Raw genomic sequence first — 70371 nt, forward strand, 5'->3', positions numbered from 1 at the left:
GAGGGAAGACCTGGAACAATGGTGATTGAATCGTTTGTGGTGGATGTGCCTGATGGGAACACCAGGGATGAAACTTGTTACTTTGTGCAGGCTTTGATAAGGTGCAACCTAACCTCCTTGGCTAATGTTTCTGAGAGGATGGCCGTGCAGGGTCGATCTGATTTCATCAACCATTAGCTATGTTAAGGGGAGGATGAAGTTTGGTTGATATACACAATTTATGATCCCTGTTCGGGTTTGGATATTGGTTGATGTGTTCCTTTCATTCTCTGAATTTTTGGAGACCTTTCCCCTATCCACCGTTCTGCATTTGTAGCTGTGCGTTCCTCTTTAGAACATATAATTTTCTCTTCTTCAGTTTTTGTAAGATGAGATTCTAGGCGTCATGAGCACTTTGGATGGGGGATGCGAAAGTTGTCTTCCTGGGTTTTGTGTATGGTGGTGTGTTACTACGGTTTTTTTTTTTGAAAATATTATTGTTGGAAAAAGACAATTTCTGCAGCCTTTCCCGTTTCATTTTAGTAGCAAGATGCTGGCAGGAGAGGCCCCCAATAGTGGATACTGCCTTGACGTTTTTGTGTAAGTAGTGTGGTTTTTTGTTAGTTATGTATTTTATATTTTCCTTGCTTAGGGTTTATGTTTAGAACACTCAATTAAATTGACTATGTGACTGGTCCCTGGGATATGTGATGCACCTTATTTTTAGGAACTTCGAAGATATGCTATTTCTACTTTTTACTTCCAAGTGTCGAGGCATTGAGGGTGCTTTCGAACCTAATACTATTTCTTTTCCTCATACCGAAGATAAGGGCAACTCCTAAAAAAACAGGGGTGTTAAATCATTTCATAGGGTGTGTGGGTGTTTTCAGTGTTCCAGATTTAGTGATAGATGATGTCGCTGTTTAGTAACTTAGCACAGCATTTTTCTTCTCCGATAGCTTTTGGAACGCTTAGTGGTGGCGCTGAGCAATACTAGTGGTTATGCTGCTTCGAATAATATCTCTGGTCCAACATTTTTATACCCGGAGATTAGCAGAAAACAAGATTGCAAACTGTGTTGATTTGCCTGCCAATAACCACTAGCTAGCAATCTGATCAGAGCATATGGAACTGAGAAGAAAATGCTGTAGGGTTAACCTGTTTCTTAGTTCTTACTACCAACGATCGTTATTGGAGCGCTTTCATAATATGGTGGAAACGAGCATCATCTCTGAGGAAAATCTCGCGACTACGAGCCAAAGAAATGTATTTTACTGCTGTATGACAGTCATTTCTTAACCACCCTGGTAGGTGCTCCATTTTTTTACTTTCATCGGTCTATATGTTATGGCCAGCTTCTCAGTATGACTGAGCAGAGCCATCTCCTTCTATGTTCTGATAGACGCAATTGATGTCAAGTATATTACACAGCTTTCGTTTTTCGGAAGTTATTTGATATAACTCAAAATATATGTTCCCTTTATCTGCGTGTAGTTTACCATCTATGGAGTGACGAGTGAGTGGTCTGCTCAACTCGTATCCATTCCAGACATGTGGGGGCTGAACAGTCATCGAGTCTTTTAAGGCGCGTGGAATATGTATCATTCATCAACACATAATTAGCAGAATTATATGGGTCCAAATTTGAATTATAGAGTTGGGTTTAACATTTTCTGCTTGCATTTGGCTGAAAAACTGTAGGGCATCCTTGAAGTTCTTGAACAGCCTGATATCCATGAAACCATTAGGAGTTAATCCCGAACTCTTGATCCCATAAATCCCAGCCATAACTTTACTCACTTTGGCTACTGATTGAATAACCTGAAAACAGCCTGATTATGTTTCAGCATCATGAAATAGGCTCTTGAAAGAATACCATGATATCTGTGAATTCCATGCACATATTTTTGTTCTTCGTATAATGAAACACCATTTGAGCTCTTTCTAAGCAATTATTCTTGATATACATATTCCAGAACTAAACCTACGTAAACAATTATGCTGGTGTCTCGAATTCAATAACTTATGCTACGAAGGTCAGACCAAAGACGCGAAAACAAAGCACATTTCCAGATTCATGAGAAAATACATTGAGGCTCTCAGTCCAAAAAGATGAAGATAATAGCTAATTGCATACAAAATTTAATAGAACACGAGAATGTCATCATTCAAATAATACATTTGAGACCGATAGAAGGCATGAAAGGAGACTGATATGAACTTAAATTAACTATTGCGCAAAATGAATGTATGAATTCCTTGCAGCAAAGATGCCTCAGGCTAGGGAAAAAACCAAAACAAGGACCCAGTATCTCTCCAAAATGACACAGGAAAGGAAAGAGAAATATATGATTTGTCTCCGTATCTTCCATTTACGCTAAACTTTCTCAAACACACAGAAATATCGAAAAGGAAAAAGTCGTCTTGTTTCAGATGCTACGAAAGTGGGGAGTGAGATCACTCCAACCAGAGACACCTTAAATCGAGAAGAAAAATGTACAAAATAAGATCATCTTGCACAAACAAACAAATTACTTTATATTTTCAATGTATCCAATATTTGTAATGGAATCAATTGTCAATCTGAAAAATGGGTTAAAGGCTAATAGACTTCACCACTAAACATGCAAATTTTTATAGCATGATGTTCACTATGTATATATTTTAACGATGAGAAATCAATAGAAAGAATTAAAATGCAGCAACGGATATCATTCTGTTGAACCTTTTCATTCATTCCATTTAGTACTCCAAATAAAAGTTTTAAAGATAATACTACTTACTTAAGAAGCATCAATCTATTATACAGTGAGCAGGATGCAGACAGTCATTTACATCCGTTGGACATTCAGATTTGGTTACAGAGCAAATTCAGGAACTGTGGATGCTAAATGAAGAATGCTCATTTTAGTAAGATAACATATATTCTTCCAAGGTAGTGAAGTCAAAACTCATTGCTTAAAGCAACCATTACAAATCAGCCAGTCCAAAATAAAATTTGAAGCCAAATGCTCTCCTGCATGAAAAATTCCAAGCTTCAGAGCTCCTGTGAAGATTACCATCGTTCTCTGGGACGACCATCAGGGAATACAGGATGAAGAACCATTTCGTCATTCTGTCTTGAGTCTTCAACTTGTTTAATTGTCTTTCCTTGTTCAATCTCCAATATTCCAGCATCCTCATCAAAATCTGGTGGTGTATCATCATCATCTTCATCACTCCAGTCGTCCTCATCATCGTCATCCTTGACTTCAAATCCATGGTCATTCATAAAATCATCAACATCTAACCATTTTTCTTCCTCTTCACCGCTTTCATCTTCTCTGCTATCATTATTCTCTTGCATGCCACCAACTCTTCTGCGAGCAGCTCCCTTGGGAAACCGCGGAACATTAACCAGAGAACGAAGCTTTTCCTTTATAAGTAATAAACGGTCCTTCTCTACCAACTGAGAATCTCGATAAGCTTCCCTCAGAAACACAGAATCCCTATCTCCTTTGAGAGAGACATAAAACATATCAGGATGCCTTATCAGCATCCCCCTCACCTGCTGAGAGAATCTGAATTCCTCTCGAAAATGAGTAAGGTGATCAATGAGAGTTCGCTTCTCAAGAGTGAGACTCAAAATCTCATGAACAACTCCACAAGCATGCTTCTCTTTCTCCCTCGTTCCTGACCTTAGCCCTGAGAAATCCGAGTATGGCGATATGTAAGGCAAGTCTCTGAATTGACTTATCCTCCTCATCTCACCCTTAGAAAGATTAAGACCCTTTGGAAGCTTTACTCTTTTGAATTTGGGAGCCCTGTCTATGATTAAATTCTGTTCTTCAAGTTCTCTAATCCGATTTTCCTCTTCAGATAGCTCTGCTGCAGATACAGCAAGCTCAGGATCCCAATGTGTTAACTCAATTGCAGGGCCTCGTTCAGTTGCAACAACCTTGAAGTATTGAGGGTACCTATGACAAACGGTGTCACGAAATTCATGTGGGAGTCCCAAATCATTCCTTAGATGTGCTATTTTTTCCAACAATATCCGCTTTTCGAGTGACATCATCAACAATTTCCTAAGCTTGACAGCAACCAAATCTTCCATTTCATTCCTAACCCTCAATTCCTCAAGATAAAGCCTTTCAGCTTCTGGGGTCATTTTGAATTTAAGAGAGTAAACCCCCTCTTCAATAATCTGAAAAACCGCAGGAAATTTCCTCAACAGAGCAATAAATCGCCTCCTTCTCTCCAGACCCAATTCTCTTCTAAACTTACCAAGCTGCTTAAGCGACATAAGCCGGTCTGGTTGACTCACTAGAATCTTCCTTACCTTGAGAACAAATTTGAGCTTCTTGTCCCTCTGTATCACATTATCAAATGAATGCTCTTTCCTTCTCTTCACCGCTGCTCTAATGGGCCAAAATCGAAATGGGGCATGAGCATCCACATTTCCCTTTGGCCGTGACACAACCAAACTCAAATTCCTCCCCAAAAATTGAGACTTTTGGAGGGAGCAATGAGGTTTGACAGAAAGCTTTGGTTTTTCAAGGAAAGGAAGTTTATTTGAGATGAAGAATGGTAAAGGCGAAGATGAAGAAGAAGAAAGCAACAGTTTAGGCTCCATTTATTAAGGTTCTTCAAATAGACCCAAGAGGATAAAAGTAAAACAGAGCAAAGAAGAGAAGAAACTCACCAATCAGAACTAGTTGTGATGCTAAAGCTCTTGCCTTTGATATAATTTTGGTTTATCTGCAACTGCAATTCTGCAAACCCCAAAACCCTCACACAAGATATATTATTCTTCGCAAGTGTTGTTCGCATTTAAGGGGATAAGGCCTTCCACTACGACGTCGTGTCCAGAGTTCCTTTTGGTCCTCGACAAATAACAAATATCATGGCTCCATTTTAATTTATTATATAAAAAAATTAATTTGTGTTCATTCTAAAATTTAAAATAAATTCAGTAAATTAAAATCGTCGTCTTTCTAAAATTCAAAAAAATCCATCGGATTAGTTCTTCAGAACCTCAAAAAAAATACTTACATTAATCTATTTTGAATTTCGGAATATCACAAATTAACTTTAAAACCAGTAATATTTGAAAATTTATTTTATTTTTTTTAGGAGATTACTTATCTCATTTAGTATGAAAGAAATTTTCTCATGTTAAGAGATAAATAAAGTAGGTTCCATTAATTTTTAGAAAATAAAAGAGACACATTTTTTTCAAGAAAAAATGACACTAAAGATCCATCTTATGTAACATAAGAGTATAACTTTTTTTTTTTTTTTTAACAGAAGACCTAGTGAATGTCAACATGGAACACAGAGCAGCTTGTACACGTGGCATGAGGCAACACGTGTACTCACGCCAGTGCCATCAAATATCTCGGGGAGCATTACGCTGTCGTTTTAGCTACTGGGAACCCTAGTGATCGCTCCGTGGACATGGCGAAGAAGCGAGATCACCGACCCGGCTCGAGTTCCGGTCGCCGGGAAAACCGAGTCCAATCATCTTCTGGTCGAAATGAACCGGCTGACTCAGCTTCGGTTCGCAGAAAACTCGTTCCCTTCTTCGTCGTGTCGTCCGTCATTGCCGTCGTGGCATACTGGTTGAGACAATCTTCTCCTCCGCAATATAAGGAATCGTATGTGTATCAAAGAGGCCTTGTCACAGCCGATGCCAATTACCAAGATGTACTCACTGTAAGTACTGCCAAAACGATTCTACTGTTTGGTTGCGATGTGGAATTTTCTGTGTTTTATTTGATTTGTGTGTGTGTGTGTGTGTGTGTGTAAGTTTATAGTACCGTAGAGAGTATAAGTTTTGATTGTAGTATCTAATGTTGTAAGTTTATAATGAATCAGGAGAATTCAAGAGTATCAGAAAATACCTCTCAGCGCCATTATACTTATCCTGTGCTTGGCTACATTACTCCCTGGTATGCATTTTTTTTTAAATGTATATTGATATTAACATTTTCTTAGATGAATCACGAATATGCTGCTTGACATGCAATATTTGTGCATAATAATAGTATGTGTTATTTTTGTACTAGTGGCAACTGCAATGCAGGTGTACTCAGATTTGAAATTTTATTTTAACACATGATTGCATAATAATTTACTCCTAATTTTAAATTTGAGCATCAACTGACTCAAAAATCTTAATTTGCAAACAAAATAATTTTTAATAAGTTCTTTAAGTAGAGAGTTAGTGAGGTAAATGAAGGGAGTCGAGACTTGAGAGAGAGTTGAATAGTTTTGGTTGCGGTGGTAAGTTAATGATTTTTAATTTTTTTAATTTTAATTTAAGTGAGAGATCATTAGGAGTATTAGCTTTATACATTAGCATAGATGATCCGGACATGTTTTCCTATGATATAGTTCATTAGTCTGTGTGATTCTTAAGATCGTAACTCTTTATTTGATTTTAGCTGGTTGAAACAAAGAAGTATGGTATGTAATAGTTACACCCTACCCTTAACACTTTTTAAATCTTGTTGAAATATTTCTTGTCACAATTTGAAAATTATGGCTTTGATTCTTACAGTATCATGATTTTTCTTCCTTTCTCTTGGTTCTTTTTTTTTCCCGGATACAAAGTACAAACCGCTTCATTTCATCTACTATCTGTTCTGGGTGCTAACTTGTAACATCTTCAGAGTTGTATTGCTTTATGTTTATAATGAAAATTCAATTTTCTTATCTATCGGGGTGAGATCTATTCCTTTATGTGTTATTATTCCTGTTAAAGACATTTTTGTGTTTACAATTTATATACATCTTCAAAGATGTTAATTATTGCAGGAACTCTCGGGGTTATGAAATGGCAAAAAGGTTCAACTCAAAGTTTACCCATTTATCACCCGTCTGGTATGATTTAAAGAGGTATGTACCTCCGTCCTAAGTGACTTAATGAAGAAATAGAGTACAATGGATCCTCTCATGTTAAAATTTCAAGTGACATTGTCAAGTGAATTTTTTTTGTCTTTTGCTCTGTTCATAAATGTTAAATAGGTGGAACTCTGGTTACCAAAAAAAAAAAAAGGTGGAACTCTATCAAAATTTGTAAATGTTAATGAAGAGAGAGATAGATACAAATTTTCATGACAAGTTCACGTGAAATTTTAACATGAGCGGATCTATTCCTGAAATAAAGGGGTGGGGTTGTTAAGAACTATCCCATTCCTAACCCTCCATGTGCCTGTTCGTCAGAGCTTTCAAATGTATTTTGCAAGCATCCAAAATTTTCTATTAGCTTTAGATTGTGATTCCTGAAGTTTTCCTTGTTATGTAGCCTTCTTTTTCATGACACATTATGATCTGGGATGCCTCTCTTTGAGAAATAGGATATCCAGGGTTGATTTGAACTAACATCACAGCCTTAAGGGTCATCAAAATACTTTTTGTCCTCATGTATGTTTATAATTTATGCACCGCACTGAATTTCTAGTGAATACTCAATCATAAATCGTAGGGGTTGTTATTTATTAGTTTTTATTATAGTGCTTTATGGTTTTGCTTCATCAGTTGTTATTACCAGTCAACAGACTAGCTTAGTTCTAGAGGGGAGACATAATGCTGACAAAGGATGGATCTCAGAGCTTAAAAAGACAGGAGAAGCTTTGGTACAATGAATAAGTTATCTACTTTTAAACTTATTTTCATCTCATCAATGACAAGTTAAATGCTGCTTTTATCCAAAAAGTTTTTTGTGCATATCTTATTTTCATTTCGAAAGCTATATACTTGATGACATTCTTAATTTTGGATTTGTAAACTAGAAAAATAGAGCTAAATTGGGAAGTTCTGTATGGGCTTTCTAATGGGAGTGACACTGGGTTGCTTTCAGGTTGTTGCCTATTTTACCCCTCATACCAATTACCAAGTAGAAGCCTCCAGACCAGTCTGTTTTGGGCCTTGGACTGGCTACAAATGTTACCTTCCAATTTCCCAATGGCTAATCTTATTTTGTGATATCATTAACTTGTGGGACCTACACTTGATTAATTGTCCTGGTATTATTGTTGTTCTTTTCTTTGTATCTGGCCTTATTGATCCATCCATTTTTTTTTCCATTGCATGTAGATCTTGCCTAGAGTTGTTCTGGAAGCATCACCAGCAGAGCTGCTGAGAACGAAGAAACAAAGGAGCAAAGCTATTGACCTTATAGTAACAGAGTGCAAGTAAGCCTCTGGTTATTTTTCTCGGTACATCTTTTAGGCAATGGCACTGTGGGAACAGATTTATTTCCTTTATGCTAGAAAGACATTTAGTTTTTGCTTATATAAGCTTCTCTTGGTCACTAATTTAGCTATTCAGTATTTGATTATCATCTGCTGCAGTAATGAATGATTGGATTTGTCTCTCGGTGCCTGCTGCAAATGACATACTACAATGTGCACATCATCATCTAATTCTTGAAGAGGGGAAATTATTCATGTGAAAATCACTTAAAGGGAATTCTTGATAAAAAACATTTCTAGTTTAGGAACAAGTCAACTAACCACTCGATTGGTTAATGATGTTCAACAAGTGGTTATTATGTAACCATTGAGTGATTAGTTGTTCTTTAACCAGAAATAGTTCTCCCATAATTCCTTTTTTGTATTTTTCCCATTATTTAATTTATCTGAACATGGTTTATGTTATATTAATGCTTCCTTTACCCAGCCAAAGGCCTTGGGGTAGAGAAGTTCTTCCGCTATACCAAGCCCATTACCTACATACTGCATGGATATCAGAAGTTATTTATGGAAGCAAATTTTTGGATCTTCATGAAGCAATTTTTTTCTTGATGCATTCTCTCTGTTGTGCTATGATTTGCTTTTCATGTGAATATTCTTCTTTTGTAGGGAAATGGGATATGATGGTATTGTCTTAGAATCTTGGTCAAGGTGGGCAGCTTACGGCATTTTGCTTGATCTAAGCATGCGGAATTTGGTGAGCATCTGTTCCTTTTAGTCTTTTCAGATACCTTTTATACCGCAAAGCTATAATAACAAACTCTGCCTGGAATGCATGTACTAATCTGTTAAGTCTTCTTCCAAGCTCTTATTTTTTAGTGTTTACTTGGTCGGGGCAGTCATTGAATGGTTATATCACGATTGCTGATACTTTATATGTAGTGATTTCTGAGTGATGTCCTATGTAGCATTGATATTGACACGTGACACTATACGATACGACACGACACCCCGACACGTTAATTCTAAAAAATATTAGATTTCGACACGTTAGGACACGTTTTGATATTAAATAATATTTTTAATTTATGTAGTGTATATTATATTTAATATTTAATAATTTAACAAAAAAATGAAACTAAACTTATAATATTCATCAATTTTGCAAAGGAACATAAGATATCCCAAATATTTATATTAAACTCAATAAAATGATAATCGAAATTCAACGAATCTAATAGTTGAAACTAAAAATTCAACGCAACGCAATCTTTGAACTTTTTTTTGAATTTCTATAACATGTGTTAGAGTGTCGGGAAGTGTCGGACACGACACGTCAGAGTTTTTGAAGTCTCGGTGCTTCATAGGTGATGTCTGAGGTTCCCTTCCAATGTGGAATATAGACCAAATAACTATGTTCTCTGCAATTTGACATGCACCGTTACAATTTTTCCACCTTCATCTATAAGATAGTTGTCTTATTATGTGATAATTCCATGTAAACATTGCCACAGGAAAAAAAGAAAATTGTAAATTCATTCATCATTTTTCCTGTAAGACAAAGTATTTGTGCACTATAGTAGTTGATGTGGTGCTTTCTTCTTTTGCAAGCGCAGGCACTGCAGTTTGTAAAACAGCTTGGAGATGCACTGCATTCTATAAGCTCAGCGAAAAATAGTGGGCAACAGCTGCAGTTGGTGTATGTTATAGGTCCACCATCTTCTGAGAAGCTGCAAGAGCATGACTTTGGTCCAAAAGATCTTGAGACTTTAAGTGAATCCGTGGATGGATTCTCATTAATGACATATGACTTCTCTAATCCTCATAACCCTGGTCCTAATGCACCTTTGAAATGGATTCAAATTATTCTGGAGCTGCTTCTTGGTACCTCTGGCAATAGAGCCCAAAGTCTTGCCCCCAAGATACTTCTTGGGATCAACTTCTATGGAAACGACTTCTCTCTTTCAAAGGGTAATTCCTTCTTTTGTTATCTTACTTTAATTTCACAATGGCATCATGTATATATATTGGTACTAGACCCTGCATGGGCTAAGGAAGGCCCCAATACTAGAGTGGTGTCTAAGGAACTCCTACTGAAGGTCCTAGGAAGGGAGAAGGGGAACGGGAAAGGGATGTTTCATTGGAGCGTTCCAGCTAGCCGACAATTATAATATTTCTAACTTTATTGCTTGAGTGGAACATGAGCACCTTGTTGAGCAATTTTGATATTTTGAGATCATCTTTGAAGACTCTTTCTTTCCTTCTTGGTTTTGCTGGCGTATTGCCATGTAAAAGCATTTTTATTTTACATATTGAAATTTGAAAGTGCAGATTCAGGTGGCGGAGCTATTATTGGAAGGGATTACCTGGCACTTTTGGAGAAGCACAGGCCAGAACTACAGTGGGATAAGAATAGTGGGGAGCATTTTTTCTTTTACACTGATGACAAGGAGATCAGGCATGCGGTCTTCTATCCATCTTTAAAGTCAATTTCTTTGCGGTTAGAGGAAGCCCGTTCATGGGGATGTGGCATCTCGATCTGGGAAATTGGTCAAGGTTTGGATTATTTTTTTGACCTTCTATGAAAGTCAGTGTGTGTACTGCTTTTATACCCCCATGTTCATGTTTATTCATACCTTTACTCATCCTGTATTCAGTATAATTTAATGGACTTGGTTAACATGGGATTCTTTTTTGTTATGGTCTAGCTTAAGCAATGCTCAGTTAGTACAGTTACAACTTACAGTGATATGATGTCAGAACAAAAGGGGTAGGTGCTGTAGGGAGGTGGATAGAACGAAATGCAATTCCATGTCCTAAAGGAAAGAATTATCCAATCAACTTTGCTCATGACAATTATATTATTTGAGTTTGAACGTTAACAGACGATTTTGTAATTCCGCTATAAATCTTTGTTAAAACATGATGCCCTACTTTTAAAATGGGAAAAGCTTGTCTAGTGTCGGGTAATCTTTTTAAAAATTATCTAGTCATGTAGTCAAAAGATTCTTTTGGAGTGAAATTAATCTCATTCCCCACATTGGTCTCGGACTTCATTTGTAATTTAAAAAAAAAAAGGAATTTTTTTTGTATTAGCGGTGAAAAATGGATATTTAATCAACAAAAACATCATTAAAAAAAAGGGTATTTGGATAATTATCAAATATGCAAAATTTTACAAGTCATTTATATATATATATATATATATATATATATATATATATATATATATATATATAAGAAAAAAAGTGATGCTATGTAAATTCAAACGAAATTGTGAGTAAATCTACAAGCTTATGCATGTAATCCTTTAAATATTTATGAATAAAATATTATAAAATCAAATTTTTTTTTAGAAAATTAACAAGAATGACGGCTCACAGTACAAAATTAGTAAGAATGAGCAATTATTCTGAATGGCCAGTCGACCATTTCAAATGGTCATTGCTATTACGTTACTACTCACTGATTTTTCAATAAAAAAAGAATAAAGATTAGAGAGTAAATCGATGTAGAAAACTTGTGCGCTCGAGCATCCTATAGCTCATCCTAAAACGACCATTTGTTAGGTACACTGTACTAGTTTAGAAATTGGCTATATTCCCAATTTTTTTTTTTAGTTGTCAACTATTTGGAATTGTACTGGACTCTTCCAAGTATTACTTTTTTTTTTTTTTTTGGTATAATTCCAAGTATTACTTCATTACATACATTGTACTTCCGAGCATTGTTTGTAGACTGGGCTAGACAGTTTAAAGGGTGTAATTACGAATGAAACTTAATCAGTTATAGTTATTATCATAATTGAAATGATGATTATATCATTTTATATTTGTCAAAATCAATGAAAACTCAATCAAAGAAATGGAGTACGCTTGAACCATTTGCAGTGTCGAACTTTACGTGCTTACAAGTTCTATTTACCAACTATTTAGTATTGTACTACGCTCTCCCATGTCGTACTTGGTTGCATACATCATAGTAGTTTGTCAACATTTCTCAGACGTTTCTAGGCCACACAATAGTAGACGAGGAAGACAATGGCTAATTGCTTTACTACCTCCACTCAAAGGACACCCACTGAATCGTACCAACACAGTCTTAGCCTTTTCTTCACTCTCCACAGTCCACATGGATACAAAACCAGCATCAACACTTTGATTCTCATGGTACTTCACACACTTCTACCTCTTCCACTGATTAACTGAGTGCCACAGAGAGTCAGTGTGATATAGAATTATGCAATGGAGACCCTCAATGCAGCTGGCTTGACCCCATTATCAGTGCTTTCTGATAGAAGAATAGAACCCCGAAAATTCCTATCACTGCCTACAAATTCCACAAGCAAAGTCTCCAATTTTTCTAGTCTTGGCAACAAGAAACCAGCTCTGCTAGAGTGTTTATCAAAAGGTTTACGTGGGGGTCTATTTCTTGCAGCTTCAGTTGTCAATAATGGACTTTCTAGAGCTCTAACGTATGAGGAGGCATTGGGGCAATCTGTGAGTGCTCCTAGTTCTGGGGACTTCGATGCAAATGTGTTTATAGATAGTGTTATCAGTTTTGGAACAGAGAACCCAGCTATTATAGCCGGAGGAGTAGCTATTTTGGCTGTGCCACTGGTTTTGTCTCAGTTTCTGAAGAAGCCTAAGCCATGGGGAGTTGAGTCAGCCAAAAATGCATATGCAAAACTGGGTTCTGATAAGAATGCTCAGTTGCTTGATATAAGAGCACCTGTAGAATTTAGGCAAGTGGGTACCCCTGATGTTGGAGGTTTGAGGAAGAAGCCAGTGTCAATCACTTACAAGGGTGATGATAAGCCAAGGTTCCTGCAGAGACTTTCTTTGAAGTTCAAGGAACCAGAGAATACCACATTGTTCATTCTGGACAAGTGAGTAGAGTTCATGGCGATTTTATTTGTTGTTTTTCTTTGTTTGTCATTAAGATCCATACCATATGGCGTTCACTCATTTCATTTTGGCTATTAATGGTGAAATAAAAAAAAAAGTTTTCAAGAATGCTTATTGACATTGAAAGGCTAATATGACACTTAGCATGCATTCAAATTACCAACGCCCTTGATAAATTAAGGGCTGGATATAAGTCTTTCCACTAGGAAAATTAGAAGAAGAAAAAAGAAAGAAAGATGAACTTCAACGAAAATTTTGTGTGCTCTTCTTAATAAAATAAAAATAACATTTATCTCTATGGAAAAAAAAAAGTTATAGAATCTGTGTTGAATGTGACCTTTCATGTTACAGAGTCACCTCTCTGAGAATATTAACATTACAACCCCAGCCTCCAACTGTAGTCTACATCGGCATTTTAGGAACTTAAGTTAATTATTTTGTTGTTTCTTCTTTTACTTCACAAAAAAAGTACTTGAAGTTGAAGCTGATTGAGTAAACTTGTGATGGAAGCCAGATTTGATAAGAACTCCGAACTGGTTGCAGAGTTGGTCACCATTAATGGATTTAAGGCTGCTTATGCAATTAAGGATGGTGCAGAAGGACCACGAGGATGGATGGTATTTATTGTCCCTTGATTTTTTTCGTTTCATGTTTATAATATTTTAATTTAAAATATTAATTTTATCTGTTTACCTATTTTCTGACCCGGACTGGAATTCTGCAGAATAGTGGGCTTCCCTGGACACCACCAAGGAAAGCATTGAGTTTGGATTTTGGCAATTTGACAGATGCTATCTCTGGCACAATAGGAGTATGTATCTCAGATTTATCTAATAATAATTGTAATTTTGAGTGCTGATGCACACGCATAACATTACTATTAGTTTTCAGATTAATACGGCATATGCTTTCTGTTAACTTAGACCACAGTAGACACACTTAAATTGTTTAATAGAGAAACTAAAAGTTAGCTTATTCAAATTGAGAATGTAAGCTAGCAAGAAAGGGAACAGACTAAAGAGAAACTATAATGGACTTGACAATATATGATGCTGTCTTAGATGGTACTCTTTACATTATATAAACCAAGAACTCCATTATGTACATATTATCTAAATTCTTATGCATAATGCTCACAGATGTATAAATGTTATACTATATTCTTCTGAATTCTGGATAACGAAGTATTTGTTTCCTCAATGTGAATATGGGTTGTAGCCTCCTGGTTGGGTTATTGAACTTTATTAACATATAAAAATATTACTTGGCTTATTGGATAATGGGACAAAGATATCCTATGGAAATCTTTCTGATTCCTGTTCTCTGATTATGTAATTGAAATTTTTGAAAAAAATTAATTAATTTACGAGATATTTTTTGGGTATGTAAAAGCAAAATGCATTTTCTTTAAAATGATAGCTATTGTTCATGTTCTTAATTTTTAACATTTCTGTGAATTTCTAATTAATGGATGTGTCTTATAGGAGACCTCTGATGGCTTGGCTATTACTCTTGGGATTGCTGCGGCTATTGGACTCGGTGTATTAGCTATTTCTGAGGTTGATCCGATGAGTTATTTACTTGTTATTTTTCTTTCTTTTTCATCAAGCAAAAATACATTATGACCTGACTACACTGATAAAAAATTACTTTTTGATGGTGTTAATCTGTTAGATAGAAACAATTCTCCAACTTTTAGGATCAGTTGCACTTATTCAGTTTGCAGGCCAGAAGCTTCTATTTGCTGAGGTGAGTATGTTTTCTTCCACATGGATGCATTTTGAGTATGTTTTCTTCCACATGGATGCATTTCCATTCACATTATTTAATTATCATTGATCTCATTTAATAATAAATCTTTTCTGCTGGCCACCATGTTGGCTTTATGTCTCTGCGTCACCCTTAGGATTCGTTGTGCATTAACATTCTGGCCCATGGCCCCTGTAATGGATGCAGCCCCTTAACCTATATACTGTTAAGAAAAACTTAAAGAGGCAGTAAAATTGCACCCCTTGTACTGTTGCATATTTGTGCATTGATTTTTTAAGTCCTCATACTGTTGGGTTTACTGAGAAAAGTAAATATCAGATATCTGTAACTATGCAAGAGAGAGAGAGAGAGAGAGAGAGAAGGAGAACAATGCATGTTTAATATTGTAAAACCATTCAGTCTCCCTCTATGGTTGAGAAGAAGAATGTTTAGGGTCGTGGTAGTCCAGCAATTTCAACCTGTTGCCAGTCACAATATGATCCAATGCACAAGGTTGCTAAATAAAATTGTGTGATCGGCATAATCTAGATTTTTGGTCATGAAAAAGAGAGATCTGTTTGGATATTCAGGTGGTCCAACGGATGTTTGACAATAGTTAATCCTCATTATTGACTGTTGTGAACACATGGTATTTCCATAGATGGTGTATTTTTTCTGTACTCTCATGTTCCATGTTTTTATTAAGTGCATATATTATTATATCAATGATAGTTAAGCAGTAAAACTCATGCATTTGTACTTTATGGCTTTTATTGATGATTGAGGGTGGTCATTGCATCATGATTAAGACAGTTCCATTAGTTATTTGTTTTTCTTTCCTTTTTTTTTTTAACGTTGTGGTAGGACCGAAAGCAAACACTACAGCAAGTTGATGAGTTCTTGAACACCAAGGTTGCCCCTAAAGATCTTGTCGATGAAATAAAGGTATTTATGATGTGATCATTCTGGCATATGTATTGAATCAACAACGTAATTTAGCTATTTCATAATAATTGCCTAAAGTGGTACTCCTTTTTCTCCCCTTCATATTCTGCTGTTCTTGCATGGCTGGGAACATTAGCAAATTGGAAAGGCTCTTCTACCAAGCTCCACAAATAATAAGGCTCTTCCCGCCCCAATAGATAAAAGCCCAGAGCCTGCTACAGCAGATTGGACTGTACAGAAAGCAGAAGCTACTCCTGATTCCATCTCCAAGTTCAAAGTAGATGCTGTAACAGGACCTGCTCCTGAAATAAATTCGGTACCAAACACTGAAGTTATGGCAGAATCACTTCCGGGGTTATTAAAACCACTTTCACCATACCCATACGTAATGTCTCAACTTCCTTGCTCCATAAAATTTTCATTTCCTGAGCTGATTAGATATGTTTATGTTGGTCAATTTTCTTTGCACTTATCTTTCCATATATTTTTTTGTTCCATCCTAATTATGACTACATAAAATTGAATCTTGTTATTCGATCACATGACATTAATTGTATTTTAATTGTCAAATACCAACTTACTTTGTTAATTACACATAACCCTCTTACCGAGGACCCTCTGCCCCAAGAAAAGGTTTGAATAATTAAGAAATTAGGGGATTTTTTCATTGATAAGTGATTTTATCAAGATCATTTTATGCTTTATATTGTACGCTCCTTAACATATGCTTATCATCCTTAATATCCATCTGTGTTTCCCTTTTTCTTCTTGCTTTGCAGTATTCAGATTTCAAGCCTCCTACATCTCCCACCCCTGCACAGCCCTAGAGTTTTGCTTGTGTTAGACCTTGAAGAGAATTCTATAGTATGTAAATCTTTTCTGCATAATTTCCAGCAATCTGTACTATCTATGATCTTTTCACATAAAAGTCTTCAACTTATCTAACATCTTAGGTTGAAGACAAGATCCGTGTCACTAGCTGTATAATATACAATCTGTTATGAATACCCTCCACTTGATGCTACTTGATACACTTTTGTAATTGATGGATATCTTGTTGGGTTGATTTGCATATTAGTTATGTTGGGATTTAGTATAATATCACATCTTTCAGTTTTGGAGTGAGTAAATAAGATTTTATATATGCAATTATGTGGTTTGATGACCTACCGCTTAAATTATTATCATTTTTCTCCCCTTTTCCCATATAACATAAATGCATAGAAAGGTTCTTTAAGAATACATACTATGAAAATATTTGTCTGTTGTTCAGGAATCTATCTTGTTTCGGTCCTCAAAAACACATTGACTGCAGTATTAGCATCATCATCATATTAGCACATTATATCATGAGCACAAGCCCTAATATGTTCACGCCACCATATTAGCATTATATGGATGTATAACATCTATTAGCCAAGAGATTTGACCAAATTTGCAATTACTGGCAAAAGATTTAAACACTTACAATACTTTCAAAAAAATCATTTGGGTATTACATGATAAATTATTTCATTTACAAACCAACAAAACAAAAAGACTACAGAAAGTAAAGGGAATAAAAATCGCTTGTTCATTGATAATTTTAAACTGGTTACCTTCAAAAGTTTTAAAACTTCCTTGGAGGCTACCTTTTGAGCTGTGAACTTATTAGAAGCTTTTGCAGTATGCTTGAAAATGATCCCGTTAGCTTCCACCTCTATTGTAACTGAAGTTACATCCATGTCAAGGGACTCCACATTATCTTTCCTTTTATATTGTTCTCTTTGGCATAGTTCTTTTAACTCCCTCACAGGATGTTTCTTTAATGTTTCGGGTGTAACCAGGGGTTCCAATAGAGGCCTTATGCTTTGGAAAACAACTTTCTTGTTCCCTGAATCAATAAAAATCGCTCCTGCTATAGATTCTATAACATCTGCAAGTACCTGTCAGAAATAGAATAACATCTAATAAAAAAAACATTAAAAATTTAGTAAGTGTAGGTTCCTTCCATTGTAACCTCTAAAGACTATGTTTCCATCAAACTATAATAATGAAGAGATTCACAAATATGGCAGTGATATGTCTGGGACAAGTCATGTACTCAAATCTGAATAATAACAGCTGACCTCACAAAAATATGTTTCCAACTCCCATCCGAAAATAGATTTTAAAGATAACTTGTTAACACCATTCAATGTGGCTGCAATCTGCTTTTCTACGCCTGGGTCACAGAGTATGTGTTCGTGCAACTTGGCTTTAATGGTTGAAAGTGCGTAACACTCATTATTCACAGAAATAGACCTCATGTCAGTCAAAAATTCTGATGACAACTTGTCATCAGGATATTCATTGTAAAAATGCATTGTGATGACATAGTCCAGCACTGCATCGCCAAGAAACTCTAGTCTCTGCAGGGCAAGTAAGAGTTTTTCATTCCGAAATTGTAAATAACAAATACACAAGTATAACTGAAAATTATAATTACTATAACCTACTTTTTATGTTACATCATGGCTTTCAAAGTGATAGAATAGCAAAATTGTATGCTGGCATGGACTTCATTATTACTAAGTATATGTACCTGATAATTATAACATGTTGGAATTTCTGGCCGCTTGTAAGAACCATGGGTCAGGGCTTCTACTAAAAGGGAAGGGTCTTGGAATGAGTAGTTTAATAAGGACTCTAGAAGGTTAACTTTTACAAGCTTCTCCGGGGCAAAGCTAGGGTGGCTCTTATATGGTATAATGTTAGTGTCAACCTTGATGCCAATCCAATTCATAAAGGATATAGCAGCTTCTTCATCTCCGGTGCTAATGAAGGCACCAATTAGTGCCTCAACAACATCAGCAACAACCTTGGATTTTATTTCTCTTGTACCACAAACATATACTCTTGTTCTACTAGAAATAAACTCTTCTTTTAGCGAGAGACTTTTTGACTTATCGCCAGGTATTATCCACTTTTGTGGATCAAAAGCCCCTTTTTGGATGAAACCCTACAACATGAAAAAGTTTCCATTTGAATAAAAATGTTAAATCACTACTACAAAATTAAACCAGGAATAGTTTCAATGTGATATTTTAAGAACCAAGAAAGCTAGTAATTCAGATGATTTTAACAATATGTAATAGCCCTGAACTGTAGCTAGGCTAAGCAATTTGATCTTGTTCTCTTGCCATACACTTCAGAATTTGTAGAGTTTGGCATAGGGGAAAATCACTTGAGGCACATTTTCAAGGGTAATTTAGTTGATTTCTTTTGATATAGTCTAAATTAAATGATAATACATGGATAAAGAAAGCCAATATAATTTTTTGAACAAGAAAAAATATTAGTATTCAACACTCAGTACATAAAAGCAGGGTTGTACAAGATAATGAGGCAGAAATATTGCACTCAGTCAATTCCTAACAGAAGCAACTAAAATTAAATTATTTATTGCTTTTTGTTAGCAGATCAGAAAATGTATCTTTCATTTCAAAATAAAATAGATTGGGAAGTGAACCATCCATGTTAAATACGCAGAACACAGATAAAGGACCCAGAATTGAAACAAAACACTATAAGTAATTAATACCAAGCTCATAAAATGTAACAACAAATATTAAGAAAAAACAAAAAATAATACCGGAAGTCTGCGGCTGCAACCATACTCAAACAAGGCAACATTGGAAATCATCTTCTCCCTCTCTTTTGTAAGAGTACCCTCCCTATGATTTTGATTGGTCTTGAAAAGCTGTTGACTAGCTGCGTACTTTAGAAAAGAATCTCCAAGTGTCTCTAAGGAATCATAATCGTAGGCTTCTTGACATTCCTTTGTAGTAATTGCTTGCATTACCTACAATGAACTATTCAGATACTTGTACCCAAATAAAATAAAATAAAAAAATAGAAGTTGAAACAACAAAAATTAATAAAAAAATTTAAGTTCTATTATCAAGCGATAATGCATGAAAGAAGATTGCAGTAACAACTAAAGCATTTATTAGAGTATATTAAATGTACCTTATTATGATCTTTAATACATTCGATAACAAAATCCATATAAATACTTATATATATAAAAAGAGAACAACTCACTTGGTATTTAATAGTATGTATTCCTTCAAAATTTATACGGCGCATAAGTCTTTTTTAAGATTAACAATAGTGATCTGGTCAATCTATACACTATTTTGGTTAAGGATGGGATGGGAAGGGGAAGAATCAGTTCTTGTACCTTGTTTACCCAAAGTGCCCTGCTTCCGTATTAAGTTAATCATTTTTTCTTTTTGTAATTATACATCTAGGAAAATAGATATCACAATAAAAATGTTCGTTTTCTAGCTTTTTGGTGGGGGCTTCAAAATTGAGTCTAGGACAATTATTTCCCACTTTAACATTGGACGACTATACTATCAACTGAGACATGAAATTGTCTATTTTAGATGAACACGAAAATCAATATAAACTGTCAGTCAGCATTATCTAATGATAAGCTTTTCTCATGAAGAAAAAGCATACCTTGTAGATTGGGATATCGTTTTGCGTGCAATGATCCAATAGCATCTTTTTTAAGTTGAAAGCAACAAGCAAGGATTGAAGCCGATGCATGATTGATGGAATAAATGAAAACGAGTATATAGTACTGACTGATATTGGTGACATTATTATAGAGCAAATTTCCGGGGGCAATTCAACAGAGGACTTGCTTGGTCCTAAAATTGCAACACCAACACCAACAACAGAAATCAGTCAGGTTACATTATATTGATAATGAATTCAGTCAAATGGCACTAAAATAGCTTCAATATTAATGATGAGCAAGTGTTGTGACAACTTAAGCTACTTAAAATGGAACCACACCAATACATCGTTAGTGAACTTCATCTATCTGCGTGTCCCAAAAACAATACAGAGGGCGTTTTGATTCAAATATTGAAAACCGTTCAAACGAAACAAGCATCCTTAAATGCAATAATAGGAAAAGAAGATATGAGCAACCAAGGTATTAACTTAAACCTTTCTCCTTCTTTATTCTGTGCCGCAGAAGGTAATTGTTCACTTTGAAAACACTTCTTCCTTGAAGTAAATGTTGATCTTCAAATTGCAATTCAATCCCGTGTCTGAAATTTTGAAACAAGGCTCAAACGGGTGACATGTAAGACTAATACACACCAGTAGTAGTAGCTACAAAAATTTACTTACTTGTTTTTGAAGTAATCTTTGTAAGTAGTAGCTCTCTTACCTCTTAGGTGAGGTAGACGTGAGTTTCCATTCAATTTCATTTCACCAGTAATGATATAAATAAAACCATTATGAGGAGTGGAGACCACACAATTTTTAAGTTTGCAAGAGCAAACCAAACCATTTTTTGTCCACACATCATGAGCATGACCCTTACACTCACACTTGCTTTCAGATGAAAAAGGAAAAGAAAAAATAGCCTTCCAATCAACAAGTGAATTTGTAGCAGTGGCTGGGAGCAGAAGATAATCAATCTCAGGATTATCTCCCAAACTAAACTCATCTGAAACATTGGTTATTTTATTCTTGTCACAATCCAGAAGGATCCTAAAGAGGGTGGTCTGAAATCTTCTACATTTTTGAACCTGTAAAATAAAAATATACAAATACATATAACATTACATTGAATCTTCTTTGACACCAGCTAGCTACCATGAAAAAAGTGCTTGCAAGCATACCTCATCTGGGCTAAGATGAATAGTTTCCACATGTCTGAGGTTTACTGACATGTTCCCCCTGTCAACACACATATCAAATGATGTGCTTGTGATTTCTGAGTCAAGTTCACTCCTCATTGCAAGAACAATGTCATTAACCGATATGTCATAGTTGAAATCCAGACTCAACTCTATCAAATAGCAATAGTATGTTACATTGCAAGTATTTGATGAATAACTGACCAGTTCGGATGGTACATAACTGGGTTGCTCATTCCCTGCACAAGGCAATTAGAGTTGTCAAAACAACAATAAAAAAATATTACATAAATAAATAAAAGAGGGCATAAGAGAATCAGATCAAGTTTCAATCAAAATGGTTTCATCAACCATAATTTAATTGCCGAGGATCCTCAGAAGGCTAAGAAATTACAGAAATGGAAAAGAAAGGTATATTAATGTTATGAAGTTACCAAAGTCTTCCATGTCCATTACAATATCAAGAAAAGGTTTTGCGGTTTTCTTTGATTATCTCCTAGTTAGTTTCCAACCTATAGCAACGGGAAGTTCCACAGAGAACTGAAAAGGCAGAGTAAAGAAGGGGAATGATTGGATATTGCATCTCCTTTTTGGAGCCTTAAGCTACGAGTCGCTTAATTACCAAGAACTTTGTTGTACAACCCACAACTTTATTAAGCCATTAGATTCTCTTTGTTTCCTTTTCTTTTTCTTTTCTTTTTTTTGATACATTCTCTGTTTCTTTATTTAGCTTGACCATTCAGTAAAATAATAATTTAGCCCCTATCAAAATAGATTGTTATTTTTATTTATTTGGTTAAATCCTTCATTGTTTAAAACATTAAAAATGGTAGCTAATTAATTGTTCGTCTATTTGGTGAATCAAAATTTCACGGAACTGCTTTTTGCAAATCATTTGGGAGTGTGGTTTTGAGTATTGGCACTGTATATTGACACCTAAACAGACCCACTCCTCTCGGATTTCAGCGTGGAACTGTATATTGGCACTTCAAATGGTTATTGACACCAGCATTGCAAAATATTTTCGATTTACTCAACATTCGTATATTTTTTACGTGTTGTTAGTAAGGAGGAAACTTTTGATACCACAGTCGGACGTGCGACTGCGACTTCCATTCAAATTTCGCATTCTTTATTTATTTTTGATTGGTGTTTTTCACTAAAAAAATAATACCACGCTTGTACCATAAAAATTTCCGTTAGTAAGGCTTTTTTATTTTATTTTTTTCTGTTTTAGAATGAACCAATCATCGTGGAAGAATGATACAGTACTTTAGAATTAACAACTGAGAATGTAACGTACTCTTGTTTTTTTTTTTTTATATCAATCTTAATTATCTTTTTGAGATAAATTGATCCGATATTTCTATAAGCTTCAAGTTGACTACGGTACTAATTCTAAATTGGAAAGTCTTTTGTCCCTCTACAAAAAGCTATATTTGATAGGAATCGAATCCTGTAACATCTCAGGCGCTGACGAGGGCATGAAGTGATCGCTGATACGAAAGGACATGATGCAAAAGGACATAGATAAGGAGCGGCTCCTGGCAGGCTTCCAGTGGCGGGATACATGAATGAATCGAATCGACACTTGAAAGAGAGGAATTTCAAAGACTATGCAGGTATGAAACTGCATAGTTGAGGATAGCTTATAAGAATTAATTAGTACTACCTATATTAACTAGATGCATCTACTTTTTGGTAGTCCGGAACGGAAAAACTCTATAGTTAAGCATACTTAACTTGCAATAATTCTGAAATGAACGACCTTCTGAGAAATTTTTTCAAAAAATATGCAAGTGAAGACAAAATATACTAAAAAATCTTGTATTAATATGTGAGAATAGTTATTCGGGCAGTTTATATTTACAAATTTTTTTGTTTATAAACTCTTACAAATTATACTATATTCTCCCGAGAAAACATAGTATAATTTATAAAATAATTTTAAAAAAAATTATAAACGAATCATTCTCCTCATTATTCATACTTAAAGCAGCCAGGCGTTACAAATCTAAATTTTTTCCTCACTCTAATCAGCATGTATTGTCAGCTGAGTGACATCTATTGATGATTGTTGTCCTTTAGGATTCCCGTAACATGTTATGAATTTCCCTATCATTTATTGTGAGACACATGGGTATGAAAAATTGAAAATTCAAACTTATAGGACAACGATAAGGACATGGCCAAAAATTTGATTCTTTCATGTCTACCTCATCACACTATCTTGAAATTTTCAACACATTGAACTGGTTTCTATTTTAACAGTTTTCAAAGTTTCCAGAGTCCTACCAGTTCACTTTCTGAACCATTAACACTGCACTTAATTAACAAAGAAGAAAGAACGCGCTAAAAGGAGGTTAAAAGTCAGATAAGAAGATATTAACGAAGAATCATGAAGCACGCGGATAAAAAATTTCAGAGAACTACCCCAACGCATCTTTTGGTTTTATGATGAATTTATGAGGACTAGAATAGGCACTACCTAGTGTACCTAGACAGACCCGCCAACCAATTCCAGTGTTCCTCACCTCCATAATTTTCCACAAAATATCCTTGTAGTTTCATGGAAAATTTATAGCCCTTGTTCTTTGTTGTTACTACTCTATGTCAATAGGATTGGTTCACTGGTCAATTTTTCACTCATTAGAATCCATGACTTTAAGTTCCGTGTGTGATGTGTAAGCATGTTTTGTAATTAGGTGTGATATTTATTTATACTTTTTTATCTTATATTTGTTTATCAGAAAAACATTTCTGCATTTGCATATAAAGGTAAGTTATCTGCATTTATTTCCAAAACGATATTATTTTGGGATTGATAGATTAAAAAATTTAATTATAAAGACAATAATAACCCTAAAATAAATTAAAATTACAAAAACACCATGATTTTCACCCCAAAATGACATCGTATTAGGCTTGCTGCATATAACTTATTTGCAGTAACCGCAGAAAAAGCAAACTCTTTATTTATATTCTTATTTAGTTTTAGGGAAATGTTTTTTTTATGTTGTTGTAGGTAGTTATCTTATGTTAGTGAAACAAAATTATAAGAGGGAATCACAAATAATTGGAGAACAAAAAATAAATGTGGGACCCACCTTTGTTATGTGTCTGTAGGAATTTGATTTATTTAATGTTGAAGAGATAAATATAACCCTTAATTTTATATGTTAAGAAAAAGTAACACACATTTATTTCTTGTAACTTTATATTTAATGTTAAATTAAGCTAGGATTTTAGTATTTTTTTTAATAATTTGTTGCAGTTATTTAATAGACGTAAATAAACACCTTTTTTCTCTCAAATAAATATCTTTTAAAGTCATTTTATATCTCTTTAAGTAATTTAATACATAAAAATATTTCTTTTATGTGATTTGAACAAAATTATTTTTCTTAAAATGATAATATGAATTAATATATTTAAACATAACTAACATGTATTGCGTGCCACCAAATGGTGGTAGCTCAGTTAGTGTATGAGAGCTGAGCAGTGGATAAGAAAGAGTGTTCGATCCTTGCATGTAGGGGTGTTAACGGACCAAGCTGGGTTGGGCTTTGGTCTTAAAAGGCTAAGACTGTGTTTAAATGTGTCAACCTGTTACTTGTTATTAATATAATTATCGGCAAGTGACATGACTTATTTACAAAAAAATAAAAGTCTAGTTTAGCCTATTAAAAAAAATAGTGGTAGCTCAGTTAGTGTATGAGAACTGAGAAGTGGATAAGGAAGGGTGTTCGATCCTTGCATGTAGGGGTGTTAACGGGCCAAGCCGGGTTGGGCTTTGGTCTTAAAAGGCTAAGACTGTGTTTAAATGTGTCAACCTGTTACTTGTTATTAATATAATTATTGGCATGTGGCATGACTTATTTACAAAAAATAAAAATCTAGTTTAGCCTATTAGCCTATTAAAAAAATAAGATAACAAAAATTTATCCAAACAGAATATACAATCAATAGGGTTAATAATTTCACAAAGATTCATAAATTCAATGTATTTCCAAACGGCATAATATAGAACAAAATCATTCAAAAAAATTATTTAACTAATAAAATAGGGTGAAATGGTTTGAAGAGAGAAAGAGCATTATGAGTAGTATAAAAAATATAAAATAAAAATAAAAGTTAGTATACTAGGCTAGCCCAAGAGGCTCTAAGGCGAATTTTTGAATTGGAGCCTAAGGTCATCTTATTAGGGCCCGTTTGGATGAGTTTTTTTTCTCCAAAAGCTATTTTTTTCTTGAAAAAAAGCACTTCTTATTTTTAGTTCGTTTGGATGGGGCTACTACATATGTGAAAACTTGTAACGGAACATCAAGTTTTTTTCTATCACGGTAGGTGTACACCAAAGGTCGACTCTGAGTCCTTATCTCTTTGCTTTAGTTATGGATGAACTAACAAAAGATATTCAAGAGAGGGTGCCATGATGTATGCTTTTTGCAGATGATATTGTGCTTATCGATGAGAGCAAATACGATGTTAATAGAAAACTTGAATTATGGAGAATCATGTTAGAATCTAAAGGATTCACATTAAGTCGGAGCAAGACTGAGTATCTGAAGTATGAGTTTTCTCTGGTAAGAGATGTAGACCAAGATCTCGTGCATCTAAGTGGTCAAGAGGTACCCAAGAAAGATGCTTTTAAATATCTGGACTCCATTTTGCAAAAAAGTGGAGAGATTGATGAGGATGTAAATCATAGAATCATAGCAGGCTGAATGAAATGGCGTAGTGCATCTGGGTTTTTGTGTGATCGCAAAATTCACCCTAAGTTAAAAGGAAAATTCTATAGAACAGCAGTAAGACCTGCAATGCTATATGAAGCTGAATGTTGGCCAGCACATAGGCAACATGAGCATAAAATGGGAGTAGCAGAGATGAGGATGTTAAGGTGGATGTGTGGTTATACGAGAATGGATAAGATAAGAAATGAAGATATTCGACGAAAGGTAAGAGTACTTTCGGTGGATGAGAAGATGAGAGAACATAGATTGAGGTGGTTTGGGCACGTAATGAGAAGGCCTATGGATGCTCCCGTAAGAACAGAAGTTTGTTACCAAGAGCTCAACACAAAAAAAGGTTGAGGTAGACCAAAACTTACTTGGGGAAGATAGTAAAACAAGATTTAATAGAGTGAGATATAAATTGGCGGACGATGTGCCTTAGAATGGAATGGAGAAAAGCTATAAATAAGCATGATGGAGGATTAGACCCGTTGTTATTCATATGTTCCAAATGGTCCATTTTTAGTCTTTTTCTCCTTCATTTTCCCCTCTTATTCTTTTCCCTTTCTTTTTCTTTTTACTTTTATATATATATATATATATATATATATATATATATGGGCTTATTGTTTCTCAAGCTGCTTGAGATAATTTTATCTTCGGCTAGTAAATTATAGCCATACAAAGATGGATCAATGGTGATAAAGGAAGAGAGAGAAAAAGAGAATCATAACCATTTAAAGGTGAATCAATTAATATAAAGAAATAAATAAATAAAACGACGTAGTTTTGGGGTAGTCGAAGATAAACTTATCTCAAGCTACTTAAAATATGTTTTTCCCTATATATGTATATATATATATATATATATATATTTACTATTCTATTTATTTATTTTTACTTTTACTTTTCTTTTTCTTTTTGCAACCCTTTTGTACTTTTTATTTGGGTTCATCTACCACTGACCCCAATTAATTTGGTATAAAGGTGTTGTTGATGTTGATGATGTTGAATGTCTGTTTTTAAAAAAAGCATAAGTTACCAAAAAAGCCAAAAACTTACTTTTTTCAGAAGTTAAAAATGTTAACTTCTAAAAATAGCAAAAATCAAAAGTCAAATATTTTTTTCAAGAACTAAATATTTTTATAAAAATACAAATAGCTTTAACTTTTGTCAAAAGGACTTCTAAAATAAGGGAAAGATAAAAGTTAATTTTTTATAAGGTCAAACAAATGGGCTCTTAAGCGAGTTTTTATACAAGTTCAAGTCTGGTTCTAACAACTAATTTTAAACATGTAAGCTAATGCCTTCATGGCTACACGAGCTGGGCCAAAGACCTCTGATTCGTTTAGCACCCCCTACCACGTTTATGATGAGCTTAAAATCTTTATTCCTGATCTGCTCAACACTCTAAATTAGTCTCATAATCACTTCAAAAAATTGAAGCTTATGAGGATAACAAGAGAAGCTACCCACTTCAAAAAAATAATTAAAATATGTTTCGGGAAAAAAAAAATCTTCCATGTTTATCTTTTTAAGGAATAATTTTTGGTACGTACTTAATTGGATATATATATTTTTTTTAAAAAGATATTTTTCAGCGTATTGGAAAAAAATTCAAACATGGTGAAAAAATTTCAAATATGAAAAAAAGATGTCTCGCTCTTTTTTTTGTTTGTGTAATCTTAAGGGTATCTTTCAACCGTAATCGAAAACTAATCCCGATCGATCACTTTTCCATTCTCAGAACTCGAACTCTTTGTCAAGTTCCTTACCACATGTGCCAAAAAACTCTTTGTCGTAATCTCAGTAACTCTCTATCATAATACACAGAAGAATCCATATAATACTTGTTAATGGGCAAAAAGATTAATTTAAATTTTTTTAATAAATAATTACGAAAATACAATCGTTTTGAAACTAATTACACAGATATAACACTCAAACACGCCCACATGGGACGTGTTCCAATGAAGAGAGACACGCCCATGTTGGGCGTCACCTACATGGGAAACACGCCCAGATGGGGCGTGACCAAGAGGAGAGAGACACGCCCATCTTGTAGCAAATATCCGAATACCACGTTTATCATATATTGTAGGTGTCTCTCTCCTGGTCACGCCCTTCTTGGACATGTTTCCCCTGTAGGTCACACCCAACATGGACGTGTCTCTCTCCATTGGAACACGCCCCATGTGGGCGTGTTTGAGTGTTATATCTGTGTAATTAGTTTCAAAATGAGTATATTTTCATAATTATTTATTAAAAAAGCAATAAATTAATTTTTTGCCCTTGTTAATGTTAAAAAAATCTTTTTTTTCTACATTTAATAAAGACAAAATGATTTCTCATGTTGCAGGAAAATGCTATCCTAATATTACTTTTCATATCGAAAAGCACAAAATTATATTTAGTTTTTTATTTTTCAAAAATCGGTGGGATCTACTTGAGTTATCTACACAGAAATCACTCCTCATCTCCTACTGAATGAGAAATACAAAACACTTTAATAAATGAATTCATAGAATACTGTGTTTCTAGATATAAAGATTTGTTTGGAAGAAATATCATATAGTATGTGTCCTTTTGTATTTTCTGATTGACCCAAATAAGCACACTTGTGTGCTCTAGGTGACAATTTATGTTTGTGAGATGATAAAGTGGAAGCATAAGTGAGACATCCAAAGACCTTAAAATTGAGCAATGCAGGTGGTGTGGAATGAAGAATTTCATATGGTGATTTATGGTTTAGTAGTGGAGTAGGTAAGCTATTGATAATGAAGACATGGGAGACTGCATAATTCCATAGAGAATGTGGCAAAGATGCTTGAAATGCAAGGGCTCTTGTAGTGTTCATTATATGTTGATGTTTCCTCTCTACAAGACCATTCTGTTGTGGTGTCTCAACACAGCTGGTCTGATGAATGATTCCTCTTTGGGAGTAGAAATCTGCCATGAGAAATTCCTTTCCATTATCTGTACGGACACACTTAACTGACACATTGAACTGTTTTTCAATAAAAACAATGAAACTTTGCAGAAGACCACGAGCTTGACTCTTATGTGTCATAAATTTCACCCAAGTAAATCTAGAAAACTCATCCACTAGAGTTAAAAAATATATGTGTCCTTGTACAGAAGGAACCGAGAATGGCCTTATATATCAACATGCAATCGCTCAAAAATCAATGTAGCTTGTGTGGTGCTAGAAGGGGAAGGCAATTTCTTTTGTTTAGCAAAATGACATACATCACATGGTTTAGTATGTACATTAGGAACAAAAGGAAACTGAAAAGCAACATGCTTTAAAACATTTTCTGATATATGGCCCAATCTAAGGTGCCATAGTAATGGATCCTTATTATTACATTGAAGGGAATTGCTACAAGTTACAGAATCTGGCCTTGAACTTGATTCATCAGTATTCATAGCAAATAATCCACCCATTCTTCTAGCTATACCAATCGTCCTCAAATTCCTCCTCTGCTTGATCAAACAATGAGAATTATGAAAAGTCAGAAAACAATCAATGTTCTCTAGTAACCTTGTCACTGAAATAAGGTTGACCTTGAATTCGGGGACATATAACACATTCTTTAAGGTGAGTGAGGAAATGACATCTACATTTCCAGAATATGATGCAGTAACAGAAACCCCATTTGGTAACATAATAGACACAGGTTCAATCTTGTGAATGAAGGAAAAAGCTCTACGAAAGTGTGATATATGATCTGTGGCTCCTGTGTCTAAAAGCCATAGAATCGAATTTTTACCTGGAATGTTTGGAATTGGATCAACTGACATTGTTTGTGCCATATTGGTTGAATGTGCAGATATAGGTTGCTGCATGAAACTCACAAACTCATCATATTTCGCTTGTGGAATTGACACTTGTTGTTCCAAATTGTTCCTCTCTACTGTGTGAATTGCATTACTAGAATTCTGGAAAGTTTGAGTTCTATATCCTGGAGGAAAACCGTGTTTGAAATAACAAGATTCAACCGTGTGATTGTTTTTCTTACAGTGAGTACAAAACTTACATCCTGAGATTTGTCCTCTTCCTCCATTGAACTTTCCTCTTCCTCTGTATGAAGAGCCACGACCACGAAAATTCTCAGTGGAACTTGCAAAAAAATTTGTCTCAGATGCATTTCCACCATGGATATCTAATTGAAGTTGTCTTTCCTGCTGCACAACTAGAGAAAACGCCTTGTTGATGGTTGGAAGAGGAGTCATTAACATGATTTGAGACCTAACCTGAGCAAATTGCTCATTAAGACCTCTGAGAAACCTTATGAACTGATCTCCTTCTCTGTATTCACGAATTTTGGTTGAACTTCCACATGTGCATGTTGGAAGTGGTCTAAGATTGCTCAATTCATCCCATAAAGTTTTCAGACTTGTAAAATATTCTGATACAGTTTTGTTACCTTGATTCATTTGATACAGATCTTCTTGAAGATCTGAGATCCGAAACATATCGGATTGTGAGAACCGATCCTTCAAATCGTCCCAAACTTCATTTGCTTTGTCGATCCAGATTATGGACTGAACAATTGAATCATCTATTGAGCGATGGAGCCAAGCTAACACCATCATGTTGCATCTCTCCCATGCTGAATACTTCACATTATCTTCTGATGGAGCTTTTATAGTACCATTCACAAAGCCAAGCTTGTTCTTCGAAGTCAGAGCCACTTTCATTGCTCGTGACCAGGAGTGATAATTTCTTCCGTTCATCGATGGAGTAACTAGGATCAGAGAAGGAGATTCGTCTGGGTGAAGATAATAAGGATCTGAAATTTGGTTTGATTCTGCCATTGTAGCAGTGTAAAGGAAAAGGAAAAAGAAAAACAGAGTATCTGGTTGCGGAAGACGATGGATGGACCAGAGCTTTCAAAGCTCTGATACCATCTTAGAAATCGTGAATCATCTCATTCATTGAAAAATGAAAATACTTACAGAGCCTTTTCACTATCTTTTCTATTATATACATCATCCCTAAAATACTGAGCCAAATAACTAACTAACAGCTAGATGTACACGTCAGCTAACAAACTAACTGACTCAACAAACTAATTGCTATGTATTATCTAACTGACTCCTTACTATCAGGTTTGGGGTATATTAACAATTGGCGGAAATCAACGGTTAAGATATAGTTGTAAGAGGTTGTAAACGAAAATTGGTTGTAAGTATAACCTTCCTTTTTTTTATTTGGATTGAGTGGAAGAATTAATTTTCAATAATAATTATTTAATATAAGATTTTTTAGAAAATTTATGTTTATATAAAATAACTTTTTTTTCGAAATAATTTCTAGAAAAGAACTTAAAAAAATATATTTAATAAATCCATCCAAATAAATAAAGTATCAAAATGAGTTGAGTTCGATAGACCAGACTAACAAAATTGATGCAAATGAGTGGGCCAAATTACAAGTCCAAAATTATCATAATTAATTATTATATTTAATAAGTTTTATTTTTTAAAATATATATTTACTAATTCTAAGATTAAAATATGTTAATACAACTTTATTTAAGTTTAATACAAGTAGGATACCAAAAAAAAAGTTTAATAAAAGTTAATTATATAAATTATTTAAAATTAATATTTTTAAACTCTAATTATATAAATAAATAAATAAAATACAGACCAAACCAACAATTTACCAAAAATAAAATAAAATTGGTAAACTACAATTTACCAATTTAAATTAAATTTGACTCGTGAGGAGCAAGCTCAAATTTAATTTAACGTGCAACCGATCAATTCAAATGAGGTGGTCAATCAGAGCTGACGCCTAAGATGGCCCAGCTATAATATAAGGCCATAAATTATTATTCAGTACAAAGGTAAATCATCCTAAATGCACCATTTTGCTTCACCAGCAGTATAGTTATAGGATTTGGTGTTTGTCATTTTAAATGACATAAGTTATGATATTTTAAGAGAGGAATAGACACAAAAAAATAAAAATTATGAGAGAGAGAAAGTGAATAATTTTTTTTAATATAAAATTTAAATAAAAAAAATTATGTTGTATCTATCTTTTTTAAAATGACATGATTTTATGTCATTTGAAATAACAAACAATTTTATCATAGTTATAACCAACAACGTCAACGTCAACGTAAGAAATGTGATGCACGTTATGATAATAACACCCGTCCCCATTCACCAAATAAAATTAACACCCGTCCCTTTCTGTCCTATTCAAAGTCGAGAAATGTTCAATACAACCTAAAGACACAGAACTCTAAGATATACTGTTAATCAATTTAATTAATGAACCACCTATGATCTATAGTTAATTACAAATCTCAAGTCTGAAATTACTTATTTTTTATTTTTATTTATTGATTATATAGTAAAAGCATATTATTAAGTGAATATGTTCGATAAATGATTAATCAACTATCTTCTATCACCTTAGTAAGTTGTTAATCATAAGTGATAAAGTGATTAAAGAGATTTAATAGGAAGTTAATTATACGTATGTTAAGATTAGAAAAGATAGGATGGAACAAAGAATGTTCAATGATCCTTCCGCGTCGTTGCTGAGTCCATTCAATTGTTGGAGGACAACAACGCGTGTGTCTCTCTTTCATTTTTCTTGTCCCAACCCAACCAAGGGGTTGGGGCGTTGGAAATGGTCAGCAAATGAATGAATCACTCTCACTCTTGAGTCTCAAGTTTCAAACCTCATGATGGTCATGGATCACAATTATGTTATGGCCCACATTGTAGAAAAACTCACTCAGTTTGGCCAGTCAAATCTTCATATTCCCACCCTTATTTATATGATATCCTTCTTCGTATCACTTTCCTCACGCAAGGCCTCTTGTCTATTTCACACTAAGTTTCACTCTCCCATTCGTGCCTTATAACATATACTCAATTCAAGACCTCGTTTGCAACAAAAAAGTGGAAGAGTAATTCCATTCTTGTTACTATTAGTTCATCTTTCACAAAATGGAAGAGACCACAAAGAGGGAACAAATTAATCTGATCAATGAACTAATCCAAGGAAAGGAGCTATCTAAGCAGCTCTTTAACCATCTATTCTCTTCTTCTCCTTCATCCCTTGAAACCAATGAATTCTTGATTGAGAAAATAATTTCGTCCTATGAGAATGCACTCACCATGCTGTACTTGGGGTCTAATATGGGAGAGATTAAGACCACCAGGGGCAGCATGATGGATTCCCATTGTTCTTTTACGAATGAGAGCCCCAGAAGTGAGGTCATGGACCATGAATCTAAGCACAAAGCTGTCTACAAGAAAAGGTATTTTGAAAGTTACCATGTTTCTTTGTGACTCGTGTGAATTATTATGGTTCGTGAGCTGATTTCAATCTGGGACTCTTTGAATTTGTGGGATGCAGAAAGACCATGCCCGTATGGTCAGAGCAAGTGAAGATTGGCTCAAGATCAGGACTTGAGGGGTCTTTTGATGATGGATATAGCTGGAGAAAATATGGTCAGAAGGATATTCTTGGAGCAAAGTTTCCAAGGTTTGAAGCTTTTTTTTCTCATTTAACTTGTTTATATGAATTTAACAAGTATAATTAGCATTTTTCTTTCATAGGAAAAGTTTGTATAATTGGCATTTCAATATGACAGAAAGGTTCACCACTCTAGCTTATTTGATATAGGAGCATGCATGAGAACATCTTTTAGTTGGTGCAAGAGGCCTTAGGTACCCTGTTAACTGAAAAACCATTGGTCAATTAGCAGATGACCCCTAATGGGGGGAATAAAATATGCATGCCTGCTGAGTTTTCTTTCCTTGTTTCAATCTTTCTAGCCAGAGCGCTTTTAAAATGACTTGTAAACTTATCCAATGGACCATGTCAGCTAGATTCAGTTTCAGCACAAATTACTGCTTTCTGATAAATGCACTGAGTCACATAAATCTGAGGTTATGTGAGTTGGCAAGAAGGGATGCATCCGTACAATTTAGAGACCTGACAATCTTATCTAGTGGAAGAACTTGTTTTAAAGTGTCATTTTGGTCCTTCGAGTTTGACAGCTCATGTACCCCTTTCAGCATTAAGTGCAATAGCATTCAGTCGAATTTATAATTACAGAATGAGTGATGAGATAAGAATAGGGCATTAATTGTTGGAAATAATCAAGTGACAATAATGATAAAAATCACATGGATTAAAAATGTTGCAAGTGTATATCATATAAGTATAAAAAATACCTATATAACTTGAGTCTTGAGATTTTAGATTAAAATATGGTATCGTCCACTTATTATAATTTGTCATTTGACTCGTTAGTAAAAGATTTCTTGTAAAAATTTTGGGCTCCCGAGTATCATTGATATCATTAATATCCCTTTTTCTTTTTCTTTTCTTTTTTTTATTTTTTGGACATACACTATACTGTATAGCCTTTACAAATTACAACAACTAAAACGATCACAAAAGAATGTAGGTTTCTTGTTCAACTTCCCTATCACAGCATAAAACAAAAGGGGTTTCTATTAATATTTCAATTTGCTATTCTCACACTATATTAAGTTTGCCTACGTAATTTTATATTGAGAAAATAAAAGCCGTTTTCTGGTTTTCTGAAAAAATTGATAACTAGTGGTTTGCATTGCAGAGGATATTACAGATGCACACGTAGAAATGTACAAGGGTGCCTAGCAACAAAGCAAGTTCAACGGTCAGATGAAGACCCAACAATAATTGAGGTGACCTACAGAGGAAGACATACATGCACACAAGCTAAGCATTTAATCAAGGCATCTCCATCAAAAATAAAGATGAGTTTGGGGGAGAATACTATGCAACAGGCGAAAATAGAGCAAACCCCAGAAGCAATTTTCAAGCATGAAGCTGAGCTTGAAGTTAAGACAGAAGACTTGGAAACCAAGGAGGATATCTTCCCATGGTTTTGCTTTCCTTCTCCATCAGAAAACGAGGACACCATATTATTCGAGACAATGATCGAAAAACATGTAATGGAAAGCTTTTATCCTTCATTCATATCACCAGCAACTTCAGAATCAAACCTTCTATGTTTGTCAGCATACCACTTAGGGAGCACTGGACTTGACCAAAACGTACAAACCTCAGAATCTGATATTACTGAGATAGTTTCAGCCTCAACTTCAGTCACCAATTCTCCAATCCTGGATTTGGATATCTTGCTTCATAAAGGGGATTTCGACACCGATTTCCCTATTAACACCCCTGAATATTTCTTATCATAAAATTTCCCACTGCCACCTAGATAGTTAGGAGAGAGAGTAAGAACAGCATAGTCGGTGACCGGATTAACTGGTGAGTTAGTAGATCCTGAAGGAAGGGTAATCAGATTCATAAGTCATGTTCAAAAATCAAGATAATGAAACCTCCCTGTCAAGCTAGTTTGGAGAGTTTTCCAGTATGTAATGCGTAAATAATTTCTAGTTGTAGTCTATTTCTGCATTTTCTCACTAGTAATTGATTCATGTCTTGTATTGGCTCAAGCAGGGATAGAATTTTGTGCAATGAATCAATTAATGCGGTGCCCCTTTAGATCACGTAGCAAAATATCTGTGTGTCTACCACCATGCACGTGAATCAACTCGTAAGGAGTTATATCAGCTTAACCAATCATCTTAAGTTTGAGTTCTGCTGTGTTAAAACTTAGTAAGAAAAATTTTATATCTGGCTCAAATCTCTCTGATTGAGTAATCGATTAAATTGATGGATAATATAAAAAAAAAAAAAATATCTGTCTCTTTCTCTGGTCCAGAGGTAATGTCCAAGTGATCCATCAGTTCATCATAGCCCAACCCCATCAAACTGAGTCTTAGACCTTTCTTATCAAAATATGATAAGGAACAAAAAGAAATGAGTTAGATGGGTGGTGTATATTATATTACAAGCATACACAGTAAAGGTGTAGATGGGGACTAGAGATCACCCATCCTTCTTGCACATTTGATACAGTCATCCAATATCATCTTGGCGTCGTATTTGTACACAAATCCTTTGTCACACAGCTTTGTTGAGGCCCACTTGATATCCTTCGTCGGCCCATCTAAGTATCTGAAACGTAATTTGAGATGAAAACTGTTAACAACTTATAGGAAGAAAAAACTAATGTGTGATATGAGACTATGTAATCATATTAAAAAATGATTTCAATCGGAAGATGTGCTTTGTTCTATAAGAATGCATGGGGTATATTTGAATTAATACTTAATAAATCTTTTCACAAAAAAATCTACCATTTAGTCCTTTGTGTTATTCCTCCTTTCAAAAATAAACAAGCTAACAAAAAAGACTTAAGAAGGGGAAGTCTTTAAGACGTCATCTAGATCAAACCTGAAACTTGGCCAATAAATCTTGCAAATAACAAAGAACAGCCACTTACTCTTGCTTCACATTGAATTCTGGATGATGAAGAACATAATGATTAGCAATCTCTTCTAATGAAATATAAGAACTTGCGCACAAGAATCTTCCATTGATCGAGGTATTTTCCATGCAGAAAATATGAGCATCACAGACGTCATCAACGTGTACAAGAGGAATTTTCCCCAGTAATTCCTGTATGAACTTCAGTGTTCTGTACGCCTTTGTATTTTCTGTGATCTGTGAGATACAAACAACCACGCTACCAGGTGTGAAAGATTGAAGGGTGTCCCCTCCCACAAGCCCACAAGGGAGGGTTACCACCTCCAATCCACCACCATTTTCATTGTTTCCGTAGCTCAACAAATGTTTCTCTGACATCGTCTTTGAATAAGTATAATCCTTCAAAAACAATACCATTTCAATAAAATCAAACATTTGGACATTTCAATCTAAATTTAGATTGAAAATTGCTGTCAAAGTGGGGTGGCTTTGAACCTAACCTATCCCCAAAATAAAATTAACAATAATCTTTCAAACTCTGTGTTATCTCATTTTTCATCAAACTTGTAAGGAGATTGTGAAGGTTTAGGCCTATTCAATAAGGTTATAAGTGAAGTCTAATTGTTATCCACAGGCAACAAATTCAAAAATCAAAACTTGGGAACTAACCTTTAAAAAATCATCAGGATATAAATATGCCACTGAATCGATAGGCGGGGTCCAACAAGTTTCGTCCATTACTTCCTTGAAACCACTTCCATCATCTTTCAGTGGAGAAGCAGAAAAAACAGACGCCGTGTAGAGAAGACGTTTCACTGTTCCTGCTCTTACACAAGACATGGCAATGCTTTTTGTCCCAGCAAGTGCTGCTTCAGTCATATCCTTGTACTGCTAAAGCATATGATATGATTCGTCACACATGTTAAAATGAAAATTAACCTATGAATTCCATTATATGTGGACCAAGTTTTAAACAGATTGTTATAATTAATAGGTAAACCTGAGAACCGGTTTCATGGCTGAAGGGAGTAGCAACATGAAAGACAAACTCACAGCCCTCAATTGCAGGCTCAAAGTCAGATGGGTCATAAATATCTGCTTCAAACAACACCAATTTCCCTTCGGAATGTGGAAAGCTCTTCTTCAAAAGGCCAACCTTGGACTCATTCTCTGTAATTGAAAACCTTCGAGGGACGTAAACTATAGGAGAAATTTTTATTTGTCCGGTAATCTTGATTTTTAAAAATATGATTTTTGCATTTAGTTTACGCTAATATCTAAAAATTTAAAAAAATTCAGTTTTCTGAAAATCCCTCAAAATCTCGTGTACCAAATGTCCCTGTTGATCTTTTATGAGAAAAACAAACATCAGAAACAATATTGTGCAACAGCTTATTTTGTTCTGACTAATGAACTTGATTTTAAATACAAAACTGAGCTCATGCGGTTGCTACTAACCAGCTGATTTTGTTGGTCCACAAAATCAGCAACAAACTAACAAAGCAATAACAGTAAAATGCAGTAAACAAACTCCTAAACAAAAGACTAATCAATTTAAAAAACAACTAATTAACTCCTAAAAAATAGGACATCAACAGCAGCCTTGAAACACCAACATTCTCCTCCTGGATCAAGTGTTGCACACTCCTAGCTTCTCCCTGAGAAATTCAAATCGACTAACATGAAATGACTTGGTGAATATATCTGCAATTTGGTTTTCTGAACTGCAGGTACATTAGCTTCACTTCTCCAGTCTTCTGCACTTCTCTCAAAAAATAATACTTGATCTTAAAATGCTTTGTTCTTCCATGAAATACTGAATTCTGTGAAATAGCTAGAGCAACTTGATTATCCACAAATACTTCTATGCCTTCTTTTTGCTCCAAATGCAGGTCATCCATCAGCTTCTTCAACCATAATGCTTGGTTTACAGCTGCAGTAGCTGCAATGAACTCAGCTTCTGCAGTTGATTGGGCCACTATTTCCTGCTTCTTTGAACACCAAGAAAAACAAGCTGACCCAAATGTAAAACAATAACCCAAAGTACTTTTCATATCATCCACTGATCCAACCCAGTCACTGTCAGAATACCCTTGCAACTTAAACTTCTGAATTCTGCAGAATTTGATTCCATATGAAAGAGTACCTTTCAAGTACCTTAACACCCTTTTTGCAGCTACCATATGCAGTTCACTTGGACAATTAAGAAACCTAGACAAGACACTTACGGTAAACATAATGTCTGGCCTAGTTGCAGTGAGATACATAAGGCAGCCAATTAAACTCCTATAAACTCTTTCATCTGCAGATTCCGATTCATCTTTCTTTTGAAACTTTTCCTTTTGACCCATTGGAGTACTTACACTCTTGCACTCCTCCATGTTGAAGATAAGAAAATACCTGCTGCCATTTAGTGAAGGAGTCACGTGAGGACCACAAAGATCTGTATGAATTAGTTGTAGCTTCTTTGTAGCTCTCCAGGTGGATTCTTTGAAAGGAAGTCTTGTCTGTTTGCCCAAAAAACAAGCTTTGCACCTTGTGATCTGCTCCTCCAGGATTGGTAACCCAGTTGCCATTTCATTCTTCTGCATTAATAGTAAGCCTTTGTAATGAAAATGCCCCAACCTTTTGTGCCATATTTCTGAATCACTAGCCTGACACTTGAATGTCGCTTGCTCCCTTCTCAAGGGAATTTAGAGAAAAACTCTTTTGTTGCATCTTTATTCTGAAGAGCTCCTGACCATTTGAGTCAAAGACCAAACACTTCACTTCTTCAAATATCACTTTAAATCCCTTTTCTACCAACTGCCCCACACTCAGCAAATTCTGATCAATATCAGGCACGTACATCACACCAGAAACCAGCTTAGTTCCAGCATAGCTCTCTATTGCTACAGTCCCTTTACCTTTCACTTCTAGATACTCTCCATTTCCAATTCTCACTCTTGACTGCAATGACTTGTCAAGGTCTCTAAATAGCTTTTCATCACTTGTCATGTGGTTTGTGCAACCACTATCAACAAGCCAACTATCACATGGAGCACTAGAGGAGAAACAAGAGGCAGCAAATAATTGATCTGCCTCATGCTGGTCTGCAACATGTGCCTCACCTTGCTGCTGATCTCCCTTTTCTTTGCAGAACCTTTCAATGTGTCCAAGACTATGACACTTTCTGCACTTCACATCTGGCCTCTACCAACATCTGAAGTGTGGGTGATTCTGCTTTCCACAATGCTTACATGAGGAATGCCCGCCCCAATTGTTCTTAGAGTTGATTGCATTGTTCTCTCCTGCAGCAGCTTCTGAACCACTACTGTCATCTCCTTTCTTCCATCTTACATCATGCTGTTCTTTAGCCTGCAAAGCTCCTTCTGTACTTCCTTCAAGCCTCATTAACCTTCTCTTCTCTTGTGCCTGCAGAGCACTTAGCAATTCTGCCAACTTGATTTGAGACAAATCCTTGGTATTCTCCAAAGATGCAATGGTTGCTTCAAACCTTTCGGGCAAGGAGACAAGAACCTTTTGCACTAGCCTATTATCAGAGAGGTCAGTGCCTAGAGCTCTTGCTTGATTTGCAATATTTACCAACTTATCAGAATACTCCTTAATTGTTTCAGACTCCTTCGTCTGCAATCTCTCAAATTGTGTGATTAGATTCAGCCCCTTCATGCTTCTAATCCTCTCATCTCCTTTATACTCATCTTTGAGGAAGTCCCAAATAGCTTGAGCTGATTCACAAGCCATAATTCTGCTGAAAATGGCATGTGAGACAGCAGCATATAAACAAGACTTTGCCTTTGCTTTTCTTGTTACCCTCTCCTTATGAAACTTGATCTGATTGATGGTTGGATTATCAGGAAGGGGAGCAACTTCATAATCTTGTTCTACAGCTTCCCAAAAATCGCAACCCTCTAGATAGGCTTGCATTCTCACTGCCCATGCTTGATAATTTTCTCCATCGAATATTGGTGGAGCCATTGCTGAAAAACCACTCGATCCTCCCTCCATTAATTTCTCAAGTCACTCACAGCCCTTTAAGATCAAGAAGGCTCTTGATACCAATGTTGATCTTTTATGAGAAAAACAAACATCAGAAACAATATTGTGCAACAGCTTATTTTATTCTGACTAATGAACTTGTTTTTAAATACAAAACTGAGTTCATGCGGTTGCTACTAACCAGCTGATTTTGTTGGTCCACAAAATCAGCAACAAACTAACAAAGCAATAACAGTAAAATGCAGTAAACAAACTCCTAAACAAAAGACTAATCAATTTAAAAAACAACTAATTAACTCCTAAAAAATAGAACATCAACAACAGTCTTGAAAGACTAACAGTCCCCTTAGTTCAAATTCACAAGACAATACATATATATTTGCAAAGAGAGAGAGAGAAAGAGTACTCAAGTCTCTGATAGTTGCATGGACGGTGTAGCCCTTGGCCAAGAGCTTCTTGACGAGGTAGGAACCAATGAAACCAGTGGCTCCTGTGACGCATACCTTGCAGCCTCCTTCCATCACATCACCATTCTAATTTCTATTTCTCCTTCACATACCATAGATAAAGATAAAGCAGCTACAACTACAAGTGGATTTTAAACACCGAGCGAGACAAATTTTCTACTTTCCACTGTCAGAAGCCACAACCCCCAAATTTCTCGGGTTAACGTAAGAAATCAAGAGGCTAATATTGTTGGGATCCGTCAACTTAATAGGATAAGATTTGGGTTAAGATACAGGGAAAAATTATTCTCAAAGTTACGTGATGAAATTAGTTTTTTCTTCTATACATACTTTTATGATTGTGTAATTTTTTTTTTTTAGGTTATGAGCTCCACTATTACATATCTATCACATTAAATTTATCTTCTTCTTTTTTTTTAAATAAAGAGGGGCTAAGCCCAAATTCATCCTCTTATGTTACATGAAAATAGATAAACCTGAGATAAATTCACTAATGACGTGATGATCTAGATTGAACTCCCACACTACTGCTTAACAAAAAAAAAAAAAAAATACAATGCTGTAATGAGAAATTTGGTGTTGCTTTTAAGGTTATTATAACTGGGAAAAATATTTTTTATTTTAAAGCACATAATTTTACATTATTTTAAATAAAATGACTCTTTTTTTATATATTTTTGTTGATCTTTTATATTTTTTCTTCTTCAAAGAGTTAGGAGTAGAGAGAAAAAAAAGAGTATTTTGAAAAAAAAAAAAGATAATATAAAAAATCAATAAATATATCCCACAACACAGTGGTTTCAATTAAAATAATAGAAGTTATGTACAAAGTTATACCTTCTTATTTTTTATAAAAAGGACTTTATTATTTCTTGATATATATTTTGAGAAAAAATGAGCATAATATTCAGCTAAACACAATCCCCGGCGCGGAATGCGCCAAGAAAAGAAAACCACTAGGGATAGCCTAGTGGTGTGAGGTGTGTGTGTTAAGAGTGTGTGTAGTGTAGGGTGTTGTGTTCAATTCCTTGTAACCTCCAAAAAACAAATGAGCATAATATTTTTGAATGCAACATAGGTCATCTTGCAGACTTAAAAAAACGTGGGGTCCACTTTGTTCAGGAGAGAGAAAAAAAATTGAAGTGAGCCCCATGATTTTTTGAGACTACAACATACCTATATTGCATCTTACAATATTATATTTATATTTCTCAAATATTTTTTTCTAAGGGGTTATTTGGTTGAATATAAATTTTTTTTATCCAGATATTATGATTTTTAGGAATATGATGAGAAAATTACTTTTGCAGAAAATTGTTTGATAGGCAAAATATTATCGGTATTTTATCCCAAAAAAGTGAAAATTTTGCAACACCTGATATTCCAAAAATACCAATGATATTTTGAAAAAAAATTATACACAAAACAAAATATCAATAAAATCAGATTCTCGAAAAAAAATTCAAAAACCTTATACGAAATATGGGTAAATAAGATTATCACTACCAAACACTCCCTGAAAATCTATCAAATATTATTTGCTTTCGCCCAATCGTTTTAGGATCCGTTCCACCTTTAAACTAAAAAAGGAACTGTAACCAAAATTTATTTAATTTAAAAAAAATGAAAAAACTCTATCTAGAAAAATTTGTCTTTTAAAAAATGAGATTGAATTCAGTAGGAGTAAAACTGTTCGTCCAATAATAGTTACTTTAAAATAATTATCTAAATTATTAATGAAGTTTAAAATATTTATTTTAATTTTAAATAATAAAAAAATTAAAATAAGTATAACTTTTAAAAAAATTAATTATGATGTTATAGAGGGTTCAGCTTCCATTCGTTGTATACCTTGATATAATGGAGAACTCAAAATCATGTCCTTCTTTAGAAAATACTTATGAATTAGTTAATTTAAATTTTGTAAATACTTTTATTTAAAAATAAATCTATAAATACATAAAGGTCAATACAGCTCAAGCTTATACGTAAATCCTTATGATGCATGCAAGTATACGAGGATGGCAAATCATTAATCGATGTTGTAAATTACCGGTGGAGTTAAAAATTGTTATTTTTATTGTAAGTTCACTTTTTTCAACAGTTACTACAGATATTATCTGCACTAAGTTCAATATGCGTCATTTTGAGGCGAAATTTATTATATTTTTGTAATTTTAATTTATTTCAGGTTTATTATAGTTTTTATAATTATAATTTTTTATTTTTTAATCCGACGTTATTTTGAGTAAATGCAGATAACGTATCTGCATTAACTGCAGAAATATTTTTCTATTTTATTATTGAAAAATAAGCACGATAAAGGAAAATATATTTCTCATGTTGCATGAGATAGTTTTATCTTATGCACACACACAAAAAATAGATAAGACCCATTTTTTCTTACTCTCTCTTCTTTTCAATGAGTTTCATCCACTTTTTTTGTGTGTTGTATCAGACAATTTTATTTTATGTAATATAATAAATATATTCCCAATAACATAAAGCATACAAAGATGAGCACAATTATGTTTATAAATTTTTTGTTGACAAACTTTTATAAACTATATTATTTACTACAATTATCAAATATTATATCTCAGTTGATAAGAGAAGGTAGAAGAAAGAAGAAAGCAATAACATATCACTAACAATTAGGGGTACCAAAATATATTGATATGACATGAATTTGACACGACACAAATATATCAATACGAACACAACACAAATTTTTATTCGTGTCAAAATCTTCAACATGAACACGATACAATTTTTTGCAAGTTGATATAATAAGAATAACAAGCAAAATAGGAATCAAAATCATAATTGACAAAAAAATTAAAAAAATGGGTCTAAATTAAAACAAACTAAAAAATATAATTAAAAAAATATGGATCGACACGAATTCGACACAAGACAAAATACAAATTTTTTGTGAATCATTTTTTTCAACACGAATATGATATGAATCTTTTTTAGGATTAATTCAAATATGAATTTTCATATCATGTTACGAGTCCTATTTTGGCACCCTCGGTAACAACATCATATGATTCATATCTCAGTTGTTCATCTACATGAAATATTAGATATCAAATTTCAGAGGAGATCATTTTCTATGCACTACGAGCAGGCAGTCTTTACATTGAGAGTGGAACACTTGAATAAAAAAAAATCTCACCTTTGAACCCATATATCAGAAAATTACCCATTTTAATTGACCTGGAGTACTGGTGGATCATATTAAATATTTCCATCTCAGAGAAGGAGTAATGTCTAATGAGAGACAAGAGGAAAAGGAGATCTGTTTTACTGAACTCAACCACTCAATATCAGAGCACGCTTTGTACATAAAGGCAAAAGCTACTTAAGAGAGAAAACAACACCAAGGTAAAACAGATAAATATTTAAGGCCAAGTAACTTAGTTACAAATTACAATGGTTCTAAAAAGTACAACTAAAAGTAACTAGATTTATTATGAAATGAAAGAGATAAGGCTGAAAACACTTGATTGGTCTCCAATCACTTCCAGCAGATTTTTATTTTATCTTTTTTTTTTTTTATATTTTCCTGTGTTTTATACTTCTACAAGATAGGCCAGCACAACTGGAGTTCAAATCTTACTGACCAAAATAAGAATTTTATTAATGGATGATATATAATTTTTTTTGAAAAATTCTCAAAAAAGATTGTAGGATTTTCCCTTAACCTAATGAAATATCGGTTATCTATTTCTATTTAAATTTTTTGTATTAAAAAAAAAGAATAATTTTTTGAAAAGGCCACTCTAGATCTCTCGAGCATATGCCCGAATAAAGACAAAATCAAGTAATGAAAAGGGATGAAGAGGGTCAAAATCAATAAAAAAGCATGAATAAGGCAATCAGCTAAATTGCAAACAAAAAAGAGAAGAAGCATAAGGTTATAAAAGAATCAATTGTTCATTTTCATTTTGAACGATTTGGACGAAATTCAATGTTCATATTAACAAAATGAAAAGCACCTAAATAAATGATTTGTGATTTATTGGGTGCATTTTCAGAATTAATATAACACAATTTATATTTCAGTACAGACTAGAGATCGCTCATCCTTCTTGCGCATCTGATACAATCATCTAATATCATCCTGAGGTCATACTTGTAGACAAAGCCTTTATCTATAAGCTTTGTCGTGGCCCACTTGATTGCCCTTTCAGGCCCTTCCAGATACCTGTAACCCAAATGCCAAATACTTGTCAGATTTTAAACATCTGCAATTGACTACAAAATTAACTTTTCAATTTAACAAATACAAAATATGTGTGAATAAATCATTTATAAGCATGAAGCAAAAAACCTTTGGAATAAAAAACAATTAGACCTACAACATAACGTGCTACTTGTCTGTATGTGCATAATATAGAAATTAAGTAATAATAACTTACTTCTTCTTCAAATGGAATTCTGGATAGGTTTGGAAATAGCAATTTGCTATATCAGCAGATGATGTATATGAGCTTGCAACCAAGAATCTGCCTTTTATTGATGGATTCTCTGCGCAGAAGATATGGGCTTCACAGACATCATCAACGTGGACTATTGGAATTTTTCCATCCAATTCTTCTAAGAACTTCAAAGCCATGTACGTGGCTTCATTGTCTTTTACCTGAGAGATAAGCACTGCAACACTCAAGGGAGTGTAACTGAGAAGAGTCTCCCCTCCCACAAGGCCACAAGCCAGACTTACCACCTCCAGTCCATCGCCATTTTTACCATTTCCATAACTCAATAGCTCTTTCTCAGCCAGTGTCTTCGAATCAGTGTAGCTCTGAAAAACACCCACGATTTATTTATTTGGACCCAGAGTTTCATTGGAAGCTACTAATCACTTAATATATGGAAATCATTAAAATATTTCTTAAACTCATCACTTAATGCATGGGAACCATTACAATACTTTTAAGGGGTGTTTGGTATCAAACTTTTGTTTAGAATGATGGAAAAGTGGGGTAGAGAATGTTTTTTTATCTATGTTAAGGTATCCTGATTTATTCCATGCAAAAAAATTCTTCAATCAATCCATATTTACACCTAGCACCACAAAAAAAGAATCCTCATTAGCTTATGGTATTTTTTTTTAGCCCTTGTACTCTGATTTTGATTCAAACAAATAAAGACCATAACCCCCTCATGATATATATGCAGATGTAAAATAGATACAGCAAGAAAAGCATAATAATTTAGTTATTTTGTTTCAAAATCCCATCAATATTTTACCATCAACCAAACACAACATCAATAAAATTAATTCAATTTTCCGGATATAATTTTGGCATACCAAACACTTTTTCATAATTTACTTGGGCAAAAATGTTTACCACCATATTTCTAAAAAAAACTTTCTCTATAAAAAAATATATCTCATATACCAAACACTCCCTTAAGTTCAGATTTAAGAGACATTACAATTTAGGCTTATGTCCCTCCTGCTGTGTGAGGAGACATGATTAGTCGAACTCACTCACTTTTAAAGAGAAAGAGAAAAAAAAATTAATGAAATTCACTCACTTATGTACAAGTGTGATAGAAAAAAAAAAATTACATAAAAAAGCAGAAATATTTTTTTCATAATATATTATTATTTACCTTATGAGGGCCAAATGAAAGGTTGAGAGGCGTCCAACAAGTTTCATCAATGAAATCTTTAAAGCCAGTCCCATCATCTTTAAGCGGAGAAGAAGCAACCACGGAGGAAGTGTAAATCAGTCGTCGCACTGTTCCTGATTTAATACAATATGTTGCAATGCTTTTTACTCCAGCTATTGCTGCTTCACTCATGTTCTTAAACTGCTTCAAATAATACCTAAATGTCATCACTTCAATCTCTATTTAATATTTGATTTGAATTAATTTAGTTCAAAAATATCTACGTGTTTACATTAATATTTGACAAAAGTGCCACTTAGCCTAAATCGGGTGATTAGATTACTGAAAAATTAGTACCCAGAATAAAAAAATAAAAAATAAAAAGGAGAATCATGGGTGAAGTTAACCTGAGACTCGCTTTGATGTTCGTAAGGAGTAGCAACGTGAAAGACAAACTCACAGCCTTGAATTGCAGGCTCATACTCATATGGCTTGTATATGTCTGCTTCATATAACACCAAACTAGCATTTTCTTGAGCAAAGCCTTTCAGAAGCCCTGTCTTGGACTCGTCCTCTGAAATGAATTTACTATTAAATAAAATATTTTAAGAATATATATATATATATATATATATATATATATATATATATTATAAATTAAATTCTTTTTATTAATAGTTATATGTCATCTCAAATGAACAGGGATCAAAATGTTACATTTTGTCAAAAAAATTATCCAAATGTCACACAAATAGTATTTTTGATCAGATTGTCACGTGTTATAATTCGCTACCACGTGGGTAGCCAATTTTGTGGCCAATGACTTCGTGACACGTGGCCATATTACAGACCAATTCGCTACCAGTGGTAGCGAATTATGTCACGTCAATTTTTTTCTGCGAAAGTGTGCCAATTATGTCACGTAATCATTAGCAGACATAATTTGCTACGAGTCGTAGCAAATTATACTTACGTGCAGTCTGGTAAAAAGTATTGTTCACGTGACATTTAGATAATTTTTTTGCCAAAAGGTGACATTTTGGTCACTGTTCCCATCTCGAAAGCTAACAAAATCACAAAATATAGTTAAAGCATATTAATTAAAGGGATAAGTGTGTGTCATTTTAAATAATATAAAATTATGTCATTTTAAATAAGAAAAAGATATAGATCATAGAGAAAAGAGAGTGGACAAAAAATAAAATAAAGGTGTAAGTCTCATCTTTTGTGAAAATAAAATGACACAAATTCTAACATTTAAAAGAATAAATATTTTTTTCTTAATTAAATCGCGAAAAAAGCTACATAGATCGGACAACAATGTGTCATTACCTCATAAAAGTGTTACTCCAAAAGTGAGGAAATGATTAGATTTAGATTATATTAAATATTGTAAAATTATGTCTAGCTTGTTAGTTTCTGATTTGTAATTTCTTTCTGTTTCTGGGGCTTAACCCCTCTTTATTTACAAAAAAAAAAAAAAAAAACAAGTAAAGATATGAAGAAAAAAAATCAAATTTAGATTATACTAGATTTTTATATAATATTAATATATAGATTTCTTTTGAAAATAATATTACAGCGAACTTCTTCTAGAGAGTGCGACGTAGCTCCTAAAATTTCTTTTAATAATAACAATAATATTAGAGCAAACCTTCTTAAAGTGCATATTAAATTGGGGGGATGAACGAATGGAAATTGGGAAGAGGGAGAATACTCAGGTTTCTAAGCGTTGAATGGACAGCGTAGCCCTTTTCCAGAAGCTTCTTGACGAGGAAAGAGCCAATATAACTACCACCGCCGGTGACGCATACTTTGCACCTCCGCTCCATCTCCAATCTCCCCTCTTTTATGTGTCTCTGTGGTGATTGTCATAAAAGCTCATCTTCTCTCAGCATTAATATCTAGAAGTCCTTAAAACCTCATCTTTTCTGTGTCTATCTATACCCTTCACTAGTGGCTGAGGTAAGTCCTTAAATATTAATGAGTTATAAAAAAAAAAAAATATCTTCTGCATATATAGAAATATGTTTCTTATATTATAAAAATAATTATATTTTCTATACATACATAAAATTATATGGAGTTTATGTGGATCATGTGAGAAGAAAAAAATATATATAGATTTACACATTTTTTTTTTTTTTGGTAAATAGATTTACACATTTTTATAAATGTATAAAAGATAAATTTATTTTCAATATTACGAGTAATATTAATCTTATATATATATATATATATATATATATAGGGAATAACATCTATCCTTTTAAAGGATATAAGCTTATATCATTTTAGATCCTAACCATTGATTTCCGTCCATCAACGGTTATAATTTATTGGATTAAAATTATTAATTAATTAATAATAAATTTGACTCATTAAGTTTGGCCCAATAGATTATAACCGTTGATGGACGGAAATCAACGGTTAGGTTCTAAAATGATATAAATTTATATCCTTTAAAATGATAGATGTTTTTCTTATATATATATATATATAGGGAGGGTTATATTTGTAAATTTTTTATTTACAAACTCTTACAAACTACATTATATATATATATATATATATATATATATATATATATATATGAGTTTGGTGTTTGTCATTTTAAATGACATAAGTTATGTCATTTTAGAAGAGAGATAGACACAGAAAAATAAAAATCATGGGAGAGAGAAAGTGAGTGATTTTTTTTAATTTAAAATTTAAATAAAATTTGTTTTTCTGTGTCTGTCTCTCTCTTAAAAGAACGGAGTGTTATGTCATTTAAAATGACAAACACTTTTCCTTATATATATATATGAAAAAACTATTCTCATGCTACATGATATAAGTTTTGGGAAAAATGATTCTGCAGTTACTGCAGATAAGTTATATGCATTTATTCACAAAACGACGTCATTTTGGTATTGAAATATTAAAAAATTATAAATATAAAGACTATTATAACCCTGAGATAAATTAAAATTACAAAAACACCATAATTTTCGCCCCAAAACGACGTCGTATTGGGCTTACTGCAGATAACATATCTGCAGTAACTGCAGAAAAAGCGAACCCATAAGTTTTCCCTCCTACAATACTTCGATAATTGTACCACCATTTTCTTTTCTTTTTATTTTATAGTAAATGCCCAAATTGGTCCCTAACAAAAAACTAGGTAACCAAATTAGTCCCTCACAAAAATAAATTCGTTAGATAGTCCCCAACAAAGACAAACAGGACCCACGTTCGTCCTTCTGTTAGTCCAAAACTAACGGTGTGACTGACGGTGTTTAGGTGTAACGTTAAGTGACACACTGAAGGCCATGTTGGTGATGGAACGACGTCGTTTATAGAGAGCACATCCACGTTGGTAAGAATCAAGTCACTTTCATCTAAGGAATGACGTCGTATGGTTTAGGGTACTTCTTAAACCAGAAATCAAGGGATTGAATCAAAGATTGAACATATGAATTTGGGGAAAATTGATTTACGGTTTAATGGTTGTGGGTTTATACTGTATGCTTTAGGGTTCTTCTTAGTTGATCTGAGATGAATTTATCTTCTGGAAGGGGGAGCTCAAGTAGTTCATTTGGGTTCAGAAGTGAAAGAAGGAGAGCTGCTTCATTGTGTAAATGTGGGAGGCACAATGTTGTTTACACCTCCAAGACAAATAGAAACCCTAATAGATCATTTTTGGTGCCCCAGTTTCAAGGTGAGGTTTATTTTTTCATGCGTTCTTTTTCTAATTTCAATGTTATTAACTGTTTAGTTTAATTTGGTTTAGGAAAAGAAGCCACACTGTAACTTTTTTGAATGGGTGGATGATGCTACATCTGATACCATGGAGCTGGAAGATTGGAAAATTAACAAGCTGGAGTAGAATATAGCTAAAATGAAATTCAAGTTGAACTTTTTGGAGCTGAACCACAGACAAGCAGCCAGCATGCAACAATTGCAGCTGAACCAAGTCCAATAGCATCAAGAGGCAGCAACCCCCCCCAGCAATCCTGCTGAGGCAGTGACCAGTGAGCAAGGAAGCACAGACACTTGTAAAAACAGGAAGAGTCGGGTCCGACACGCTCCGACACGGCGACACGCTCCGACAGGCTCCGACACGGTGTCGGACACGCGGTTGACTTTTTCCGACACGTTGACCATTCCGACACGCGAATTTGACCGTGTCCGACACGGTCAAATGGCATTTTCGTAATTTTTTTATTTTTTTTATTTTTTATTTTAAAAAAATTATTTTTTTAAAAAGTTAAAATATATTAATAAAGCTTCCACCTGATCATATCAATTTTATCTTTTTGTCTTTTTTTCTCTTAAGTAGATAAGAGAACATCTCAGCACCATTGTTGTCAATTCCTATCACGCTCTTGTTGTATCTTCTTCTCTCTGATCTCTCTAATATGATTTGATCTCTCTATCTGATATTATATCTCTCTCATTCCAGTTCTTATTTTTTTATTAAAGCTTTCATCTTTATAACGTGTTTATGGGTATTATTAATTTAGTTTCATTTTTTTGTTAAATTATTAAATATTAAATGAAAAATACACTATATAAATTAAAAATATTATTTAATATTAAAACGTGTCCCAACGTGTCGAAATTCATAATTTTTTAAGATTGACGTGTCGGGGTGTCGTGTCGTGTCGTGTCACGTGTCGCGTGTCGTATCGGTGCTACATAGCCAATGAGACAGCAACTGCAGCTAGCAGTGGCACCAGGGCCAGATTCATGAGCTTCATGTCTACACCAGGGTTCAAGGCACCTAGGCTAGCCCCATATAAATGATTGGAATACTCTGTAATCACTGACATTAGGCCTTTTTTTTGTATGGCTCTGATATAGGAATTCACTGGAATTGTAATTAGGCCAGTTATTTTGGTTTTGGCCCTGTTCAAATGTGTCTGTTGGCTTTTTTTTGTATGCCTATGATTATGGCCATATTAAGTAGGAACACTTTGTTTCTTTGGAAGACTATTGTCTTGGTCTTAATGGTGTATTATGTCAGTTGGTTTTTTTTGGAATTGTAAGTACGATCGGATGAAATGAATGGAATATGTCTTGTTACTATATGTTTGCTGTCATTACTATTTGTCATTGTTGTCATTAGTACTTGTAATATGGCATACTTCTTCTGAGTTGAATTTTTGTAACAACATTGTGTTGGTCTTCTAACAAGCTCTTTGCAGTCATTGTTGTCATTGCTTCTCATTATAACTTATACTGATACACATTTTGGGTGTATATTGGTACTTATTTTTTAGCTGTTGTGTCATTTTGGTACTCATCCTCTAACATTGTGTTGTTTCTGTCAATACTGCTATAGCAAATTTGGATGCTGTGTCATTTTGGGGTTATGTGTAAACATACCTGAACTTAGCACGCATCAGTACTTTATATCCCTTACAGGACCTTCACAATTTTTATCGAGACCCTTTTTTGTCCCTGTTTTTTTTCACATTTTGCCATATTGGTCCTTCACAAAATTATCGGGGTCCTTTTTAGTCCCTGTTAAACATGACAGTGACACCAATGCCACAAAAAGTTGTTACCAGCCCCACTGCTCATTCCCCTTTCTGTATCATTCCCTCAATCCTTCTTCTTAGTGTTCATACAGTCGTTTGCATTTTTTTTTTTGCCATTTCAAGATAACTTAATCCAACATTTTGTCCCAATAAACTAAAGTTCAAGTTCATTAGCAAAATTATATACAATGCATGAACTAGGGGTGTTTGCGGTCTGGATTGGATCAGTTTTGGAAGCAAAAATCATCTGATCTAATCCCTTCGGTTTGATCATATCATCATCCATTCGATTTTGATTTTTTTTTTCAAATCTGATCCGATCCAATTCAATTTTTTTCGGTTTGGATTCGATCGGTTTTCGGTTTTTTGAAAATCTTAAAATTTATTTCATGATTATTGTGCAAATAACATTTTTTGTATATATTGGCTTTGTAATTTTTTTTTTTTGAAATACAAAAGCATTAGTAAACTATAATATAATTTTTTAATTTTGGCAATGAAATATGAAGCTCTACAAAGATAAAATTTTGTTGATGATGACTAGATTTTTTCTTGGGTTTAGTTGATGGGTTAATGGGTCTTAGGTTTAGAAATTTTTAGGCTATGATTAGGGAAATACCCAAGTAGGTACAGGAAAATTAATATATTTGATCGGTTTGGATTGGATCAGTTTTCATCAACCCATCCAAAAACCGATCCAATCCAATTAAAATTTATGATTTTTAATCGGTTTTCGATTTTTCGGTTTTCGGTTATCGGTTTTTCGGCTCGGTCACCGCGGTTTGAATCGGTTTGGATCGGTTGAAGAACACCCCTAGCATGAACAACATCTCATTACATCCCAAGACTGGTCTTTCCATTACAAAGAAGCATACATATTACAGATTAAAAATGAACATTTCACTTCATCCTACTACCAACATATATACATATTACAAAAACAACAATAATGGATCCAACAAACACCCTAACAACACACATGCATAATTTCCTTCTCAACCCTTTCAAACTGTGTCTGCATCTTCATTGATATGTCTTCAATCTTTATACAGTACTCATTAATCTTCTTTTTGTTGTCATTCACATCTAGCTGCAGTTCATCATTGAGCTTCACCAAAAAGTTCAACTTCAATCCCATTTCAGCTACATTCAACTCCAGCTTATTAATTCTCCAATCTTCCATCTTCATGGTATCAAATGTAGCATCATCCACCCATTCAAAAAAGTTACGGTGTGGCTTCTTTTCCTAAATCAAATTAAACTAAACAGTTAATAACATTGAAATTAGAAAAAGAACGAATGAAAAAATAAACCTCACCTTGAAATTGGGGCACCCAAAAAATGATCTATTAGGGTTTCTAATGGTCTTGGAGGTGTAAACAACACTGTTCCTCCCGCTTTTACACAATGGAGCAGCTCTCCTTCTTTCACTTCTGGACCCAAATGAACTACTTGAGCTCCCCCTTCCAGAAGATAAATTCATCTCAGATCAACTAAGAAGAACCCTAAAGCATACAGTATAAACCCACAACCACTATACTGTAAATCAATTTTCCCCAAATTCATATGTTCAATCTTCGATTCACTACCCTGCTTTCTGGTTTAAGAAGAACCTTAAACCATACGGCGTCGTTCCTTAGATGAAAGTGACCTGATTCTTACCAACTTGGATGTGCTCTCTACAAACGATGTCGTTCCAACACCAAAGTGGCCTTCAGCATGTCACTTAATGTTACACCTAAGCACCGTCAGTCACACCGTCAGTTTTGGACTAACAGAAGGACGAACGTGGGTCCTGTTTGTCTTTGTTGGGGACTATCTAACGAATTTATTTTTGTGAGGGACTAATTTGGATATCGAATTTTTTGTCAGGGACCAATTTGAGCATTTACTCTTATTTTATTTTTTTAGGTGGTGGAGCCCTCAAGTTTATCTCTATGACATGAGATAACTTATCTCCTTTAACATGAGATTAATAAAATCCTTATATATATATATATATATAGGGGTTTGATTTTATCATGTTGCATGAGAATTGAATTCTCATGTTGTGACACAACTAGTAGTAGGCCCCACATCTATTAAAAAGAAAAATAAAAGAAAAGCTTTGCACGCAAATCGAATGATCACAACATAATAATTGAATTCTCATGCAACATGATAAATTATTTTTCCATATATATATATATATATATGTATAATGTTTTGGGGAGGTAGAAAAGAAAGGGATCCGAGAGAGGGAAGAAAAGGAAAATAAAGGATATTATTTCTCCTTTATTCTTGAGGTTAAAATATGATAAGAGAGAAAAATAAAAAATTATAATTTTATCTTTTTTAAAAAAAGTTAAGGGATAGGATATTGTGATACACAAATAATGTTACGCATAATGTTACGATCACATCTTAACCGTTGATTTCCGTCAATCAACGATTATCATTTTTCAAATCAAACTCATTAATTAGTTATTAATTCACAATAAATGATAATCGTTGATTGGCACAAATCAACGGTTAAGATGTGGTCGTAACATTGTGCGTAACATTATTTGTGTGTCACAATATCCTTTCCCAAAAGTTAATACAATCATTGTGTTTTATAAATTTTAAATTAAATTAAATTTATAAAAAAAATTGAAAAATACGAGACACATTTGGACACAAATAAAATAACTATGTAGAGAAGCCTGGTTATATTTTCACACAAACAGACGAAGTTTCACATCACAACTTCACAAACTTTATCCAAATGTTTTGAGCAGCAAAATAGGCTTTTTGACCACTGTAGCCCTTATTTAATAATTAAATATCAAATTGACCTTGATTATAAACTATTTCAAAAATTTAACCTTTTCAAAAAATATAACACCAATCTGCCCCTGTTTGGCCGTTGACCATCAGGACTACCCGGTAGCTCCCTCACTACCCGGGTAATTTTTGAAATTTTTCCCCTACCCGGATAGTGAAGGGAATAGCCGAGTATATTTCAAATTTCTGAAAAAATGTTTGACCCATTTACCCGGGTAGGAAGGGAGGGCTACCCGGGTAAATAATCAGATCAGCAATCTTGATCTGAACGAATTGGCCAGGAATGCAAGTTCTAGGAGCAGCTGCACTGATGCACCGCACCTGACACTGCCTTCCACATGCATCACTGTTGTCCCATATACCTTCCCCGGCTAAACCAAACATATTGCTTGATGGAAACTGTGATGCATCTCTGATGCACCGCACCTGATACTGCCTCCCACATGCAGCACCGTTGTCGCACATACCTTCCCCTGCTGAACCAAACATGTTGCTTGATGGAAACTGTGATGCATCTCCGCCGAAACACGCGATAGCTGTATCATCACAAGTCACAACCCATAAAACACATTCATTAACTGAAATTTGGTTTTGGTCTGTTTGAGGATAATATATGTCAACGTTTCAAATAACCCTTTTTTTTTTGTACATGAAATTGACAGTTTTATTCAAGCACAATATATATATATATGTGAACTTTTTTTTTTTTGTACTTACGTAAAAAGGGAGGACCATATTGGGAAGCAGTGCCAACGTCACCACGAGAGTAGTGGATGAACAGGGTTGAGAGTAGTACATGATTATTTATCCGGGTAGTCCCCTCCCTATTCGATTAAATAATTCAATCATTTTCTCAGAAATTTGAAATATACCCGGGTATCCCTTTCACTACCCGGGTAGGGGAAAAATTTCAAAAATTATCCGGGTAGGGAGGGGGCTACCCGGGTAGGCTTGATGGTCAACGGTTAAACATGAGATGATTGGTGTTATGTTTTCTGGAGAGGTTAAATTTTTGAAATAATTTATAATCAAAGTCAATTTGGTAATTAATTATTAAATAAGGGCTATAGTGGTAAAAAAACCCAGCAAAATAACCTAAAACATTGAATAGTATCAAATTCAAATACAAAACCAGGAAATAAAAATAAGAGACACGCGCGATCACAAATCACGCGCATGTGTGCTTTGATCTTAGTTTTTTTTTAAAAATTAGACATGTTTAAAAATAATCATAATTTATAACTTTTCATATTATTCTGGAGTGAACATTAATGTCTAGCAGGATAGCTAGTATTTATATCTACGGAGCTTGTGGTAAAGACGACATGCAATTAGAAGTCCTGCACCTTAGGCCAAAGTCTGATGAAATGAACAAGGGGTGTGTGTATGAGTCACCTGCGGTGAATAGGATGTGCTCTAAGCACAAGTGTGTAGGTTGTAGCCATGGTGGCCAGCCTAGTGAATACTAAGATAGTTTATCAGATGAGTTCTTAGATGATCCCCTTTGTTAGCTATAAGGGTTTATATATAGAAGAATGGACTAGGAGATTCTGCCCCTAGTGGGTAGTTTACAGGTGACTTAATGGCATGATGCAATGCTTAGTGGGTGGTTACTGGAAGTGGATGGAAGTTAGGGGAGAGTGGTGGAATAAGATGCTCCATGTAGTGGGGATAGGAAATGGGAACCACTTAAGTGATTCATAGCATAAGCCCCCAGCCTGCATTGCGCATAGTGGGTAAACTCGTGCCTATCAAATAGTGTTTAGTGTTGTGAAAAAAGGTTACGAATGCCAGGAAAACCCAACTTGTGAATGCTTCCGGGTTCCAGGTTGCTTTATCGTGTTGCTCGTTGGTTGTAGTCGTCTCCAGATTTGTAATTGCTTCCGAGTTTAAAGCTGGAGGTGGTTTCTCATATTTGTCAGCCTAGACCTGCAATAAATAAAAACAATAATAGTTTATTGCGTACCTAAGTAGGGTGTGAGAACCTTATATGATGATGTCTTGTGCGCTGATTAGGATCATTCAGAATCAAATGTTCAACAATTTTCCCGCTTCCGATTAAAAAAAGGACGGCTGCCCAAGGTCTTCATTTGGCGGCAAAGGACTTTGCTTTCCTATTTTCAAGTAGGAATTGAACGGGTGTCCAAGAGGTCAATTCTGGCAGCAAGGAATTTTGTTTTCCCACTTCCGAATAGGAATTGAACGGGTGCCCAAGTGGCCAATTCTGACGGCAAGAGACTTTGTTTTCCCGCTTCCGAGTAGGAATTGAACGGGTGTCCAAGTGGACCACTTAAGTGGTTCCCATTTTCTATTCCAACTACATGGAGCATCTTATTCCACCACTCTCCCCTAACTTCCATCCACTACCAATAACCACCACTAAGCATTGCATTATGTCATTAAGTCACCTGCAAACTACCCACTAGGGGCACAATCTCCTAGTGCATTCATCTATATATAACCCCTTATAGCTAACAAAAGGGATCATCTAAGAACTCATCTGATAAACTATCTTAGTATTCACAAGGCTGGCCACCATGGCTACAACCTACACACTTGTGTTTAGAGCACATCCTATCCACCGCAGGCCGCAGGTGACTCACACACCCCCTTGTTCATACCATCAGACTTTGACCTAAGATGCATGACTTCTCATTTCCGGTAATTTTTACCATAAGCCTTGTAGGTATAAATACTAACTATCCTGCTAGATATTAATATTCAGTCCAGAACATATATTTTAGGTTACATTCTCCTTAACGTTACCTGGGTTAAGGTACAAGTTTTGCCACTGTGTCTGTGCTAATTAACTGTTGAGATATATAGTCTCACATTGGTTGTATGTGCAACTAATGTGGTCTTTATAAGACTTTGAGCACTCCCACCCTTTGAGCTAGCTTTTGGGGTGGTGTATCCCAAGATTCTTTACATGGTATCAGAGCCTCGCCGCCCTCCACTTTCTCTCGTGGAATTTCTTTCTTCGCACAGGTAGGCTGAGCCTGTTGCATTATCCACGCTTCTAGCCCAATAGGCTCCCGTGTGAGGGGGCGTGTTGAGATATATAGTCCCACATTGGTTGTATGTGCAACTAATGTGGTCTTTATAAGACTTTGAGCACTCTCACCCTTTGAGCTAGCTTTTGGGGTGGTGTATCCCAAGGTTCTTTACATGGTATCAGAGTCTCGCCGCTCCTCCACTTTCTCTTGTGGCATTTCTTAGCACAGGTAGGCTGGGCCTGTTGCATTGTCCACTCTTCAAGCCCAATGGGCTCTTGTGTGAGGGGGCGTGTTGAGATATATAGTCTCACATTGGTTGTATGTGCAACTAATGTGGAGTTTATACGGCTTTGGGCACTCCCACCATCTGAGCTAGCTTTTGGAGTGGTGTATCCCAAATAATTAATCAGAGTGTGGTTTGATGTCGAAGGCGAGTGAGTAACCGAGCAAGGGACTGGCGCGTGGGGACCTGAGAGGGACTTCGCTCATCTAATTCTCGGTGCTATCGTAGTAAATTACATCGGAGAAATCCAACCCTTCTGCCACACACCGCTGTGTCTCGCACTTCCGCCATCTGCTTATGTTGGTTAGTGGCTTCTTTGGCCCCACCAGCGGCCACTTTTGCGTCCTCGGATCGATTTTTCGGTCGTTGTCTTTCATAAATTTTCTCAAAATTTATAAGAATAAAAAATAATTTATTATTTTAAGTATGACAAAGATATCGATCGAAGGGTTTTATAAAAAAAAAAATCCATATTTTATAAAACTCACATGGAAGAAAAATATATAAACAAAGTTTTCCCAACTCTTGTGCACACCCTTAGCCGTTAAGGTTTCTCATGTTGAATGGCGAGAAATAACAATCGAAATATATCAATCCTCATCGTCTAAATAGCGAAACAAACATTCATTTTAATAGATGTGTTGAAAACACATAAATGGAAACTATCAGATATAATATTTTAAAAAAGTACAGCCAAAATGCGGTTCAAGTTTCCACCTACAACACAACTCAAATTAAAAAGAACAAGTATGTATCAGCAACGTAAACCATTCTTAATCCTTCTCTTGCTTGAGAAGCTTCTCGCGCTTTGTAGCAGATATCTGAGTACCACGTTTGTCCAGGCGGGCCACAACGTTAGGGAAGGATACCTCAACCGATGTCCATTTGTCCCTAAGGTCCCTCAACCATTTGTCCTCAAGATCCCTCACCTCATCTTGAAAAGCGGCGTAGGATTGGAGACCCTCCACCAATTTCCGAAGCTCAGCCTCCAACTTTTCAGACACCATAGCTTTCTCTTTCAACTCCTCCACCTGACTTGCAATAGCCTCAGCCTTAGCTTCGGATGCCAGCTTGGCAGCCTCCATCTGAAACAGTTTATCCTCCAAAGCGTCGTTACGGGACCTCTCTTCAGCCAAAGCACTCGCCATCTGTTCCTTCTCTAGACGAAGAGTAACAATCTCTTCCCTCAGAACACGGTAGAACCCAGCAAGAGATGCGCTCCTCAGCGACCATTTCTCCACCTCGTCCAAGTAATGAGTCCAGTCATCTTCCCCCAAAGCCCTTAGGTTCACTCTGTCATTTGGGGTTAAGATAGAGTTCCGCACCTCCATCGAAATCTCTCCCTCTTTCCAAATTGATGAGGAAGCGGTCTCAGATTGTGGAGGCTCGTTGAGAGACACCACCGCAACAGATTCTGTTTCTCCTTTCACAAGAGCAGCTCTCTTAGGTTGCCTGGCGCCCGAGCCGGAACACCCCACTCGCTTCCGTGACTCAGAGCTATTGGGGTCCATTATCATGGGTCGTTGAACTTCGGGGGTAGAAGGAGAAAAAGTACCACCGGCCACTTCATCACGAAGTGCCCTGAGCTCTGCTACAAGTTCCTTCACTTTTTTACCCGCAGACGCCATACTCTCTGCACAACCAAAACCAAAAAAAAAAAAAAATTTAACTAACATCATATACATAGAATGCTTGAGTGACGTTATGGAAATTAGTACCGAGGCATGCATGTATAAGAGTAAAAGAAACACATCTTGAGTGACTCTTCTGTTCTGTTGAAGTGTGTAAAATAATTTTTTTAAATTACAACATGCTATCAAATGCAGAGAACTCTCAAGTGAAATTATCAAGTTAAAAATCAACAGAGGGCATGAGAAACTAGGAAAATTCCCTTCCAAGGTTTGAACAAAGTTTTAGTTTTTTTATCGCCACCAATAATCCTCAGTTTAAAGTGGGTATATTTTAGCATGCATCAAAGATAAAAAATACTTTAATCTTTGACCAAGCCTTCCAAAATTTTGAGTAGAACTTAGAGGGCAATAACAGTGAAATTAACCATTCAAGAGAAAGAAGTACATAGATTTTTCATACAAACGGAAATCCTTCAATAATATCTCCCTTTATGCACGAAAACAACGCTTAAATATAGCGTTAAAAACAATTGCGAAGTTAGAAGTTAAAGGACATTAACGACAAGGTAGATGCATCATGCATAGCATTTCCACTTCAATCATACACTCTCGGGTGATGCAGAAACAAGACGGTGATGATGGTGTACATGGTTTAAACAACATTATCAGCAGAGAAAAGAGGGTAAAATTAAAATGATAAGATCAAATGGTATAATTTATGTGAGAAAAAAAAAATAAGTAAAAGGACACCAAGAATTTGTGTCAGAACACCAGAAGCCTTACCTTATTCCTCTCTGTAATCACTCTCCTAAAGTTCTTTCCTTCTTCTCTCGGGTCTTCACCGTGCAGCAGATAAAGAGAGTGTTGTGGATATTAGATGCAAGTGCCAGGGTATAAAATGCGCATTCACGTTTTGCAATATCTAATTAATGTAATTGACAAGGAGTTTTACTGGGACTAGAACTGCGGGCAGCTCAAGCATCTCCTTATTGGGTTAAAGATCGACGGAAGGGACGTCGAATGGACGGGCCATTCTTATCATTCCAAAAGACTATCACGATTTGGATCTCCTCGTATGAAAAAATGGTGATATTATTTAATTATAATTTTTTATTTAAAAATTATATATTTCTTTCTTTCTTATATCATTGTTAACGAGTCGTTGGAATCAAATAACATGATCATATAATTATTTTTTGATGTAAGGATCCAAATCCAATATGTATGTAAAAATATATGAGGTATAAAGAAAAAAAAATATAAATCCCACATATTTTTATGTATGTGTAGAAAATAAAATTATTTCATATTTATCCCTTTAATATATCATGCCCCGCCAAGATAGAATCATGAAATCAAAATCAATTTAATTTTAGGGATTAATTCCTATAATATTATAGGAGATAGTTTTATTTTTTACTTATTTATAAAAATGTGTGAGGTTCATATTATTTTATATATTTTTTTACATGTGCCCCACAAACTTTTATATGTATGTAAAAAGGATTTTATTGTTCTCTTTTTACATAAGATAGTTATCTTATGTGGTAGAGAGAAAATGAGTGAGTCCCACCATTAGAAAAAAAAAAAGTGAGGTGTGAAAATAAGAGAGAAGTTATCTTGGTAAAAAAGGAGTAATATTTTCTCTGTAAAAAGGGAAAAGTGAGTCTACTGTTACAGAAGAGTTCTTGTCTTTTGTCCGTGACAGAAAATTTTTTGTGGGATCCACATATGACAAAAAGGAAATAAGAAAAAATGTTTGACACAAAGATCGAACCATCAGCTGGAGATTGTTTTCTTTCCTGTGACACATGTAAAAAATAAAATTATTTCCTATAACACAAGAAACATTAATCTCATAATTCAATTATTAATACTTTTTCAGAAATAGCAATTATTTAAACTGGAATGGATCTCTCATGTGAATTTTTTACATTTTTTATTAATGTTGATAAATTAAAATTGAATTTCAAGAGAAAAATAAACACACAAATTTTATATAACTAGGTAATATAAACTTTTAACAGAAAAGATTCACTTCCTATTTAAATAATGCATGTCTCGCCTTCTACGCGTGAATGTGTTGTTTTTTTTTTTTGTGTGGTAAATCGTGAATGTGTTGTTAAGTGTGATTGTGAGAGTTACGAGATTTATTCAATTACCACGATATATCCAAAAAAATTGTGTTGAATCTCACTATAGGATTAAACTTTGAAATAATGACTAGCGTGCTAGAAAGAATGGGCAACTTGACATGCTTATGCGTTTAATTACATTTAACAAACAATTTATTATAAAAAATTATTTTTTCAATATTTTTTATTTACCATTTTGGTAAAAGTGCCACAGATATATATGAGTTACCTTGATTCCGAGTAGTTTTTAAGCATTTTGTTGGATAGCGAAAACATTCATATATGCAGCTTACTATGAATAATCTATCTTAAGTATCATTATTTTCTCTTACAACTTACAAGTAAGCGTTGCTTACTTTATTTTCTTGTTTAGCGTATTATAACAATAGATATGTTACATTGGAATCTAAATATTTCTAACTTGAGTTGTTATATAAATATACACTTAAAAAAGCTATATCAAATATTTAAAGTGAAATAAATGAAAAAGCAACTCACGTTGATGTTTGAAATAACTGTGGAAATTATCCCTTCATAATAACTGATTTAATTTTATAAAACTCAACCAGGTAGCTATCAAATAAATCTTCCTATAGTCTCTGGATCAGTCAATAGCGTTTAAGTGTTCATCAATTTAATCATAGAGCTTTACTGAAGATGACAAATGAAGAGAAAATTTATGATGGACCAATTCAACCTGAGAGACCAACTGAAGTAAAAAATTTAATCAGACAAAAAGAAACATGCTTCCATCTACTTAGCGTTGTAAGTTCCTAACACTCTGGAAAAGATATTATATATAAAATGCTGAGCAGAAGCAAAAATTAATTAGGCATTCATATGGTTCGTGAGAACAGTACAACATTCTTCCATTAAAGTCCTTCAGTTTATTTGCCATGGCCTCGGCTAACTTCGCCGTCTCCATCTCAAAGAGTTTGGCTTCCAAAGCCTCGACCCTGGACCTCTCTTCAGCTAGCCGCTACCTTCGCCATCTGTTCCTTTTATTCGATTATCGGAGCAACCATTTCTCCGCCTGGCCTGAGTAAAAGGCCAAGTTTGATTCCTCCAAGGCCCCCAACCCCAAGTACGCCCTGTTATTAAAAATAAAAAATAATAGTAATAAAGATGTCATTTCACCTTCGTAAAGAGGTGGTACCTACATTTTTATATTTTTTTGTCTACTCCCTCTTTTCATTTATCTATCTTTTTCTCTCATTTTAAATGAAATAATTTTATATCCTTTAAAATGATACACATTTTTCTCGTACTAATAATATATCTATTATGGACCTTATATAGCTCAAATGAGCTTTATCCATTTTAAGGGGCTTTGGCAGAGGGAAACATTTTTTTATCCGATAATCACTATTTTTGTGAGTACGGTGAGAAATTAATTTTTTTTTCGATAATGTTATTTAAAAATTATTTGATAAATCAAATTTTTTTCACGAATATTAGGTCAATTCTTTAGTATATTTGGTTGATTTCGATGGAATGTGAACCGAAATTATAGAATTATCTCTTTTCAATTTTATAATTCTTGTTAAATCTCTCTCTTCATCGTCTTTCTTTCTCTCTCCCATCCCAACATCTCAATTCAAGGTTAGATCCACTTCTTAACAGAGCATTGGAAGATGAAGCCATTTGACCACAAGATTGAAAGACGTAGATTTTGGTTCAAATCTCCAAAGAATGGAAAATAAAAATACTGGAAGATGAAAGAAGAAAGCAAGAAAAATAAAAAATATTGGAAGACCGTGGAGTTCTGTATTTTTCGTTTTTGACGTTTGGAGTTCATTTTTGTGTTCAGTATTTTTCCTGCTATGGAGTTCATTTGGCCATACTGGAAGATCTATACATGAAAAATAATATGGAATTCATTTCTTTCATCTTCATGCTCCACCGTCTGTCACTTAGGAGTGTTGGGCTAGTTCAAGCCATTTGGCCCCATTGTCGAAGCTCTCCACCACTGTCGCTGTGCTTCATCATTGAACAAGAGAGGGTGTATTTGTCCAAAAAAATGTTAAAAACTGTTGAAATTACAGTGGAGAATTTTTGGTTTCCTTTTAGTTTCTTAAAGCAGGAAAGAGGAGTTAAGAGAAGAAAAATACACGCTTGGTTTTTACTTGTTCAGAAACTTGTCTTACCAAGTTTCCTACGTCAAGGATCAATTTAGGGAGACCACTACCTGGCACTTGTACTAATTAAATCAAGAACAAAAAGATACAATGTTCAGTTTCATGCTTAAAATAACCAAAGCCCCGAAGAAAACCCTAAAGCCCCAAATTTCATTCAACAGATCAAGAACCCTAAACAACAAGGCTTTACAAGATGCAATTGAACACAAAACAGAGCACAGCAACCACACAAATAGACTCAGTTGTGATACCAGAATCCTCACGTGAATCAGAAGCCCTTCTCCACACTTCTTGATGTCTTCAAGAAGCCACCGTCGAGTAAATCCTTGGTCTTCAACCACCACCAAGATCCGGTGATGAACCTGCAAACACAAGAGAGAACAACAGCCAAGAAAAACTCGATGCAATCTGGTTAGTAGATCAGATTTGGGTTTTTGAGCAAAACCCTATCAGAGCAAACAAGGGAACTTTGATACTGAATATAGAAGAATGAGAGAGTGTAGCAAAAATTATAATTGCACCGAATGTGTATTTTCAATATATAAACCCAATCAGAATGTTAATATATCACCTGACTACAAAACGCAGCGTTTCCATTAAAAGAGTTTATGTTACCAAAAAGTCCTTTTAACAGTACAACAATATAAAACTAGCAGGACTACGTATGGAAATACAGTTTTAACAAACTCCACCTTATTTTCAGAAGGTAGCATGCAAGCACCAGTAAATGGAGATAGCCTCCTTGATCATATATTCTCAACAAGATTGACCCAGAACCTTCAACAAGCTTAAGGCATCCTTAAACTTGTTTGCAGGAACGGAGTTGGTGAAAATGTCAGCAGGGTTTCATGAAGTAGAGACCTTCTCCACCTCAACCTGCTCATTAGAGATAATATCTCTAATAAAGTGCAACCTATCATCTATGTGTTTGGTCCTTTCATGAAAGGCATCATTTTTGGATAAGTGAATAGCACTTTGTGAGTCACAAAAAACCTTGGGAACATCCTTACCAAGTCCCAATTCTGATACAATACCTTTAAGCCATAAGGATTCTTTGATTGCCTCAGTCAGTGCAATATATTCTGATTCAGTTGTTGAGAGGGCCATCACATGCTGGAGATTTGATTTCCAGCTAACCACACTCCCTCCAACAGTGAAGACATAGCCAGTCACTGATCTTCTCTTATCCAGATCAGCTGCATAGTCTGCATCACAGTATCCTCTTACACCAAACAGGTTAGAATCATCAGCAGTAAAATTTAAACAGTTATCACAAGATCCATTTAAGTATCTAAAAATCCATTTTACTGCATTTCAATGTTCTCTAATTGGTTTAGACATAAATATGCTCACCACACTCACTCCATGAGCAATATCAGGCCTAGTGCCTATCATGGCATACATTAGACTTCCTATAGCATTTGAATAAGGCACTTTTTGCATGTAAACAAATTCAGTTTCATCTAATTCACCACATACAAGTTTCAAACGAAAATGGGCAGCTAAAGGAGTGTTCAAAGGCTTGGACAAATGCATAGCAAACAGTTTTAAAATCTTTTTCACATAATGTGATTGAGACAAAGACAACACTCTTGCATCTCTATCTCTAAAAATATCCATGCCTAAAATTCTTCTAGCAGGGCCTAATATTTTCATATCAAATTCCCTTTTCAACATTTCCTTTAGCTTATTAATATTATGTATGTTATGAGAAACAATGAGCATATCATCAACATAGATAAGCAAGTAAACATAGCTATCATCATCAGCATTCAAGTAATACACACAGTGATCATAACTACGCCTATTGAAACCTTGTGATATGACAAAGTCATCAAATATCTTGTACCATTACCTAGGTGACTGTTTCAGGCCGTACAAGGATTTCCTAAGAAGGCAGACTTTGTCTTTGTAGCCTTTCTTTATGAAGCCATCAGGTTGCTCCATAAAATTTTGCTCCTCTAAATTTCCATGCAAAAAGGCAGTTTTAACATCTAGCTGTTCTAATTCTAAATTGAAAATAGCTACAGCAGATAAAAGAAGCCTAATAGAAGTGTGTTTAACTACAAGAGAGAAAATTTCATTATAATCTACTCCCTACACTTGGGCATAGCCTTTGGCTACCACCCTAGCTTTATACCTTGATCCTTCTACACCAGGGATGGCAGGTTTTCTTTTGAAAACCCACTTACATCCAATTACCCGTTTATTTTGAGGTTTGTCCACTAAGAGCCCCGTCTGGTTCTTTATTAGTGAATCCATTTCATCCTCCATTGTTGCATGCCATTCCTTCCAAGTACTTGACTTCATTGCCTCCATGTAGGTTGTTGGTTCCTCTTGTTCCATCAGTTCACCAACCTGCAAAGCAAAAGCAATAATATCAGCATTGGCAAATCTATTAGGAGGTCTTATTTGCCTCCTAGCTCTATCCCTGGACAACAAATAATCAGTAGGAGCTTGTCCTTGCTGGTTATTTCCAGTCTCTAGTTCCCTAGGGACATCCGAAGTATTTTCTTGTTCATTTTCAGAAGAATCTTCATGATCCTCTCCTGGATCAAAGACATTAACATTCTGCCTTGTATGGGCAGATTGTTCCACCTCCACCTGGACCTTATTGGGGTGGTTATTTTGCTCCTTAGCCTGCAAAATATCTTTGTAGAAAGTTAGCTCATCAAAAGTAACATCCCTACTAATTCTACATTTCTTTTCGCTAACCAGCCACAACTTGAAACCCTTTGTGCCTTTAGGGTAACCAATGAAAACAACTTTTAATGCCCTTGGCCCAAGCTTATCTTGCTTAAAATGTACATAGGCCAAGCATCCAAAAGGTTTCAAGTAGTTCAGATTGGGAATTTTATTATTCCAAAGCTCCATGGGAGTTTTAAAGGCTAAAACAGATGAGGGAGATCTATTTATCACATGGCATGCTGTTGAAACAGCCTCAGCCCAAAAAGTTTTACCCAAGCCAGATTCAGATAACATGCATCTAACTTTATTTAAAATTGTTCTATTCGTCCTCTCAGCTATACCATTTTGTTGAGGTGTTTCAACACAATATCTATGTCTAGCAATGCCATGTTCCTTACAATAATCAGAAAACTGACTATTGCAAAATTCAAGACCATTATCAGTCCTAAGAACCTTAACCTTCATGCCTTTCTCAGATTCAACAGCAACCTTCCATTCCTTAAAGCAATCAAAAGCATGATCCTTTTGCTTTAGGAAATAGGTCCACAACTTCCTTGAAAAGGAGTCTATAAGGGAGAAGAAGTAGTGGCAACCCGAAAGGGAACTAGGAATATTGGGAGAACCCCAAAGATCAGAGTGAACGTAATCAAGGGTCTCTTTTGTTTGATTCTTATGCTGTGAAGCTTTGCTATGGGACTTCCCTAGGATGCAGCTGTCACAAAAGTCAAGAGGGAAAAAATTCTTTAAAGGAAGGATCCCTTGTTTACATAGCTCTTGCAACCTTTGGTTGCTATTATGCCCCAATCTTTTATGTCAAAGAAGGGGCAGATCAGAACTCTTCAAGGCCACACAAGACTCAAGTCCTATGGCCTCACCATCTAAAATGTACAACCCATTCACTAGCTTACCCACTATAGCCACCCTAGACCCCTTAGCAACCTTTAGAGTTCCTTTCTCACTCTTAAAGTTGTAACCATTCAAGTCTAACATCCCCAAAGATATTAGATTTCTCCTTAGGGTGGAGACAAGTCTCACATCCCTTAGGACTTTGACAGTCTCATCACCCATCTTGAAACTGACAGACCCAATACCTGTTACTTGACAAGTATCATCATTTCCCATTAACACCTTACCTCCCTCAAATGGTTTAAAACCACTCTCTCTTGGGTGTCATGTGAAATGTACACTCAGAATCCAACACCCACTCCAAATCAGTGGAGTTTTTAGACAAGACCAATAGCTCACCACTCTCATAACTAGTCAACATATTTGCATAATCTGTCTTGTGATTATTAGAAGGGGCAGCTTGTTGCTTTCCCTTCTCCGGGCAGTTCTTTTTCATGTGCCTTTCCTTGTGGCATAACCAACAGATTAACTTCTGCTTACCTCGGTCTTTGTTTTTATTTTGATTATTATTATTTCCCTTATTCTTGTTAAACTGGGATTTCTTTTTGAATTTCCCTTTGACATTCATCCCCTCTACAGGAGCCTTTTTATTGGAGTTCATTTCCTATTCCTTAGACCTAAGGGCTGCCAACACATCCTCAAGGGACAAAGACTCCCTACCATACTTAATAACAGCTTTCACATACTCTAAAGCATAAGGGAAGGCATTTAAGAGTATAATGGCTTGGTTTTCATCAGATATCTTCTCATCCGTATTAGCCAAGCTTATGGTTATCCTCTTAAATTCATCTAAGTTCTCATCTAATGATCTATTAGAGTCCATTTTAAATCCAAACAGTTTTTCCTTAAGATAAATTTTGTTTGATAAGGACTTAGTTATGATAAGGGATTCCAGCTTTAACCAAACCCCGGCAGCAGTGGTTTCATCATCCACTTGTCTAAGTACGTTGTCAGTCAAGTGCAAAATCAGCAAACTGAATGTAGTTTCCATCATTTCCTCCTTATCCTCATCACTCATGGTGGCAGGTAGATCCCTAGCACCACCTAAGGCCTTGGAACACTTTTGGTGAACCAATACAGCCTTCATTTTCTTCCTCCACATATTGAAGTCTCCTTTGGCATCGTATTTCTCCTCCTCCATGCGTGCAGTGCCCATCTTGATGACTTTCAGCAACCATGACAGCAACCAGAACAGACGCGATACAAGAAAGAAGAGGAGATGAAGCGCGGAAAAAATAACAGATAATGTTCTTGAAATAAAGAACTCAAAAATAGCAGTAATTACAGAAATAGAATAAAGCATGCAATAACGAATTGCAAGAAAGAAAACAATCAACATGAATGAGCAATTACAGAGCACAGATACAGGCAAAAGGAGGCACGCAACCTAAGCTCTAGATACCAATTGTTGAAATTACAGTGGAGAATTTCTGGTTTCCTTTTAGTTTCTTAAAGCAGAAAAGAGGAGTTAAGAGAAGAAAAACACACGCTGGGTTTTTACTTGTTCAGAAACTTGTGTTACCGAGTTTCCTACGTCAAGGATCAATTTAGGGAGACCACTCCCTGGCACTTGCACTAATTAAATCAAGAAGAGAAAGATACAATGTTCAGTTTCAGACTTAAAATAACCAAAGCCCCAAAGAAAACCCTAAAGCCCCAAATTTCATTCAACAGATTAAGAACCCTAAACAACAAGGCTTTACAAGATGCAATTGAACACAAAACAGAGCACAACAACCTCACACATAGACTCAGTTGTGATACCAGAATCCTCACGTGAATCAGAAGCCCTTCTCCACACTTTTTGATGTCTTCAAGAAGCCACCGTCGAGTAACTCCTTGGTCTTCAACCACCACCAAGCTCCGATGATGAACCTGCAAACACAAGAGAGAACAACAGCCAAGAAAAACTCGATGCAATCTGGTTAGTAGATCAGATTTGGGTTTTTGAGCAAAACCCTATCACAACATACAAGGGAACTTTGATACTGAATATAGAAGAATGAGAGAGTGTAGCAAAAATTATAATTGCACCGAATGTGTATTTTCAATATATAAACCCAATCAAAATGTTAATATATCACCTGACTACAAAACGCAGCGTTTCCATTAAAAGAGTTGATGTTACCAAAAAGTCCTTTGAACAGTACAACAATATAAAACTCGCAGGGCTACATATGGAAATACAGTTTTAACAAAAACTTTTTGTGGTATTTTTGGATGACATTTTAAAAAAAAAATCTACACAAAACAAAATTTTGAGAAAATAAGATTCCCGAATTTTTTTCTTCAGAAATCTTATATCAAACGTGGATAAATGAGATTATCAATGTCATTTTTTCGAGAAACTCAAAAACTCTCAAGTAGCAAACACCCAAAATTCAAATATTTTTATTATTATTATTATGAGATACATGGCTTCCGTAGCTTCACGCTTTTATACATCTTTTAACACATAATCATTGATTGTAATGGTAATTGTATAATTTGACAGTGACCCGATAACAAATCCACTAAGTACTTTCTTAATTAATAATTATCACTCATTTTCTTTGGAGACTTCGTAATCCAATTATCACCACGGCCACCTTTAACTGAGAATCCACACAGGACACTGATGT

The 70371-nt window shown here is 34.8% G+C and overlaps 8 protein-coding genes across 13 annotated transcripts in view; 4 read left to right on the forward strand and 4 right to left on the reverse strand.

The window, feature by feature from the left end:
- The window catches only part of LOC133297813 (abscisic acid receptor PYL9-like), a 1513-nt gene extending 782 nt beyond the window's left edge, over positions 1-731 (forward strand). The window contains exon 3 of the mRNA XM_061497021.1: positions 1-731. This exon is cut by the window's left edge and continues 39 nt beyond it. Within this exon, the coding sequence (XP_061353005.1) occupies positions 1-177 (177 nt within the window). The 3' untranslated portion in view covers positions 178-731.
- A 1970-nt stretch (positions 732-2701) lies between these two features.
- LOC133297815 (protein WHAT'S THIS FACTOR 1 homolog, chloroplastic) lies at positions 2702-4743 on the reverse strand. The gene has a single exon (XM_061497023.1). It carries the CDS (start codon positions 4589-4591, stop codon positions 3035-3037), a length of 1557 nt encoding a protein of 518 aa, XP_061353007.1. The 5' UTR covers positions 4592-4743; the 3' UTR covers positions 2702-3034.
- A 443-nt stretch (positions 4744-5186) lies between these two features.
- LOC133297808 (uncharacterized) lies at positions 5187-12347 on the forward strand. Of its 4 annotated transcripts, XM_061497015.1 has the most exons (10): positions 5190-5673; positions 5836-5909; positions 6778-6858; positions 7514-7598; positions 8059-8156; positions 8826-8913; positions 9773-10127; positions 10488-10712; positions 10903-10926; positions 12170-12186. In XM_061497015.1, the coding sequence occupies exons 1-9, from the start codon at positions 5416-5418 to the stop codon at positions 10908-10910; spliced, it is 1272 nt and encodes a 423-aa protein (XP_061352999.1). In that variant the 5' UTR covers positions 5190-5415; the 3' UTR covers positions 10911-10926; positions 12170-12186. The 4 variants fall into 4 exon arrangements, with proteins under 4 accessions (XP_061352996.1, XP_061352999.1, XP_061352997.1 ...); XM_061497012.1 differs by lacking the exon at positions 10903-10926 and having other exon boundaries at positions 5187-5673; positions 12160-12317; XM_061497013.1 differs by lacking the exon at positions 10903-10926 and having other exon boundaries at positions 12170-12347.
- Positions 12348-12400: 53 nt separating this feature from the next.
- Positions 12401-16907, forward strand: LOC133297810 (rhodanese-like domain-containing protein 4, chloroplastic). The gene is made up of 8 exons (XM_061497016.1): positions 12401-13044; positions 13578-13680; positions 13788-13874; positions 14548-14622; positions 14738-14812; positions 15677-15757; positions 15894-16142; positions 16537-16907. The coding sequence occupies exons 1-8, from the start codon at positions 12401-12403 to the stop codon at positions 16582-16584; spliced, it is 1362 nt and encodes a 453-aa protein (XP_061353000.1). The 3' UTR covers positions 16585-16907.
- A 3825-nt stretch (positions 16908-20732) lies between these two features.
- On the reverse strand, positions 20733-21908 carry LOC133297807 (endoribonuclease Dicer homolog 2-like). Its single transcript, XM_061497011.1, has 4 exons — positions 21879-21908; positions 21427-21683; positions 20930-21333; positions 20733-20847 (listed from the first exon to the last, which is right to left on the reverse strand). Exons 1-4 carry the CDS (start codon positions 21895-21897, stop codon positions 20733-20735), a joined length of 795 nt encoding a protein of 264 aa, XP_061352995.1. The 5' UTR covers positions 21898-21908.
- Positions 21909-33028: 11120 nt separating this feature from the next.
- On the forward strand, positions 33029-35718 carry LOC133297827 (probable WRKY transcription factor 53). The gene is made up of 3 exons (XM_061497036.1): positions 33029-33469; positions 33568-33696; positions 34799-35718. Exons 1-3 carry the CDS (start codon positions 33156-33158, stop codon positions 35409-35411), a joined length of 1056 nt encoding a protein of 351 aa, XP_061353020.1. The 5' UTR covers positions 33029-33155; the 3' UTR covers positions 35412-35718.
- Positions 35719-35857: 139 nt separating this feature from the next.
- LOC133297828 (NADPH HC-toxin reductase 1-like) lies at positions 35858-41298 on the reverse strand. 2 transcript variants are annotated; one of them, XM_061497038.1, is made up of 5 exons: positions 40952-41298; positions 37547-37716; positions 37216-37434; positions 36563-36945; positions 35858-36234 (listed from the first exon to the last, which is right to left on the reverse strand). In XM_061497038.1, the coding sequence occupies exons 1-5, from the start codon at positions 41064-41066 to the stop codon at positions 36099-36101; spliced, it is 1023 nt and encodes a 340-aa protein (XP_061353022.1). In that variant the 5' UTR covers positions 41067-41298; the 3' UTR covers positions 35858-36098. The 2 variants fall into 2 exon arrangements, with proteins under 2 accessions (XP_061353022.1, XP_061353021.1); XM_061497037.1 differs by having other exon boundaries at positions 37216-37437.
- A 3675-nt stretch (positions 41299-44973) lies between these two features.
- LOC133297812 (NADPH HC-toxin reductase 1-like) lies at positions 44974-48574 on the reverse strand. Of its 2 annotated transcripts, none has more exons than XM_061497019.1 (5): positions 48358-48574; positions 47048-47214; positions 46641-46841; positions 45440-45822; positions 44974-45225 (listed from the first exon to the last, which is right to left on the reverse strand). In XM_061497019.1, exons 1-5 carry the CDS (start codon positions 48470-48472, stop codon positions 45090-45092), a joined length of 1002 nt encoding a protein of 333 aa, XP_061353003.1. In that variant the 5' UTR covers positions 48473-48574; the 3' UTR covers positions 44974-45089. The 2 variants fall into 2 exon arrangements, with proteins under 2 accessions (XP_061353003.1, XP_061353004.1); XM_061497020.1 differs by having other exon boundaries at positions 46641-46857; positions 48295-48495.
- Between the last annotated feature and the right edge of the window lie 21797 nt (positions 48575-70371).

Source organism: Gastrolobium bilobum, unplaced genomic scaffold, assembly GCF_033153095.1.
Source record: "Gastrolobium bilobum isolate Gb01-03AN ecotype WA unplaced genomic scaffold, APGP_CSIRO_Gbil_v1 utg38240, whole genome shotgun sequence".
In the NCBI taxonomy this organism is placed as follows: domain Eukaryota; kingdom Viridiplantae; phylum Streptophyta; class Magnoliopsida; order Fabales; family Fabaceae; genus Gastrolobium; species Gastrolobium bilobum.

Excerpts from the sequence above, each read along its gene's own strand:
- LOC133297812 (XM_061497019.1), bottom strand. The coding sequence starts at position 48,472 with ATGGAGCGGAGGTGCAAAGTATGCGTCACCGGCGGTGGTAGTTATATT. Across the intron at positions 47,215-48,357 it reads TTCAACGCTTAGAAACCTGA|AGGACGAGTCCAAGACAGGG; the intron begins GTATTCTCCCTC and ends AATTCATTTCAG. Across the intron at positions 45,226-45,439 it reads GAATTCCATTTGAAGAAGAA|GTATCTGGAAGGGCCTGAAA; the intron begins GTAAGTTATTAT and ends TTTGGGTTACAG.
- LOC133297808 (XM_061497012.1), top strand. The coding sequence starts at position 5,416 with ATGGCGAAGAAGCGAGATCACCGACCCGGCTCGAGTTCCGGTCGCCGG. Across the intron at positions 5,910-6,777 it reads CTTGGCTACATTACTCCCTG|GAACTCTCGGGGTTATGAAA; the intron begins GTATGCATTTTT and ends TAATTATTGCAG. Across the intron at positions 8,914-9,772 it reads ATCTAAGCATGCGGAATTTG|GCACTGCAGTTTGTAAAACA; the intron begins GTGAGCATCTGT and ends TTGCAAGCGCAG.
- LOC133297810 (XM_061497016.1), top strand. The coding sequence starts at position 12,401 with ATGGAGACCCTCAATGCAGCTGGCTTGACCCCATTATCAGTGCTTTCT. Across the intron at positions 13,045-13,577 it reads ACATTGTTCATTCTGGACAA|ATTTGATAAGAACTCCGAAC; the intron begins GTGAGTAGAGTT and ends GATGGAAGCCAG. Across the intron at positions 16,143-16,536 it reads CACTTTCACCATACCCATAC|TATTCAGATTTCAAGCCTCC; the intron begins GTAATGTCTCAA and ends CTTGCTTTGCAG.
- LOC133297815 (XM_061497023.1), bottom strand. The coding sequence starts at position 4,591 with ATGGAGCCTAAACTGTTGCTTTCTTCTTCTTCATCTTCGCCTTTACCA.
- LOC133297827 (XM_061497036.1), top strand. The coding sequence starts at position 33,156 with ATGGAAGAGACCACAAAGAGGGAACAAATTAATCTGATCAATGAACTA. Across the intron at positions 33,470-33,567 it reads AAAGCTGTCTACAAGAAAAG|AAAGACCATGCCCGTATGGT; the intron begins GTATTTTGAAAG and ends TGTGGGATGCAG. Across the intron at positions 33,697-34,798 it reads CTTGGAGCAAAGTTTCCAAG|AGGATATTACAGATGCACAC; the intron begins GTTTGAAGCTTT and ends TTTGCATTGCAG.
- LOC133297807 (XM_061497011.1), bottom strand. Across the intron at positions 21,334-21,426 it reads TTCATCTTAGCCCAGATGAG|GTTCAAAAATGTAGAAGATT; the intron begins GTATGCTTGCAA and ends TTTATTTTACAG. Across the intron at positions 20,848-20,929 it reads AAAGATTACTTCAAAAACAA|ACACGGGATTGAATTGCAAT; the intron begins GTAAGTAAATTT and ends TCAAAATTTCAG.
- LOC133297828 (XM_061497037.1), bottom strand. The coding sequence starts at position 41,066 with ATGGAAGGAGGCTGCAAGGTATGCGTCACAGGAGCCACTGGTTTCATT. Across the intron at positions 37,717-40,951 it reads TGCAACTATCAGAGACTTGA|AGAATGAGTCCAAGGTTGGC; the intron begins GTACTCTTTCTC and ends TTTCAATTACAG. Across the intron at positions 37,438-37,546 it reads GCCATGAAACCGGTTCTCAG|CAGTACAAGGATATGACTGA; the intron begins GTTTACCTATTA and ends CATATGCTTTAG.